The 71,086-nt window shown below is 47.7% G+C and overlaps 4 protein-coding genes across 31 annotated transcripts; 2 read left to right on the forward strand and 2 right to left on the reverse strand.

Moving 5' to 3' along the window:
* Positions 1-25,492: 25,492 nt before the first annotated feature.
* On the forward strand, positions 25,493-47,112 carry LOC109745430 (benzyl alcohol O-benzoyltransferase). Of its 25 annotated transcripts, none has more exons than XR_002228550.4 (7): positions 25,493-25,981; positions 26,835-27,788; positions 28,639-28,676; positions 29,339-29,425; positions 30,081-30,192; positions 30,930-31,116; positions 31,976-32,255. XR_002228550.4 is itself a non-coding variant. In XM_040399805.3 (7 exons), exons 6-7 carry the CDS (start codon positions 45,590-45,592, stop codon positions 47,015-47,017), a joined length of 1,332 nt encoding a protein of 443 aa, XP_040255739.1. In that variant the 5' UTR covers positions 25,527-25,981; positions 26,835-27,788; positions 28,639-28,676; positions 29,339-29,425; positions 42,871-43,097; positions 45,378-45,589; the 3' UTR covers positions 47,018-47,112. The 25 variants fall into 25 exon arrangements, 8 of the variants coding, with proteins under 8 accessions (XP_040255741.1, XP_040255740.1, XP_020160137.1 ...); XM_040399805.3 differs by lacking the exons at positions 30,081-30,192; positions 30,930-31,116; positions 31,976-32,255 and adding exons at positions 42,871-43,097; positions 45,378-46,033; positions 46,130-47,112 and having other exon boundaries at positions 25,527-25,981; XR_002228558.4 differs by having other exon boundaries at positions 25,538-25,981; positions 26,835-27,793; positions 28,602-28,676; positions 30,090-30,192.
* Positions 33,856-34,937, forward strand: LOC109745421 (BTB/POZ and MATH domain-containing protein 2-like). Its single transcript, XM_020304539.1, has 2 exons — positions 33,856-34,131; positions 34,248-34,937. The coding sequence occupies exons 1-2, from the start codon at positions 33,856-33,858 to the stop codon at positions 34,935-34,937; spliced, it is 966 nt and encodes a 321-aa protein (XP_020160128.1).
* LOC109745420 (BTB/POZ and MATH domain-containing protein 6-like) lies at positions 39,939-40,439 on the reverse strand. Its single transcript, XM_020304538.1, has one exon. It carries the CDS (start codon positions 40,437-40,439, stop codon positions 39,939-39,941), a length of 501 nt encoding a protein of 166 aa, XP_020160127.1.
* A 7,929-nt stretch (positions 47,113-55,041) lies between the features above and the next one.
* Positions 55,042-59,242, reverse strand: LOC109745429 (serine/threonine-protein phosphatase 7 long form homolog). Of its 4 annotated transcripts, XM_020304547.4 has the most exons (7): positions 58,696-59,095; positions 57,217-58,026; positions 56,755-56,823; positions 56,044-56,664; positions 55,717-55,956; positions 55,417-55,637; positions 55,042-55,337 (listed from the first exon to the last, which is right to left on the reverse strand). In XM_020304547.4, exons 3-7 carry the CDS (start codon positions 56,770-56,772, stop codon positions 55,130-55,132), a joined length of 1,308 nt encoding a protein of 435 aa, XP_020160136.1. In that variant the 5' UTR covers positions 56,773-56,823; positions 57,217-58,026; positions 58,696-59,095; the 3' UTR covers positions 55,042-55,129. The 4 variants fall into 4 exon arrangements, with proteins under 4 accessions (XP_020160136.1, XP_073365150.1, XP_020160134.1 ...); XM_073509049.1 differs by having other exon boundaries at positions 57,217-59,242; XM_020304545.4 differs by lacking the exon at positions 57,217-58,026 and having other exon boundaries at positions 58,696-59,096.
* Between the last annotated feature and the right edge of the window lie 11,844 nt (positions 59,243-71,086).

A 71,086-nucleotide genomic window follows, 5' to 3' on the forward strand; every position in this document is an offset into this window, starting at 1 on the left:
GTCGCACCGATCGAGCACCCCCGCCGTCGCCATCGCCAGACGCCCCCGCTGTGAGCCGCCGCCGGTCCGACTCTGTTTTTATTTTTTATTAGATTAATTTTTTGTTCATATATATAATGTATATTTGTATGTATGTGGCTATATGTAAGTTCAGAGCATGTTTTTTATTAGATTAATTTCTTATTAGATTTATTACATTAATTTTTTTGTTCATATATGTATTTTTTTGTTCATATGTGTATTAATGTTTTTTGTTGTATATATGTAATCTTTTTCAATGTATATATGTATGTGGTAGCTATATATGCATGATGAGGGGGGTGGGGTCGATATACCCCCTCCCCGATAATTTCAACATGAGGGGAGGTCGATACCCCCTCCCCGATAACATTTTTTAGAAAAGTTTTATATATCTAGCTAGGAAGAAAGGAAGAAGGAATGAACTAAGAAGAGGATTAAGAAGAAAAATAAGAGGAGAAGAAGAAAAAAATAGAGTTTATTTTTTCTTCTTCTCCTCTATTCCTTCTTCTTCTCCTTTTTTTTCTTCTTCTCCACTTTTTTTATCTTCTGCTTCCTCTTCTTAAATTTTATCGGGAACTCCATTCCAAAATAACTTCGACATGATGGGCGGTCGATATATATACCCCCTCTCGACCGTGATAACTTATACCACGGGAGCACCGACCGGCCCTCTCGCTCGACCAAAACTCTCGAGGACACCCAAACCCTAGGAAAAAACGATGTCGGTCTCCTACCCCCTCCCGCCGCACCCCTACCCTTGAAGCGTTGCCGAGGCCACCCCAAACCCGGAATAAGCTAGGTCTACGTTTGCACTAATATATCCACCTGCTGTCATGTTTGTGTAATAATTGCCATGTTGTAATATTTGCAGAAACAATGGAGCACGGACGAGACGAGGAAGCAGAAGAGGTGTTGGGGGACATAATCTTAGCCGGAGGTGATGTCTTGTCGTATCTTAACGACAATGATGGTCTGGAAGAACAGGGTGAAGAAGCAGGCTACGGTGATCGAAGAGTGGAGGAGGAAAGACATGATTATGATGGCTCCGGTGACCCAATGCTGGTGCAAGAAGGAGCCCGTGGTGACGGCTCCGGTGACCGAACAAAGTCCGGCTAGGTAAATATATTAGTTAAGCCTGTGCTGACTAGCTAATTGATGCATTCATTGTTTTGGTATGTACACATATTAATTAACTCTCGTCTTTCTTCTTTTTTCTAGCCCTCCGGATCGAGCACAACTTCGGTAAAGAGACGAGGCCCGAAGAGAAAGTTGCGCTCGGATGAAAGGTTTGAGATCATAGCAATCGCGCGCGACGGCCAACCGATTGAACTGTTGGAAATATGCCCTAGAGGCAATAATAAATTGGTTATTATTATATTTCCTTGTTCACGATAATAGTTTATTATCCATGCTAGAATTGTATTGATAGGAAACTCAGATACATGTGTGAATACATAGACAACACCATGTCCCTAGTAAGCCTCTAGTTGACTAGCTCGTTGATCAAAGGATGGTTACGGTTTCCTGACCATGGACATTGGATGTCGTTGATAACGGGATCACATCATTAGGAGAATGATGTGATGGACAAGACCCAATCCTAAGCATAGCACAAGATCGTGTAGTTCGTTTTGCTAGAGCTTTTCTAATGTCAAGTATCATTTCCTTAGACCATGAGATTGTGCAACTCCCGGATACCGTAGGAATGCTTTGGGTGTACCAAACGTCACAACGTAACTGGGTGGCTATAAAGGTGCACTACAGGTATCTCCGAAAGTGTCAGTTGGGTTGGCTCGGATCGAGACTGGGATTTGTCACTCCGTGTAAACGGAGAGGTATCTCTGGGCCCACTCGGTAGGACATCATCATAATGTGCACAATGTGACCAAGGAGTTGATCACGGGATGATGTGTTACGGAACGAGTAAAGAGACTTGCCGGTAACGAGATTGAACAAGGTATCGGGATACCGACGATCGAATCTCGGGCAAGTACCATACCGATAGACAAAGGGAATTGTATACAGGATTGATTGAATCCTCGACATCGTGGTTCATCCGATGAGATCATCGAGGAGCATGTGGGAGCCAACATGGGTATCCAGATCCCGCTGTTGGTTATTGACCGGAGAGTCGTCTCGGTCATGTCTACCTGTCTCCCGAACCCGTAGGGTCTACACACTTAAGGTTCGGTGACGCTAGGGTTATAGAGATATTAGTATGCGGTAACCCGAAAGTTGTTCGGAGTCCCGGATGAGATCCCGTACGTCACGAGGAGTTCCGGAATGGTCCGGAGGTAAAGATTTATATATGGGAAGTCTTATTTTGGTCGCCGGAAAAGTTTCGCGCATTATCGGTATTGTACCGGGAGTGCCGAAAGGGGTCCGGGGGTCCACCAAGGGGGTCCACCAGCCCCGGGAGGGCACATGGGCTGTAGGGGTGTGCGCCTTGGCCTATATGGGCCAAGGGCACCAGCCCCAAGAGGCCCATGCGCCAAGAGATAAGGGAAAAGGGAGAGTCCTAAAGGGGGAAGGCACCTCCGAGGTGCCTTGGGAAGGATGGACTCCTCCCTGGCCGCACCCTTCCTTGGAGGAAGGGCCAAGGCTGCGCCCCCCCCCCCTCTCCCTTGGCCCTATATATAGTGGGGGGAGGGAGGGCAGCAATACCTAAGCCCTGGCGCCTCCCTCTCCCTCCCGTGACACATCTCCCTCCTCCCGCAGCGCTTGGCGAAGCCCTGTTGGAATCCCGCTACTTCCACCACCACACCGTCGTGCTGCTGGATCTCCATCAACCTCTCCTCCCCCCTTGCTGGATCAAGAAGGAGGAGACGTCGCTGCTCCGTACGTGTGTTGAACGCGGAGGTGCCGTCCGTTCGGCGCTAGGATCATCGGTGATTTGGATCACGACGAGTACGACTCCATCAACCCCGTTCTCTTGAACGCTTCCGCTCGCGATCTACAAGGGTATGTAGATGCACTCCTTCCCTCTTGTTGCTAGTAAACTCCATAGATTGATCTTGGTGATGCGTAGAAATTTTTGAATTTCTGCTACGTTCCCCAACAGTGGCATCATGAGCTAGGTCTATGCGTAATTTCTATGCACGAGTAGAACACAAAGTAGTTGTGGGCGTCGATTTTGTCAATTTACTTGCCGTTACTAGTCTTATCTTGATTCGGCGGCATCGTGGGATGAAGCGGCCCGGACCGACCTTACACGTACTCTTACGTGAGACAGGTTCCACCGACTGACATGCACTAGTTGCATAAGGTGGATAGCGGGTGTCTGTCTCTCCCACTTTAGTCAGATCGGATTCGATGAAAAGGGTCCTTATGAAGGGTAAATAGAAATTGGCATATCACGTTGTGGCTTTTGCGTAGGTAAGAAACGTTCTTGCTAGAATCCCATAGCAGCCACGTAAAACATGCAACAACAATTAGAGGACGTCTAACTTGTTTTTGCAGGGTATGCTATGTGATGTGATATGGCCAAAAGGATGTGATGAATGATATATGTGATGTATGAGATTGATCATGTTCTTGTAATAGGAATCACGACTTGCATGTCGATGAGTATGACAACCGGCAGGAGCCATAGGAGTTGTCTTAATTTATTGTATGACCTGCGTGTCACTGAAAAACGCCATGTAATTACTTTACTTTATTGCTAACCGTTAGCCATAGTAGTAGAAGTAATAGTTGGCGAGACAACTTCATAAAGACACGATGATGGAGATCATGGTGTCATGCCGGTGACGAAGGTGATCATGCCGCGCCTCGAAGATGGAGATCAAAAGGCACAAGATGATATTGGCCATATCATGTCACTTTATGATTTGCATGTGATGTTTTTCATGTTTACATCTTATTTGCTTAGAACGACGGTAGCATAAATAAGATGATCCCTCACTAAAATTTCAAGAAAGTGTTTCCCCTAACTGTGCACCGTTGCGAAGGTTCGTTGTTTCGAAGCACCACGTGATGATCGGGTGTGATAGATTCTAACGTTCGAATACAACGGGTGTTGACGAGCCTAGCATGTACAGACATGGCCTCGGAACACATGCAAAACACTTAGGTTGACTTGACGAGCCTAGCATGTACAGACATGGCCTCGGAACACAAGAGACCGAAAGGTCGAACATGAGTCGTATAGCAGATACGATCAACATGGAGATGTTCACCGATGATGACTAGTCCGTCTCACGTGATGATCGGACACGGCCTAGTTTGACTCGGATCATGTATCACTTAGATGACTAGAGGGATGTCTATCTGAGTGGGAGTTCATAATCAGATGAACTTAATTATCATGAACATAGTCAGAAGGTCTTTGCAAATTATGTCATAGCTTGCGCTTTAGTTCTACTAGTTAAGATATGTTCCTAGAGAAAATTTAGTTGAAAGTTGAGAGTAGCAATTATGCGGACTGGGTCCGTGAACTAAGGATTGTCCTCATTGCTGCACAGAAGGCTTATGTCCTTAATGCACCGCTCGGTGTGCTGAACCTCAGCGCCGTCTGTAGATGTTGCGAAACATCTGACATACACGTTTTGATGACTACGTGATAGTTCAGTGCGTAATGCAAACGGTTTAGAATTGTGGCACCAAAGACGTTTTGAAACGTCGTAGAACATATGAGATGTTCCAAACACTGAAATTGGGATTTCAGACTAATGCCCACGTCAAGAGGTATGAGACCTCTGACAAGTTTCTTAAGCCTGCAGACTAAGGGAGAAAAGCTCAATCGTTGAGCATGTGCTCAGATTGTCTGAGTACTACAATCGCTTGAATCGAGTGGGAGTTAATCTCCCAGATGAGATAGTGATGGTTCTCCATAGTCACTGCCACCAAGCTGGTAGAGCTTCGTGATGAACTATAACATATCAGGGATAGTTATGATGATCCTTGAGCTATTCGCGATGTTTGACACCGCGAAAGTAGAAATCAAGAAGGAGCATCAATTGTTGATGGTTAGTAAAACCACTAGTTTAAGAAGGGCAAGGGCAAAAGGGATACTTCATGAAACAACAAGTCATTTGCTCTTCTAGTGAAGAATCCCAAGGTTGAACCCAAACCCGAGACTAAGTGCTTCTGTAATGAGGGGAACGGTCACTGAAGCAGAACTACCCTAGATACTTGGTAGATGAGAAGGCAGGCAAGGTCGACAGAAGTATATTGGATATACATTATATGAATGTGTACTTTACTAGTACTCCTAGCAGCACCAGGGTATTAGATACCGGTTCGGTTGCTAAGTGTTAGTAACTCGAAATAAAAGCTGCGGAATAAATGGATACTAGCTAAAGGTGAGATGACGATATGTGTTGGAAGTGTTTCCAAGGTTGATGTGATCAAGCATCGCATGCTCCCTCTACCATCGAGATTGGTGTTAAACCTAAATAATTGTTATTTGGTGTTTGCGTTGAGCATAAACATGATTGGATTATGTTTATCGCAATACGGTTATTCATTTAAGGAGAATAATGGTTACTCTGTTTATTTGAATAATACCTTCAATGGTCTCTCACCTAAAATGAATCTCGATCGCAGTGATACACATGTTCGTGCCAAAAGAAATAAAATAGTAATGATAGTACCACATACTTGTGGCACTGCCATTTGAGTCATATTGGTATAGAACGCATGAAGAAGCTCCATGTAGATGGATCTTTGGACTCACTCGTTTGAAAAGATTGAGACATGCGAACCATGTCTATTGGTATATATGCATGAAGAAACTCCATGCAGATGGATCGTTTCGACTCACTTGATTTTGAATCACTTGAGACATGCAAATCATACCACATGGGCAAGATGACTGAAAGGCCTCGTTTTCAGTAAGATGGAACAAGAGAGCAACTTGTTGGAAGTAATACATTTGATGTGTGCAGCCCAATGAGTGCTGAGGCACGCAGTGGATATCGTTATGTTCTTACTTCACAGATGATTTGAGTAGATGCTGAGTGTATTTACTTGATGAAACACAAGTCTGAATTATTGAAAGGTTCAAGTAATTTCAGAGTGAAGTTGAAGATCGTCGTGACAAGAGGATAAAATGTCTGTGATATGATCACAGAGATGAATATCTGAGTTACGAGTTTGGCGCACAATTAAGACATTGTGGAAATTGTTTCACAACTAATACCGCCTGGAACACCATAGTGTGATGGTGTGTCCGAACATCATAACTGCACCCTATTGGATATGGTGCATACCATGATGTCTCTTATCGAATTACACTATTGTTTATGGGCTAGGCATTAGAGACAACCGCATTCACTTTAAAAGGGGCACCACGCAATTCCGTTGAGACAAACCTAAGTTGTCGTTTCTTAAAAGTTTGGGGCTGCGACGCTTATGTGAAAATGTTTCAGGCTGATAAGCTCGAACCCAAAGCGGATAAATGCATCTTCATAGAATACCCAAAACAGTTGGGTATACCTCCTATTTCAGATCTGGAAGCAAAAGCAATTGCTTCTAGAAACGGGTCCTTTCTCGAGGAAAAGTTTATCTCGAAAGAATTGAGTGGGAGGATGGTGGAGACTTGATGAGGTTATTGAACCATAACTTCAACTAGTGTGTAGCAGGGCACAGGAAGTTGTTCCTGTGGCACCTACACCAATTGAAGTCGAAGCTTATGATAGTGATCATGAAACTTCGGATCAAGTCACTACCAAACCTCGTAGGACGACGAGGATGCGTACTACTTCAGAGTGGTACGTGATCCTGTCTTAGAAGTCATGTTGCTAGACAACAATGAACCTACGAGCTATGGAGAAGCGATGGTGGGCCCATATTCCGACAAATGGTTAGAAGCCATGAAATCCGAGATAGGATCCATGTATCAGAACAAAGCATGGACTTTGGTGAACTTGCCCGATGATCGGCAAGCCATTGAGATAAATGGATCTTTAAGAAGAAAACGGACATGGACGGTAATGTTACCGTCTATGAAGCTCGACTTGTGGCAAAGAGTATTTTCACAAGTTCAAGGAGTTGACTACGATGAGATTTTCTCATCCGTAGCGATGCTTAAGTCCGTCGGAATCATGTTAGCATTAGCTGCATTTATGAAATCTGGCAGATTGATGTTAAAACAAGTTTCCTTACCAGTTTTTGTGAGGAAAGGTTGTATGTGATACAATCAGAAAGGTTTTGTCGATCCTAAGGATGCTAAAAGGTATGCTAGCTCCAGCGATCCTTCCATGGACTAGAGCAAGCATCTCGGAGTCAGAATATACGCTTTGATGGAGTGATCAAAGTTTTTGGGCTTATACAAAGTTTGTTAGAAACTTGTATTTACAATAAAGTGAGTGGGAGCGCTACAACATTTCTGATAAGTATATGTGAATGACATATTGTTGATCCGAAATGATGTAAAATTTCTGGAAAGCATAAAGGGTTGTTTGAAAAGAGTTTTTCAAAGGAAGACTTGGATAAAAGCTGCTTACATATTGGGCATCAAGATCTATAGAGATAGATCAAGACGCCCGATGATACTTTCAAAGAACACACACCTTGACATGATTTTGAAAGAGTTCAAAATAGATCAGTCAAAGAAGGAGTTCTTACCTGAGTTATAAGGTGTGAAATTGAGTAAGACTCAAAGCTTGACCACGGCAGAAGAGAGAAAGGACGAAGGTCGTCCCCTATGCTTTAGACGTAGGCTCTACAATATGCTATGCTGTGTACCGCACATGAAGTGTGCCTTGCCATGAGTTGGTCAAGGGGTACAATAGTGATCCGGGAATGGATCACATGACAGCGGTCGAACTTATCCTTAGTATCTAGTTGACTAAGGAATTTTCTCGATTATGGAGGTGAAAAGGAGTTCGTCGTAAAGGGTTACGTCGATGCGAACTTTGACACTAATCCGGATGGCTCTGAGTAGTAAACCGGATTCGTATAGTAGAGCAGTTATTTGAAATGGCTCCAAATAGCGCGTGGTAGCATCCACAAGATGACATAGATATTCGTAAAGCACACACGGATCTGAAAGGTTCAGACCCGTTGACTAATAACCTCTCTCACAAGCATAACATGATCAAACCAGAACTCATTGAGTATTAATCACATGGTGATGTGAACTAGATTGTTGACTCTAGTAAACTCTTGGGTGTTGGTCACATGGTGATGTGACCTATGAGTGTTAATCACATGGTGATGTGGACTAGATTATTGACTCTAGTGCAAGTGGGAGACTGTTGGAAATATGCCCTAGAGGCAATAATAAATTGGTTATTATTATATTTCCTTGTTCACGATAATCGTTTATTATCCATGCTAGAATTGTATTGATAGGAAACTCAGATACATGTGTGGATACATAGACAACACCATGTCCCTAGTAAGCCTCTAGTTGACTAGCTCGTTGATCAAAGGATGGTTACGGTTTCCTGACCATGGACATTGGATGTCGTTGATAACGGGATCACATCATTAGGAGAATGATGTGATGGACAAGACCCAATCCTAAGCATAGCACAAGATCGTGTAGTTCGTTTTGCTAGAGCTTTTCTAATGTCAAGTATCATTTCCTTAGACCATGAGATTGTGCAACTCCCGGATACCGTAGGAATGCTTTGGGTGTACCAAACGTCACAACGTAACTGGGTGGCTATAAAGGTGCACTACAGGTATCTCCGAAAGTGTCTGTTGGGTTGGCACGAATCGAGACTGGGATTTGTCATTCCGTGTAAATGGAGAGGTATCTCTGGGCCCACTCGGTAGGACATCATCATAATGTGCACAATGTGACCAAGGAGTTGATCACGGGATGATGTGTTACGGAACGAGTAAAGAGACTTGCCGGTAACGAGATTGAACAAGGTATCGGGATACCGACGATCGAATCTCGGGCAAGTACCATACCGATAGACAAAGGGAATTGTATACAGGATTGATTGAATCCTCGACATCGTGGTTCATCTGATGAGATCATCGAGGAGCATGTGGGAGCCAACATGGGTATCCAGATCCCGCTGTTGGTTATTGACCGGAGAGTCGTCTCGGTCATGTCTACCTGTCTCCCGAACCCGTAGGGTCTACACACTTAAGGTTCGGTGACGCTAGGGTTATAGAGATATTAGTATGCGGTAACCCGAAAGTTGTTCGGAGTCCCGGATGAGATCCCGTACGTCACGAGGAGTTCCGGAATGGTCCGGAGGTAAAGATTTATATATGGGAAGTCTTATTTTGGTCGCCGGAAAAGTTTCGCGCATTATCGGTATAGTACCGGGAGTGCCGAAAGGGGTCCGGGGGTCCACCAAGGGGGTCCACCAGCCCCGGGGGGCCACATGGGCTGTAGGGGTGTGCGCCTTGGCCTATATGGGCCAAGGGAACCAGCCCCAAGAGGCCCATGCACCAAGAGATAAGGGAAAAGGGAGAGTCCTAAAGGGGGAAGGCACCTCCGAGGTGCCTTGGGAAGGATGGACTCCTCCCTGGCCGCACCCTTCCTTGGAGGAAGGGCCAAGGCTGCGCCCCCCCTCTCCCTTGGCCGTATATATAGTGGGGGGAGGGAGGGCAGCAATACCTAAGCCCTGGCGCCTCCCTCTCCCTCCCGTGACACATCTCCCTCCTCCCGCAGCGCTTGGCGAAGCCCTGTTGGAATCCCGCTACTTCCACCACCACACCGTCGTGCTGCTGGATCTCCATCAACCTCTCCTCCCCCTTGCTGGATCAAGAAGGATGAGACATCGTTGCTCCGTACGTGTGTTGAATGTGGAGGTGCCGTCCGTTCGGCGCTAGGATCATCGGTGATTTGGATCACGACGAGTACGACTCCATCAACCCCGTTCTCTTGAACGCTTCCGCTCGCGATCTACAAGGGTATGTAGATGTACTCCTTCCCTCTCGTTGCTAGTAAACTCCATAGATTGATCTTGGTGATGCGTAGAAATTTTTTGAATTTCTGCTACGTTCCCCAACATGAACCCATCTGGACAAAGGAAGCATTTGCTGCTCAATGCGGGGTTCTTGTTAGGGACAAGATCCCGATCAGCATCCACCAATGGTATAAGCCTAAGAAGGAAGACCCTGAGGTGTCTTATGTCAATGATATGCAGAAAGATGATCTTTGGACTCAGTTGAAGGAAAATTTCACCCTACCGCCAGAGGAGGATCCGGAGAAGCCAGTTAAAGAGCAATTAATCAAGTCTCATGCTCTTAAGAAGATGGCAGACCTATTCAGGAGGTGGAAGAATGAGCTGAAAACGTTTGTCGACAAAGAAGAGACACCAGAATTCATCGGCCGGTATGAGAAGATCAGAGATCACTGGCCCGCATTTGTGGCCCACAAGACATCGGAAAAGAGTAAGAAGATGTCAGCGACAAACAAGAAGAATGCTGCAAAGAAGAAGCTTCACCATCGCACGGGGTCAGTGGCTACCTCAAAGCCCGGCCTAAGTGGGCCAAGGCTGAGAATGATCTGCTTGACAAAGGGATCGAACCAGAGACAATGAACTGGCCAGACCGTTGCCGGACTTGGTTCTTCGGGGCTGGCGGAAAATTGGACCCTGTATCAGGGAGGTGCGTTTGGACGGACGAGCTTTTGAGAATACCAATCAAGAGGCTTCAACACTATATCGATGCAGTGCAGCAAGGGACGTTCGTTCCAGACAGAGAGAACGACGAGCTCACAATGGCCCTCGGGAATCCTGAGCACCCTAGACGGACACGAGGCACGCCAGGCTCCGTTCCGTAGAAGGCTGGTTTTCCGGACGCAGGCGGTTACAAAAGCCAGCAGATGAGGAAAAAAGTGGAGCAGACCCAAATTCAGAAGCTGCACGAAAGGGTTCAAGCGCTAGAGGAACGAGACGCCAATCGACATGCCGAAACTACCCCCGAAGCTACCCCGCCATCTGTTGGGGATCGTAGTAGAAATTAAATTTTTCTACGCATCACCAAGATCAATCTATGGAGTTTACTAGCAACGAGAGGGGAGGAGTGCATCTACATACCCTTGTAGATCGCGAGCGGAAGCGTTCAAGAGAACGGGGTTGATGGAGTCGTACTCGCCGTGATCCAAATCACCGATGATCCAAGCGCCGAACGGACGGCACCTCCGCGTTCAACACACGTACAGAGCGGTGACGTCTCCCACGCCTTAATCCAGCAAGGAGGAGGGAGAGGTTGAGGAAGAAGGCTCCAACAATAGCACGACGGCGTGGTGGTGGTGGAGTGACAGTTCTCCGGCAGGGCTTCGCCAAGCACACGCGGAGGAGGAGAGGTGTTGGGGAGGGGAGGGGCTGCGCCTTGGATGTGGTGCTGCAGCCCTCCCCTCACCCCTCTATTTATAGGGAGAAGGGGGAAGGGGGGCGGCGGCCAAGGGGGGAGGTGGCTTGCCCCCCAAGCAAGGGGGGCGCCCCCTTTAGGGTTCCCCCAAAACCCTAGGCGCATGGGCCCTAGGGAGGGTTGGCGCCCAGCCCACTAAGGGCGGGTTCCCTTCCACCTACAGCCCATAAGGCCCTCCGGGGCAGGTGGACCCTCCCGGTAGACCCCCGGAACCCCTCCGGTGGTCCCGGTACAATACCGGTATACCCCCGAATATTTCCGGTGACCGTATGGTGACTTCTCATATATAAATCTTTACCTCCGAACCATTCCGGAACTCCTCGTGACGTCCGAGATCTCATCCGGGACTCCGAACAACATTCGGTAATCACATACAAACCTTCCTTATAACCCTAGCGTCATCGAACCTTAAGTGTGTAGACCCTACGGGTTCGGGAATCATGCAGACATGACCGAGACACCTCTCTAGCCAATAACCAACAGCGGGATCTGGATACCCATGTTGGCTCCCACATGTTCCACGATGATCTCATCGGATGAACCACGATGTCGAGGATTCAAGCAATCCCGTATACAATTCCCTTTGTCAATCGGTACGTTACTTGCCCGAGATTCGATCGTCGGTATCCCAATACCTCGTTCAATCTCGTTACCGGCAAGTCACTTTACTCGTTCCATAATGCATGATCCCGTGACTAACTACATAGTCACATTGAGCTCATTATGATGATGCAATACCGAGTGGGCCAAGAGATACCTCTCCGTCATACGGAGTGACAAATCCTAGTCTCGATCCGAGCCAACCCAACTGACACTTTCGGAGATACCTGTAGTGCACCTTTATAGCCACCCAGTTACGTTGTGACGTTTGGTACACCCAAAGCATTCCTACGGTATCCGGGAGTTGCACGATCTCATGGTCTAAGGAAATGATACTTGACATTAGAAAAGCTTCAGCAAACGAACTACACGATCTAGTGCTATGCTTAGGATTGGGTCTTGTCCATCACATCATTCTCCTAATGATGTGATCCCATTATCAATGACATCCAATGTCCATGGTCAGGAAACCGTAACCATCTATTGATCAACGAGCTAGTCAACTAGAGGCTCACTAAGGACATGTTATGGTCTATGTGTTCACACATGTATTACGATTTCCGGATAACACAATTATAGCATGAACGATAGACAATTATCATGAACAAGGAAATATACTAATAACCATTTTATTATTGCCTCTAGGGCATATTTTCAACAATCTCCCACTTGCACTAGAGTCAATAATCTAGTTACATTGTGATGAATCGTACACCCATAGAGTTCTGGTGTTGATCATGTTTTGCCCGTGGAAGAGGTTTAGTCAACGGATCTGCGACATTCAAATCCGTATGTACTTTACAAATATCTATGTCTCCATTTTGAACATTTTCACGAATGGAGTTGAAGCGACGCTTGATGTGCCTGGTCTTCTTGTGAAACCTGGGCTCCTTGGCAAGGGCAATAGCTCCAGTGTTGTCACAGAAGAGAGTCATCGGCCCCGATGCATTGGGAATAACTCCTAGGTCGGCAATGAACTCCTTCATCCAGATTGCTTCATGTGCTGCCTCCGAGGCTGCCATGTACTCCGCTTCACATGTAGATCCCGCCACGACGCTTTGCTTGCAACTGCACCAGCTGACTGCCCCACCATTCAAAATATACACGTATCCGGTTTGTGACTTAGAGTCATCCAGATCTGTGTCGAAGCTAGCATCGACGTAACCCTTTACGACGAGCTCTTCGTCACCTCCATAAACGAGAAACATATCCTTAGTCCTTTTCAGGTACTTCAGGATGTTCTTGACCGTTGTCCAGTGTTCCATGCCGGGATTACTTTGGTACCTTCCTACCAAACTTACGGCAAGGTTTACATCAGGTCTGGTACACAGCATGGCATACATAATAGACCATATGGCCGAGGCATAGGGGACGACACTCATCTTTTCTCTATCTTCTGCCGTGGTCGGGCATTGAGCCGTGCTGAATCTCACACCTTGCAATACAGGCAAGAACCCCTTCTTGGACTGATCCATATTGAACTTCTTCAATATCTTGTCAAGGTATGTGCTTTGTGAAAGACCTATGAGGCGTCTCGATCTATCTCTATAGATCTTGATGCCTAATATGTAAGCAGCTTCTCCAAGGTCCTTCATTGAAAAACACTTATTCAAGTAGGCTTTATACTTTCCAAGAATTCTATATCATTTCCCATCAATAGTATTTCATCCACATATAATATGAGAAATGCTACAGAGCTCCCACTCACTTTCTTGTAAACACAGGCTTCTCCATAAGTCTGTGTAAACCCAAACGCTTTGATCATCTCATCAAAGCGAATGTTCCAACTCCGAGATGCCTGCACTAGCCCATAGATTGAGCGCTGGAGCTTGCATACTTTGTCAGCATTCTTAGGATCGACAAAACCTTCTGGCTGTATCATATACAATTCCTCCTTAAGGAAGCCGTTAAGGAATGCCGTTTTGACGTCCATTTGCCATATTTCATAATCGTAGAATGCGGCAATTGCTAACATGATTCGGATGGACTTCAGCTTCGCTACGGGTGAGAAGGTCTCATCGTAGTCAACTCCTTGAACTTGTCGATAACCCTTAGCGACAAGTTGAGCTTTATAGATGGTAACATTTCCATCCGCGTCCGTCTTCTTCTTAAAGATCCATTTATTTTCTATCGCTCGCCAATCATCGGGCAAGTCTGTCAAAGTCCACACTTTGTTTTCATACATGGATCCTATCTCGGATTGCATGGCTTCAAGCCATTTGTTGGAATCTGGACCCGCCATTGCTTCTTCATAGTTCGAAGGTTCACCGTTGTCCAACAACATGATTTCCAGGACAGGGTTGTCGTACCACTCTGGTGCGGAACGTGTCCTTGTGGACCTACGAAGTTTAGTGGTAACTTGATCATGATCGTCATCATTAACTTCCTCTCTAGTCGGTGCAGGCACCACAGAAACATTTTCTTGTGCTGTGCTACTTTCTGGTTCAAGAGGGGTCATCTCATCAAGTTCCACTTTCCTCCCACTTACTTCTTTTGAGAGAAACTCTTTCTCCAGAAAGAACCTATTCTTGGAAACGAAGATCTTGCCTTCGGATCTGAGGTAGAAGGTATACCCAAGGGTTTCCTTAGGGTATCCTATGAAGACGCATTTTTCCGACTTGGGTTCGAGCTTTTCAGGTTGAAGTTTCTTGACATAAGCATCGCATCCCCAAACTTTAAGAAACGACAGATTAGGTTTCTTTCCAAACCATAATTCATATGGTGTCATCTCAACGGATTTCGACGGAGCCCTATTTAAAGTGAATGCGGCAGTCTCTAAAGCATAACCCCGGAATGATAGCGGTAGATCGGTAAGAGACATCATAGATCGCACCATATCCAATAGAGTGCGATTACAACGTTCGGACACACCATTACGCTGTGGTGTTCCAGGCGGCGTGAGTTGTGAAACAATTCCACATTTTCTTAAGTGTGTGCCAAATTCGTGACTCAAATATTCCCCTCCACGATCTGATCGTAAGAACTTTATTTTCCTGTCACGTTGATTCTCAACCTCACTCTGAAATTCCTTGAACTTTTCAAAGGTCTCAGACTTGTGTTTCATTAAGTAGACATACCCATATCTACTCAAGTCATCAGTGAGGGTGAGAACATAACGATAGCCACCGCGAGCCTCAACGCTCATTGGACCGCACACATCAGTATGTATGATTTCCAATAAGTTGGTTGCTCGCTCCACTGTTCCGGAGAACGGAGTCTTGGTCATTTTGCCCATGAGGCATGGTTCGCACGTGTCAAATGATTCATAATCAAGAGACTCCAAAAGTCCATCTGCATGAAGTTTCTTCATGCGTTTGACACCAATGTGACCAAGGCGGCAGTGCCACAAGTATGTGGGACTATCATTATCAACTTTACATCTTTTGGTATTCACACTATGAATATGTGTAACATCACGTTCGAGATTCATTAAGAATAAACCATTGACCAGCGGGGCATGACCATAAAACATATCTCTCATATAAATAGAACAACCATTATTCTCGGATTTAAATGAGTAGCCATCTCGCATTAAACGAGATCCAGATACAATGTTCATGCTCAAAGCTGGCACTAAATAACAATTATTGAGGTTTAAAACTAGTCCCGTAGGTAAATGTAGAGGTAGCGTGCCGACGGCGATCACATCGACCTTGGAACCATTCCCGACGCGCATTGTCACCTCGTCCTTCGCCAGTCTCCGCTTATTCCGCAGCTCCTGCTTTGAGTTACAAATATGAGCAACCGCACCGGTATCAAATACCCAGGAGCTACTACGAGCGCTGGTTAGGTACACATCTATAACATGTATATCACATATACCTTTGGTATTGCCGGCCTTCTTATCCGCTAAGTACTTGGGGCAGTTCCGCTTCCAGTGACCATTTCCCTTGCAATAAAAGCACTCAGTCTCAGGCTTGGGTCCATTCTTTGTCTTCTTCCCAGCAGCTTGCTTACCGGGCGCGGCAACTCCCTTGCCGTCTTTCTTGAAGTTCTTCTCACCCTTGCCTTTCTTGAACTTAGTGGTTTTATTCACCATCAACACTTGATGTTCCTTTTTGATCTCCACCTTCGCTGATTTCAGCATTGAATATACCTCAGGAATGGTCTTTTCCATCCCCTGCATATTGAAGTTCATCACAAAGCTCTTGTAGCTAGGTGGGAGCGACTGAAGGATTCTGTCAATGACCGCGTCATCCGGGAGATTAACTCCCAGCTGAGACAAGCGGTTGTGCAACCCAGACATTTTGAGTATGTGTTCGCTGACGGAACTATTCTCCTCCATCTTACAACTGTAGAACTTGTCGGAGACTTCATATCTCTCGACCCGGGCATGAGCTTGGAAAACCATTTTCAGCTCTTGGAACATCACATATGCTCCGTGCTGCTCAAAACACTTTTGGAGCCCCGGTTCTAAGTTGTAAAGCATGCCGCACTGAACCAGGGAGTAATCATCACTACATGACTGCCAGGCGTTCAGAACGTCTTGAGTTGCTGGGAAAACAGGTGCATCACCTAGCGGTGCTTCAAGGACATGTGCTTTCTTGGCAACTATGAGGATAATCCTCAGGTTACGGACCCAGTCCGTGTAGTTGCTACCATCGTCTTTCAGCTTGGTTTTCTCTAGGAACGCGTTGAAGTTGAGGGCAACATTAGCGTGGGCCATTTGATCTACAAGACATATTGTAAAGGTTTTCAGACTAAGTTCATGATAATTAAGTTCATCTAATCAAATTATTAATGAACTCCCACTCAGACAGACATCCCTCTAGTCATCTAAGTGATACATGATCCGAGTCAACTAGGCCGTGTCCGATCATCACGAGAGACGGACTAGTCATCATCGGTGAACATCTTCATGTTGATCGTATCTGCTATACGACTCATGTTCGACCTTTCGGTCTCTTGTGTTCCGAGGCCATGTCTGTACATGCTAGGCTCGTCAAGTCAACCTAAGTGTATTGCATGTGTAAATCTGGCTTACACCCGTTGTATGCGAACGTTAGAACCTATCACACCGGATCGTCACGTGGTGCTTCGGAACAACGAACCTTCGCAACGGTGCACAGTTAGGGGGAACACTTTCTTGAAATTTTAGCGAGGGATCATCTTATTTATGCTACCGTCGTTCTAAGCAAATAAGATGTAAAACATGATAAACATCACATGCAATCAAATAGTGACATGATATGGCCAATATCATTTTGCTCCTTTTGATCTCCATCTTCGGGGCGCCATGTTCATCATCGTCACCATCATGACACCATGATCTCCATCATCGTGTCTTCATGAAGTTGTCTCGCCAACTATTACTTCTACTACTATGGCTAACGGTTAGCAATAAAGTAAAGTAATTACATGACGTTCCAGTTGACACGCAGGTCATAAATAAATTAAGACAACTCCTATGGCTCCTGCCGGTTGTCATACTCATCGACATGCAAGTCGTGATTCCTATTACAAGAACATGATCAATCTCATACATCACATATATCATTCATCACATCCTTCTGGCCATATCACATCACATGACACTTGCTGCAAAAACAAGTTAGACATCCTCTAATTGTTGTTGCAAACTTTTACGTCGCTGCTATAGGTTTCTAGCAAGAATGATTCTTACCTACGCCAAAACCACAACGTGATATGCCAATTTCTATTTACCCTTCATAAGGACCCTTTTCATCGAATCCGATCTGACTAAAGTGGGAGAGACAGACACCCGCTAGCCACCTTATGCAACTAGTGCATGTTAATCGGTAGAACCTGTCTCACGTAAGCGTATGTGTAAGGTCGGTCCGGGCCGCTTCATCCCACGATGCCGCCGAATCAAGATAAGACTAGTAACGGCAAGTAAATTGACAAAATCAACGCCCACAACAACTTGTGTTCTACTCGTGCATAGAAACTACGCATAGACCTAGCTCCTGATGCCACTGTTGGGGATCGTAGCAGAAATTAAAATTTTCTACGCATGACCAAGATCAATCTATGGAGTTTACTAGCAACGAGAGGGGGAGGAGTGCATCTACATACCCTTGTAGATCGTGAGCGGAAGCGTTCAAGAGAACGGGGTTGATGGAGTCGTACTCGCCGTGATCCAAATCACCGATGATCCAAGCGCCGAACGGACGGCACCTCCGCGTTCAACACACGTACGGAGCGGTGACGTCTCCCACGCCTTGATCCAGCAAGGAGGAGGGAGAGGTTGAGGAAGAAGGCTCCAACAGCAGCATGACGGCGTGGTGGTGGTGGAGCGACAGTTCTCCGGCAGGGCTTCGCCAAGCACACGCGGAGGAGGAGAGGTGTTGGGAAGGGGAGGGGCTGCGCCTTGGATGTGGTGCTGCAGCCCTCCCCTCACCCCTCTATTTATAGGGAGAAGGGAGAAGGGGGCCGGCCCCTCTAGATGGGATCTAGAGGGAGGGCGGCGGCCAAGGGGGGAGGTGGCTTGCCCCCCAAGCAAGGGGGGGCGCCCCCTTTAGGGTTCCCCCAAAACCCTAGGCGCATGGGCCCTAGGGGGGTTGGCGCCCAGCCCACTAAGGGCTGGTTCCCTTCCACCTACAGCCCATAAGGCCCTCCGGGGCAGGTGGACCCTCCCGGTGGACCCCCGGAACCCCTCCGGTGGTCCCGGTACAATACCGGTATACCCCCGAATACTTCCGGTGACCGTATGGTGACTTCTCATATATAAATCTTTACCTCCGGACCATTCCGGAACTCCTCGTGACGTCCGGGATCTCATCCGGGACTCCGAACAACATTCGGTAATCACATACAAACCTTCCTTATAACCCTAGCGTCATCGAACCTTAAGTGTGTAGACCCTACGGGTTCGGGAATCATGCAGACATGACCGAGACACCTCTCTAGCCAATAACCAACAGCGGGATCTGGATACCCATGTTGGCTCCCACATGTTCCACGATGATCTCATCGGATGAACCACGATGTCGAGGATTCAAGCAATCCCGTATACAATTCCCTTTGTCAATCGGTACGTTACTTGCCCGAGATTCGATCGTCGGTATCCCAATACCTCGTTCAATCTTGTTACCGGCAAGTCACTTTACTCGTTCCGTAATGCATGATCCCGTGACTAACTACTTAGTCACATTGAGCTCATTATGATGATGCAATACCGAGTGGGCCAAGAGATACCTCTCCGTCATACGGAGTGACAAATCCCAGTCTCGATCCGAGCCAACCCAACAGACACTTTCGGAGATACCTGTAGTGCACCTTTATAGCCACCCAGTTACGTTGTGACGTTTGGTACACCCAAAGCATTCCTACGGTATCCGGGAGTTGCACGATCTCATGGTCTAAGGAAATGATACTTGACATTAGAAAAGCTTCAGCAAACGAACTACACGATCTAGTGCTATGCTTAGGATTGGGTCTTGTCCATCACATCATTCTCCTAATGATGTGATCCCATTATCAATGACCGAGACGTTCTCCGGCCAATAACCAATAGCGGGATCTGGATACCCATGTTGGCTCCCACATGTTCCACGATGATCTCATCGGATGAACCACGATGTCGGGGATTCAATCAATCCCGTATACAATTCCCTTTGTCTACCGGTATGGTACTTGCCCGAGATTCGATCGTCGGTATCCCGATACCTTGTTCAATCTCGTTACCGGCAAGTCTCTTTACTCGTTCCGTAACACATCATCCCGTGATCAACTCCTTGGTCACATTGTGCACATTATGATGATGTCCTACCGAGTGGGCCCAGAGATACCTCTCCGTTTACACGGAGTGACAAATCCCAGTCTCGATTCGTGCCAACCCAACAGACACTTTCGGAGATACCTGTAGTGCACCTTTATAGCCACCCAGTTACGTTGTGACGTTTGGTACACCCAAAGCATTCCTACGGTATCCGGGAGTTGCACAATCTCATGGTCTAAGGAAATGATACTTGACATTAGAAAAGCTCTTAGCAAACGAACTACACGATCTTGTGCTAGGCTTAGGATTGGGTCTTGTCCATCACATCATTCTCCTAATGATGTGATCCCGTTATCAACAATATCCAATGTCCATGGTCAGGAAACCGTAACCATCTATTGATCAACGAGCTAGTCAACTAGAGGCTCACTAGGGCCATGTTATGGTCTATGTGTTCACACATGTATTACGATTTCCGGATAACACAATTATACCATGAACAATAGACAATTATCATGAACAAGGAAATATACTAATAACCATTTTATTATTGCCTCTAGGGCATATTTCCAACACCATCTCAGCGGAGAAGCAGCATGGCTTCCACCGAGCTGCTTCAGCCGGAGCATGTCTTGACGGCTCCTGCTAGCTACCCCGTGGATGCTATCACGGAGTCTCAACATTGCCACCTTATGACGCAATGGCAGAACTTCAAAGTCAAGGCGGCTGTTGGCTCTGTTTTACCTCCTGAACCCAGCGCAACCTACCACTGCCGGCCGATTCCAGAAGGATATGCTAGGGTGATGGTGGATGAAATAACGGAGGGATTTGAGGACCTCCGGCTTGACCACCCTACCGGTGAAGGGGAGACTCGGCTGGGTTCTGTTCTGAAGACTCCATGCCTATGGCGGAAGGAGCTCATCAACCTTCCGAACTGGACGCCTCCGGCGAGTAAGGGCACTCCGCCTCCTCCTCCTCCTCCGGCGAGTGATCAGGGCACAACCTCCTTCTCCCGCGCGTGGCGGCACTCCGCCTCCTCCTCCGCCTCCTCCTCCGGCGAGTGATCAGGGCACTCAGCCTCCTTCTCCGGCGCGTGGAGGCACTCCGCCTCCTTCTCCGCCTGCGCCGGCGCGCCAGAGCAGCCAGCCTCCTCCTTCTCCGCCTCGTCAGCAAGGGCGGAAGAGACCCGCCGCTGCTCCGGCTGCTCCGGCGCGTCATAGTCCTTCTCCTCCGCCTCATAAGCAAGGAAAGAAGACAGCCGCAGCCGCTCCGTCTGCTCTGCCGGCGTCTAGCAGTACAGCCAGAGGCGAGAGGCAATACAGATTTGGTCCTTCTCTGAAGACTCCAGAGAAGTTACCATACGAGAGGACCGAGGAGGAAACCAGGAAGATCGTGCGAGCCGAAGTGACGAACTTCTTTGAAGGGGTGAAAGCAAATAAACATCCACCTCCGGAGGAGAAGGTAGATCCGGTGAAAGCGAAGCGCACTCTGGTTGCCCTGACAAAACCACCAAAGTCTCCGCCGAAAGGCAACTATGAGCGCATTACTGCAAAGACATTTGCCGAAGCGGAGCGGTCGGGAAGTACTGTCAGTGATCAAAGGTTAAAAGAACGACGAGCTGGGGAAAAAATTGCCCAGCTCGGCGAACAAGCGAACCAATCGTGCCCCCCGCTCAAGGTGTCTAGCGACATCGTCGCTAATGATCCGAGGATGGTGCCCGGTTATAGCAATCTTGGAGATTACCTGCCCGACGATGTACATTATGATATCTTGGAGGTGGACGAACACAAATACCATTACGGGAAGCCTCTCGTCAAAGATGAAAGATCTCTAACAACGATGATGCGAAGATTACATGATTGGTACATATAAACCTGCAGAGAGTCTGGGGGGAGGGATACTTTGACGCTGAGAGTTAAACAGGAGCATGACCTCGTTGGAATTGAACTGTTGAATGTTCCATTTGAGGACTTCTTCCAGTTTTTCAATCAAAAGGCCCTCGATAAATCAACGGTCACTTGCTACTGTCTGTAAGTAGTACTACTTCTGTCATTAAGTCTCTCTATATAGGTCAGCTTTTTCATTGCATGTATTTATACTTATCCTCACTATATTATGCAGATTGAAGATCGCCGAATTGAAGAAAAGACAAATCGGTGATATTGGGTTCATTAACACAAAATCTCATAGATGCAACTGAGGTTAAATATCATGCTGAAAATACCGAGACTAACTTGCTACGATCGTTGGCAATAAATGAAAACAAAGATATAATACTCTTTCCTTACAACTTCAAGTGAGTGTTACTGTCTTGTGCATATTCGGTTTCCCTTATTAGTCCAGGTTATAGTAATGTAATTGATGACTTATGCATGCGTGCGCAGCTTCCAGTATATTCTCCTAGAGATTAAGCTTGAGCAGGGAGTAGTAACCGTCTTAGACTCGAGACGAAAAGATCCCCAGGACTATGCAGACATGACTCAAATGCTCGAGAAGTAAGTTAAATTGATCATTATCCACCATATCAGCAACTTTGTTCATTTCCTGATATCAAGTAATTGTTTTCTTTGTCTGGCAGGGTTTGGAGAAAATTCACCAAAAAGCTGCAATTTAAACACCCGAAAGTAAGTACTATAGTAGCATGTTCCACGCATCTCCTAGTGATTCAAGCGCTAGTTTCATCAATACCATTTAGCATGCTTGCTTATCAGTTTGATTGACCTCTATTTCTTGTAAAGTGGTTGTGGCAGGAACCCGGGAATAATTACTGTGGATACTACGTTTGCGAGTCCATCCGCTACACGACCTGTGAGCAGGGCTACTCTGACGAACAATATGAAGTGCGTAAGCAATAATATTCACAATTTTATTTTATTACCATCATTTGTGTTGAGTTTCATTTATTCATATATATATATATATATATATATATATATATATATATGTATTGACCCCCTTCTTCAGATTAGATGTTTCGGAAGCGGGATGAACTCCTAGCACCAGATCGTATGTGAGCAATTCAAGAGGAATTGGCGGCATTCTTCCTTGACCACGTGATCGCTGAAGACGGAGAATACCATGTCGACCTTGACTTCGTATATAATTAGGAGATTATATTGTAAGAGATAATTATTGTATATATGTAGCCAGTAGTGTCGAATAGATATACGAGAACTTGTTGTTCGACCAATCTCTCGGAGAAGGAGAGGTGGTCGATATCACTTCTCTCTGTATGCATATGTTCATGACGATCTTCTGTTTCCTTCATTTTCTTACTAGCTAGCGTGTCTAGTCCTCTCTATACGTACTTGCGTCGACCAAGCACGGCGATAAGAGAGGACACTTCTCTCTATTAATTAGCTAGCTAACACAATATATGAAACACCTAAATTAACCCCCCAAAACCCCCAACCCCCCCCCCTTCAAAAAAACAAAAACCCCAGCCCTGAAATGCTGACGCGTGGATGCCTATTGGTCCCGGTTAGTGCCACCAACCAGGACCAAAGGCCCTCCTGCCTGGGCTCGCCGCACCGGCCACGTGGAGGCCCATCTGTCCCGGTTCGTGTAAGAACCGGGACTAAAGGGTTAGGGCATTAGTAACGACCCTTTAGTCCCGGTTCAAAAACCGGGACAAAAGACCCTTACCAACCGGGACAATAGGCCCTTTTTCTACTAGTGGAGTGGAGACGAGGGGTTTTCTAACCGCCAACACGATCAAGCCTCGTGTCATTGACCTGCATGCAAGCATGCATGCATGTAGGGGTAGACCCGATTTCATTTACTTTATGCGAACGACGACGGACCAAGTACATTACTATTCCGACAAGAGACCACCCTGTTCTTCCTCTCCATCATCATCTCTATGTCGGGTATCCATTGGAATGATCCAACAAGACTCCTCCCTTCTCTTCTCGGTTTGTTCCAGTTCTGTTGGGTGTCTAGTTCAAGGCTTGTACTGCTAGGCATAACTCGTTTTGGTTATTTCTCTCTCTGTTTCTTTGTTCCTTCTTGTGGGTGCTATATCTTGTTTTGGTTTATGAAATTGAAAATGGTCCAGGCCGACTTTTACCCCTGCGTAGCAGCTTAAAAAAAAGACCACCCTGTTGTGGCCGCCCCGCTTGCCCGCGGCAGAAGGTGAGAAATTACAAAGGTTTCACCGATGGGTTCACGGAATCATTGTCGGGATGAACAAGAGCCAACAGTTTTGTTGTGGAGATACATCATGCAATAAATTACTTCCAATGGCTTGAAAAAAACATTTCGAGCAAATCCAAAACTTTTCCCATCTTATAATCATATGTGAATGACATAAAAAACAATATATAGACCTAAGATCCCACAACTACGAGCGCGAACAATGTGTATATATTCGCAAGAGGACAAGTGTGTTGTGCTAACAATTATCACTAGCTTTTCCACATGGAATAATATGGCATACCTATTTTGTAAACATGAAATGTCATTTATAGAAAACTAATTAATGAATATTTAACAAAGGAAAATATACATAACCAATTATGAGTCCAATATGATCATAGTGGGTGCTTGCCGTACTCAATTGAACGTAGGTGATGCTTTGGAAGAGTCATCACTAGTGTTAGCATCGTCTATTCGCCATCAAAGAACAAAATGAAGCAAATAAATGAAACATTTCCAAGAATAATCCAAAAACATTTGTACCATTGTATAGATCTTGGATCGTTAGGATTTACAAAAATAACGACTTAGGTTGGAGCTAAGATGACAGATATATCAATGAGTGTTGTTCATAGGAAAAAAAGACTAAAACCCGGGACACTTTGAGGGCTAATTTTGTCAATGACAATTATTTAGCAGGGGCAGAGGCCCAGTCTTGAGATTTTGGGGGGCTCGGGGCGAAACTAGGACATGGGCCCTTTAGTATAAACATGAAAATAATCAATATACGTATGTACAAAATGTTATCAATGAATATTTAAATGCATCAAAAAACAATATCCAGTTAAGTGGTCTATAAATGTTATCAAGAGATATGCTTTATCTAAATTCTAGCAGTCACAGCGATTGTGAGCATGGTGTGGTCTTGTCTCGACGACTCGGCCTCTGGACATGGCTGCGTGGGACCGATGATGGGCATCTTCAGCCAAGACGCACGAGAGATCGAGCATTGGTCATAGAAGATCAAGCATTCGCCGCTAGAGGTCACATATGATATCAAGCCAAATTGCGGCTACCATCTTATGAGCCAAATTAAGCTTGCGATGGTGCAATTTGGTATGGTAAACCGACAACGAAGAAGTTTCTATGAATTAAAGTGCATAATCAGCTAAAAAAGAAATATAATGGGGACTATACGAACATATTAAGGTCAAATTGGATATATAAAATGTGCATATGCACAAAATAATGTTAATACAACAATCGTCCCGAAGCATAGAGCGTGTGTCCCCGTAGGCTGAGTGCACAAGGCGCGCAACAACGGATGTGTGGACAGAGAGCGATGTCGGCTTAGGAAAAACTAATTAAGAAACTACCGATAATTCATTTACGCGCATCACTAACAATTAGACTATCAATTAAATGGTGGGTAAAACAATAGCTGATTTTATTTATTTATATATATATTGTGGATGTGGGGTGTGATCTGCAAGTTGTCAGATCTTGTGTGAACGGCTGAGATCGCGTCTGAAGAGCCGTGCATCCGTGGGATGCAGTGCTCGACCAATGAGCATCAATCGATCCGTGGGATCGTGAGACCGACCAATCAACGACCAAACAGAGGATCGATGCGAGGCGAGGGGGTGCGGACGGGTCGTGTGATCTGCAACTGCAAGTCGTCCGATTTTGATGGAGGGTTAGGATCGGCTCTACACGTCTGGCGCTCCGCGGGAAGGAGCGATGGACGAATCAGCGCGCAGCGATCCGTGGGAACGGGATCGTGGCTGACCCAACTCCCCAATCCATCCAACAAGCACCCAAAATCCCCAAACCAACGCCGCAGCCGCAGCCGCAGCACCTCCTCCTTCTCCCTCTCTCCCTCTCTCCCACCGCCGCCGTCTCCACCTTCAAGCGCCGCCGCCACCCACCGCCGGCCTCCGCCCCCGACCGGCGTCCTCGTCTCCCACCGCCGCCCCTCCACTCTCTCCTCCTCACATCACCTTCTCTTCCTATCCCAAGCTGCAGATCGAGCACATTCCCGATCCGCCACGCTCGCCAGCGCACCTTGCCCAGGGCTTCTTCGACCTGGACCTCCCTCCACGGAGGTGCACGCGCGCGCGCCCGCCCGCGTCGGGGGGCTCGCCGCCCGTGTGCGCTGCGCCGCGCCGGGACAGGACCTGCTCGTCCGACGACGCGGTTCCCAGCGACCGACGACACGGATGGCTGCTCTGTCTGACCCTAGGGCCACTCAAGGTCCTCTCTCGCCCATCTGCTCTGTCAGAATGTAATTTGAATTATCACTGTCTTTTTATCACGTAAAAAAGGCAGCTCTGAATAATTCTTTACCATGTTGTATCGTATTGTACTGCCAGTGTATCTACTCAAAATAATAATTTTATCCTTAATGAAGGATGTTACGGAACTAGGGCCCCCTGCCAATAAGTTCTGAATTGATGTCAGGCAACGCCCTTAACCAAGGCTACTTATGCCTATTTGCTACTTTGCTGCTACTGTTGTATTAATCATGTAGTGTCCGCTCTGCATTAAGCTGGTGGCCTGCTTTATTAAACTGATAGAAACTTGGTGAGTCACTGAGCCCTGAATGCTCACAACAGAACTATCACATTGTTTTCTTGAGACTGTTAAGAAACTGTTGGTTTTCCGAACATCGGTGCAACCACAACCAAAAGTTTAATACATTTTTTGTCAGTGAGCTGTTATAGGTTTAGGTTAATTAAACCAAGTATGCTTGGTTTTTGAGTGCTAGAAAGTTTTGTTTTTGTTCTGGCAACACAACAAATAACAACTCATGATTGACTGGGGTTGGTGCAATGTTCATCATTGTGTTGCAAGTTGCGGCCTGTTAGTAAATAGTAGCGCTTTTCTTGATTGTCTTCCAAATCCTTGGTCGTATGTGGTGCAACCAAGCTGCTAAAAGTAGTGGCTGTGGATGCATTGAGTTTCTTTTTGTTTTATACCCTTATTTGTTTTCCTGTGGTGCAATTGATCTGCTAAAGCCTGAAAATATTAGCTGTAGGGACTAAGTTTTTTTAATATAAAAAATGGAAATCCGCAAGTGCTGACATAATGCGATTGCTGCATGCAGGGACTGGCTCTCTGACGTTGCTCCTTGAGGATGATGCAGTTGAAACACTCTCTGATGAGTTCCTGGTCCCCTCCCTCTCTCCCTTGTGCCTGAGATTGTCCGGCCATCGAGCCATGACTGATTGGTGCCGACCATCGGGCCAATGATTGAGGGCCTGGTTATGTGGTCATGGTTCCTGTGGTGTTGCCCTTCGGCCACAGCAATCTCGTGATTGTGATGATCTTGTTGGCATGCTTATGTTACTTTCTAGGAATTACTTTTGATAAGAACTGGTGTTTGTTTAGCCTTTTTATTTCCAGATGATGTTAGACCAGGTTTAATTTCATGAAGTGGCATGGTATAGTAACTAATTGGCCATGGTTATGTGATTGTTTGAGTTGTAATTCAGTGAATTTGCTTCTTGGCCATGCCAGGATTGACCTTTAGAGTTTATATTTCTCGCCGTGATTCTTGTCTTGTTTCATAGGTATAAGGACAAATATTCTTTTACCAAGTGCTAGTGCTGTGCTTAGAGTTGATGATAAGAATGTGGCATGCTTCACCTATTATCATGTGCCGTGTCGTGCTATGTACAATAACAATAGTAATAGGATCGCTTGACTGATGAGCTTGCTTTATCAGATTTGCAAGCAATTTTTTGTATATGTGGCAGTTAATATGATGGCATGGGGAGTAGGGAGCATTTTGTGGTTTGACATTTATTTGGCTGTGTGGTGGTCATCCTGGAATGGAAGTAATAATCTTTGTGTGTGAATCCATCACTTTCTACTGCAGCAATGGAGGATGATATGAAGCGCCAAGACCAACAACTTTTTTTTGTTCGGCATTGCTGAGTACTGGAGTAGGCGTTTTGCATCACCAACGAGGAAATCTGCCGTGCTGGGGGTCTGGGTGGTGGTGGCCAGAGCGTGGGACTCCCCCATGGATTCGACGGGATTCAAGTGTGCCTCGAACGTATGGTAGATCTTTTTTATTTCAGAGGCAACCATGGATCATGCAAAATGCGTGCTCTTAATTAGTTGGATAATCTTCTGTGGTTGCATTTGCGTGTCGGTCTGTGGGAACATAATAGGTTGACATTGTGTTTGTTATATCCTCCTCTGTGTGTTTGGTTGGGCGGGGGGGGGGGGGGGGGGGGGTTCTGTTTCTATGGAAGATATTTGCCTCATGCTTGCTTGATCTGGTACGTGATATTCAGTGCCTGCCACAATTTGGTGTGTTATGGCTCACCCAGATGGGTTCCAAAAAATGAAGTATGCTTTGGAGTCATTTGCCTGAAAGGCACGCAGACACATCTACCTGTTTTCTTGGATGATTAATGAGACTCTGGTGATGTGAAAGCATATTCTGATCTGTAGAACTTTGCATGTCTAGTAGATCGATCAACAATCCAGCATATGTATTGACTTGATACGTGTTGACTGTTCCTGTAGATTCTAGTTTTCTGATGTGCAAGTTTATTTGGATCCATAGGACCTTTTGCATGACTAATTTTGTGAGTTTGGATTTATTATTGTCAAGTTTCGTGGAAGTCTGTTATTAAATAGTAGGGCTTTTCTTGATTTTCTTCCATATCCTTGCTCGCATGTGGTGCAACCAAGCTGCTAAAAGTAGTGGCTGTAGAGGACCGGAGGCACTGAGTATCTGTTTGTTTTATACCCTTTTTTGTTCTCCTATGGTGCAACTGATCTGCTAAATCCTAAATATTACCTTTAGGGACACTGAGTTTTTTAATATACAAAAATGAAAGTTTACATCCGCTGACAGAATTCGATTGTTGTATGCATGGACTGGCTCTCTGAAGTTGCTCCTTGAGGATGATGCACTTGAAATGCTTCTCTGGTGAGTTCCTGGTCCCCTCCCTCTCTCCATTGTGCCCTGAGATTGTCCGGTCATCAGGCTGATTGAGGGCCCAGTTATGTGGTCATGTTTTCTGTGGTGGTTGTCCTCTGGCCATCGAGCCATGACTGATTGGTGCCGACCATCGGGCCAATGATTGAGGGCCTGGTTATGTGGTCATGGTTCCTGTGGTGTTGCCCTTCGGCCACAGCAATCTCGTGATTGTGATGATCTTGTTGGCATGCTTATGTTACTTAGGTATTACTTTAGATAAGAACTGGTCTTGGTTTAGCTTGTTTATTTTCAGATGATGTTACACTGGGTCTAATTTCCTGAAGTGGCATATGGTATAGTAACTAATCGGTCATGGTTATGCGACTGTTTGAGTTGTAATTCAGTGGATATGCATCTTGGCCATGCTTGAATTGGCCTTTAGGGTTTATATTTCTTGCATAGGGGATTCTTGTCTTGTTTCATAGGTATGATAAGCACAAATATTCTGTACTTGATCTTTTACCAAGTGCTAGTGCCGGGCTTTGTGTTGATGATAAGAATGTGGCATGGATTAATTTTCTGTGGTGTTGTGTATGAATTCAATTTAGATCTGTGGGATTTCATTAACTTCTGTACTAAAGCTAGTTCTTACAAACATTGCTTTTTTGCAGTCGAACACTGAAATAGCCTATGGTACCACATCGTTGTTGTCTGCTGTTGCTGCTGGTGCTCTCTCATGCTTGGAGGTTCTAATCCAGGTACATTATCCAATTGGGATGAGTAAAGAAATTGTTTGCTTCATTTTGTTATTGTCGCTGTTGTCATGACTCGGTCTTTTGCTTACTGGATGCTCTGTTTCCCTGTTAGACAATGTGGTTTGTGCTTTGGGAATTTGGCAAACATGCACTTGAATATTTCTTAATTACTGCAATGCCGGCTATTGTAGTTTTGGAATCTATATACTTAATCCTGATTGTTTCTTAATCCTGTAGTGTCTGCCCTAAATAGGCCCTAAGCAATTCTACCATCACCTGAAAGGTGTTTCTGTTCTACCTAAGTTTTCACTAGTGGACTCAGTAGTACAAACCTGAAACCACTTTTAACTTTGGTTGATTGGTGAATGACAAAGTGTTATGTCATAATTGCCCCCAATGGAACGGTGTATTAAGACTGTTGATAAACTGTCATATTGAAGAGCTGGTGGAAGCCATTTGTGCCGCTTTATAAAGTTGCGTCCTGTTATTAAATAGTAGGGCTTTTCTTGATTGTCTTCCATATCCTTTTCCGTATGTGGTGCAACCAAGCTGCTAAAAGTAGTGGTTGTGTATGCACCGAGTTTCTTTTTGTTTTATACCCTTATTTGTTTTCCTGTGGTGCAATTGATCTGCTAAAGCCTAAAAATATTAGTTTTAGGGACACAAGTTTTTTTAATATAAAAACTGGAAGTCCACAAGTGCTGACAGAATGCGAGGGACTGGCTCTCTGATGTTGCTCCTTGAGGATGATGCAATTGAAACGCTCTCTGGTGAGTTCCTGGTCCCCTGCCTCTCTCCCTTGTGCCTGAGATTGCCCGGCCATCGAACCATGTCTGATTGGTGCCGACCATCGGGCCAATGATTGAGGGCCTGGTTATGTGGTCATGGTTCCCACGGTGTTGTCCTTTGGCCACGGCAATCTTGTGATTGTGATGATCTTGTTAGCCTGTTTTTGTTACTTTCTAGGAATTACTTTTGATAAGAACTGGTGTTTGTTTAGCCTTATTATCTCCAGATGATGTTACACCAGGTTTAATTTCATGAAGTGGCATGGTATAGTAACTAATTGGCCATGGTTATGCGATTGTTTGAGTTGTAATTCAATGATTATGCTTCTTGGCCATGCTAGGATTGACCTTTAGAGTTTATATTTCTCGCTGTGATTCTTGTCTTGTTTCATAGGTATAAGGACAAATGTTCTTTTACCATGTGCTAGTGCTTGTGCTTTGTGTTGATGATAAGAATGTGGCATGCTTCGCCTATTATATCATGTGTCGTGCTGTGCTGTGCACATTAACAATAGTAATAGGATCGTTTGACTGATGAGCTTGCTTTATCAGATTTGCAAGCAATTTTTTGTATATGTCGCAGTGTAACTCTGTTGTGAAATATGATGGCATGGGGAGTAGGGAGCATTTCGTGGCTTGTCATTTATTTGGCTCTGTGGTGGTCATCTTGGAATGGAACTAATAAGCTTTGTGCGTGAATCCATCACTTTCTACTGCAGCAATGGAGGATGATATGAAGCGCCAAGGCCAACAACTTTTTGTTGTTTGGCATTGATGACTGCTGAGTACTGGAGTCGGCGTTTTGCATCACCAACGGGGAAATCTGCTGTGCTGGGGGTCTGGGTGGCGGCGGCCAGAGCGTGGGACCCTCCCATGGATTCGATGGGATTCAAGTGTGCTTCGAAGGTATGATAGATCTTTTTTATATCAGAGGCAACCATGGATCGTGCAAAATGCATGCTCTTAGTTTGTTGGATAATCTTCTGTGGTTGCATTTGTGTGACGGTTTGTGGGAAGTCAAAACGAGCATAAGAGCTTGACATTGTGTTTGTTATACCCGCGCCGGGGGGGGGGGGGGGGGGGTGGGGAATCTGTTGAGATGGAAGATATTTGCCTCATGCTTGCGATCTGGTACATGATATTCAGTGCCTGCCACAATTTGGTGTGTTATGTCTCGCCTAGATGGGTTCCAAAAAATTAAGTATGCTTTGGAGTCGTTTGCCTGAAAGGCACGCATACACATGTGTTTTCTTGGATGATCAGTGAGACTCTCTGGTGATGTGAAAGCATATTCTGATCTGTAGAACTTTGCATGACTAGTAGATCGATCAGCAATTCAGCATATATATTGACTTGATACGTGTTGACTGTTCGTGTAGTTTTGTGATGTGCAAGTTTAGTTGGATCCATAGGACCTTTGCACGACTAATTTTGTAAGTTTGGATTTATCATTGTCAAGTTTTGTGGAAGTCTGGAGTCTAAGTGAATATTGATGCGTACATGTTCCAGTGTTTAGCTATAAATCATGTGTATGTGTAGGGCAGAAGTGAAACTAATAAGATTTTTTTTTCTATATATGCCAGTGTAACTATGTTGTGAAATAAGAGAATTTTTTGTAAGAGTAGGGACCATTCTGTGGTTTGCCATTTATTTTGGCTGTGTGGTGGGCATCATGGACTACTAGAAACAGACTAATAATCTTTGAGCGCGGATCCATCAAGGATCCTACTGACTGACCTTGTACTATGTCACGTTTCTGCTGCAGCAATGGAGGATCCTATGAAGCGCCAAGACGCAGCAACTTTTTGTTGGTTGGCATCGCTGAGCACTGGAGTCGCCGTTTTGCAGTTTCTTTTCTACTGTCAGTAGTTCATGGGAGTTTTTCTATTCAACTTATCTGTTAGTGAGGGAGTCTTCATGTAGTGTTGGGTTTGGTAGTAGCTTATCTGGTTTTTTTTAGGTATAGCCATTTGGACATGCCTAAAAATTTGTTACATTGTTTACAGTGAACTTTAATACTGTTGGTTGAAAGAATCCTTCATTCATGAGTGAATGTCTGCTCTTTTTTTTTTGTCTCAATTGATTTTCTCCATGTCTCCAAACTAAAATTCCCATCCTGCTCAAAAACTAAATCTATCTAGTATCTTGATGAAATCAGCTAATGATGCACCGGAGCCCCTTGCAAAGCAAAACAGTACACCAATCCTCCTCAGGGCAATAAGAGGTTTTAAATTCTACTAAATCAAAAAGGAAAAAAAATATTATTTTTTGGGAAGCAACTGTCAGTTGTTTATCATGTGTCTGGAAACTTCATATGTCGACAAGGGTTTTTAAATTTCCATCCTGCTAGAAAATATAAATATACCATGCCTGAGCCCCTTGCAAAAAGCAAAACACTATCCCAATCCTCACGGAGACATGGGTTTTTAAATTCTAAATTTATTATTATTTTTTGTTACTTTTGGGAAGCAACTGCTAGTTGTTTATCAAGGCCTTGTTCGGCAACCCCCCATTCCCGGAATCTACGGTGCGAGGAAACTACAGGTCCGCCCGCTCTGGGAGTGAAGTTGTGGAGCGGCGCGATTTCAAACAGGGCACAAGTGTCCTCAAACTTCATATGTAGGGAAGCTAAGCATCTTTTTCATGATTTTTTTGGAAAGTAACTCATTTCAAATTTGCCACCAGAAATTATGCAACTAAATATTCTCTCATTTTTCATAATGTGAAAGATATCACCTTAAAATCATACATGTGAAACAACGAAACTGAGCAGACTATTTAAAAACTCATGTCAGGTTAAACGTGTGGCCTACTAGTTTTGCAGCTGTATTAGTCTCTCACTATCCTCTCGAAAAAACATAATAAAGAAGGAAACTAGTATATTTAAATAACTAGCTAGTTGCAAGTAACAGAGAAATCAATTGGTACACCATTAGTATATCCATTTGAAATGGTGGGCCTCGCCAGACACAAATATGTCCAACAGAGAAGGGCCAAGGTAAAACCGACATGACTTGTAGCAGCGGCTGGCCTGCTCAGGTGCGACAGCAGAGGAAAGGAGATGTAGTTTTTGTCCCATACTGCTAAGGGAGGAAGACTATAACCAACATATAAGGGAGACTTTCCATTGCTTATCGATTGTTAAAACCATCACATACATACGCATATAGCGCGTGCGCCCGCGTGAAATATTCGCGACTTAAACTTTAGACGCTTAGCGCGGCGCCGCCTTCCTTCACTTTTTACCAAGTTTTTTTTTGTGTGTATGTTTTTTCTATTGACTTTGGACGCTGACGCTAGCAAACAAAATCCAAGTTTTTGTTTTGTTAATTCTTTTTTTAGAACTGATGAAAAAACCCGGCGTACGCGCGTGTGTTTAGCTAGTCCGGTGACGTCTCATGCATGGTTGTGTACGTGTACGTGCGAATTCGGTTCGTATTCTGTGTGTATCGAAATCGAACGGTTTAGAGCGGTCAGGATCCTCCGTATTTTCTCCTTACATGGCAGAGCGGAGAGACTATATACTACTCCGTACGACACCGGCCGTATGCGGCAATAATAATGTCAAGTTCTCCGTATACATATACACAAGACCACGCTCATAAGTCGAGACCTACCCATCGCGCCCTGCACTCGCCTATTGCGATGGGCAACGTTAACAGCGGACTTTTCCTCCATGGCGAGTGCCAGTCCGAGACGTCGTCGACGTGCTTCACTGAGAGCGCCATGTCGGCCCACAATTTCGTGGTGCGCGATTACCCGCTGCTTGAGGGCATCGGCGCCGGCGAGTTTGTCAGCTCGAGCACGTTCAACGTCGGCGGCTACGCGTGGACGATCAAGTTCTACCCCGACGGGGAGCAGAAAGACAAATCTAGCGACATGGCCTCCTGTTATCTGTATTGCGCCAGCCAAGCGAACAACGTGAGGGCGCGCTTTCCTTGGACGTGGTGGAGAAATTAGACGGCCAGGTACAAGTTACAACCTCCGATTGCGACGAGCATACATTCTGTGCACCACACTACAGTTGGGGCTACCAGAGATATGTCCAGAAATCGACGCTTAGAGCTCTGTCGGACGCCAACAACGGCCGTTTCACGATAAGATGCGTTCTCCAGGTCATACATGAAACTCGGACGGTGCGCAACAGGAGACCTGTAGAGGTGCCGCCGCCAAGCCTGATGGAGAGCCTCGAGCACATGCTCAAGGATGGAGAAGGTGCAGATGTGACGTTCAGTGTGCGCGACCAGCTGTTCAGAGCCCATAGATGCGTGTTGGCTGCACGTTCTCAGGTTTTCAAGGCCGAGCTCTTTGGACCCATGAAGGAAAGCAAGACAGGGCACATCATGGTGGACGACATGGAGCCCCAGGTCTTTGAGGCGCTTCTTCACTTCATGTACACGGATGCTATGCCAGATGACGATGAAGACGAAGGCAAAATTGTAAGGCTACAACACTTGCTAGTTGCCGCGGACAGGTACGGAGTAGACAGGTTAAAGATCATGTGTGAAGACAAGCTGCATGAGGGCATCGACGTCGATACGGTTGCCACCACGTTGCTTCTGGCAGAGCAGCATCACTGCGAGGATCTTAAGGAAGCTTGCATTCAGTTTATTAGTTCACCACGGGACAAACTATCTGCTGTCATGGCAACTGATGGATTCAAGCAGCTCGTAGTTAGTTGTCCTTTGCTCATGGAGGATATACTGAAAGGAGTGTCCTGCACCTAGAATGTGAGGTGATGACTACACACACCGAGCAGGCAAAATATTATTCGGTCATGTACAGACCATGTTAGATTTTAGTCATCTTCTTTTTACCACACTTTTTACGTTGCCATGATAATTATTGGATTTTCTACTTATAAGCTACTCGATTTCACATTTTAGGAATATTGCATACGATGCCTTACAAAATTTGTTTTTTCGAGAAGAAGATAGGATTGTAGTCATGGATGAATTGTGTTGCTCGCTCGTTCTATCTCTGCCTGCGAATAGCAAACACGGTTCTAGAAATCAAACCTTCCTCCATTGTTCCACTGATGAACTAAGCCGACTCTAGGTAAATGTGTAGCGATCCCTGAAATGATGAAAAAGTATATAATTGTTCTTGAAGAAAAATACTATAAAACTTGTCACGATAATGGTAGATTAGCGACACGGACTATCGTAGGGTAAGGCATCAAAGTGCCCCCCCCCCCCCCCCCCCTCCTGACAGGGAAAACAACTGGTGGGACAATAATGTAGGGTAAGTCGACACGATGATAACAGGTTTAGGAGGCAATGTTGGCGCCTTTGTCGTCGCTAATCGGATGACTCTACCTCCAGGGATAGTGGATCGGGATGCTAATGACAACAATAAGTCCCAATGGTTGGAGCTGGGTATCAATCTTGGCATGAAGGGAGGTGACATATCTTGGCATGAAGGGAGGAGACATATGTACTGTGCAGTACTGGAGGGGGTTAAGGTTTCAATCAGTACAGATTATGGATGAATCAACAGATGTGTTACACATATATTATGAATCTCAGAGTTTTGTCTACTGGTGATGACAACATGGACATTTACCGAGTGCCTCGATGGCCATGGTTGCAACATGTAGTGATGGTCCTGGCTGAGAAAACCAATTATATCTTGGAGTTTTAATTTGCTAAATAAAGATCCCCTCCCAGCCAAAGACACAGATTTTTATGTACTGGTAAATGAACAATAACTCTATCCGGATTTGTCTGCACCAGGTAATTGTACAATAGCCTCTGCCACAAATGCGATAGGTTGCTTCCTATATATATTTTGCGATGCTACAACATATTTAAATACATCAATTAGGTTACTATTAAAAAATGCAACATCTTCGCATGTATTAGTAAGCCGTCTTATGTTCGTATTTGAATTATTTTATTCCATCATGATTTGATTTGATTTGATTTGCCTTCGTATGTGATTCTTATGTTATGTAATTTTTCGTGTGTTACTGATTTCGTGGGTTCTTGGGTTGTTTGTCTGATGTGCTTTGTTGTAGCGGTTTCATTGTTGGGTGATTCTTCGATGTTGTCTATGTATAGGAGGGAGCTATGTTGCTTCCCAGGTGTCGGTTGTGCTTCTCAGGTGTTGGTTGTCCCGGTTGGTAGTGATAATAGTATGTACCACTTCGGCGTAATGCAAGCCATATCGTTGGACAGCTCTTAGACAAGCTACACATTGTGGCACTCTTCCTTTTCGCGGTTACATCTACCAAATCTTGATGATGGAAGTAAGATAGTATGCTTGTTCATGTCCTCCATTTTGGTATTTCTTTTTTTCGAAACAGAGGCAAAAGTTTTGCCTCATCGATTAATTAAGAAGAAGAGAATTGCCCAGTTAATTTACGGAAAACCGGGCGAAAACCAATACAAATGGAGCACGGACTAACTCCTCACATGGCAAGAAACCCCACAACAGCACATGCGGCCCCTCCCAGACTCTCCGAATACACAACATCCACAAACCCCGATATTGCTACTACGCCAAGAGACCCCCGACAAGAACAGCTCGACACAAGACATCAGGCACCTCCCAACCCTCAACGACAACCCAATCAAAGCGGACAAGCTGAGAGATCGAAGGTCATCCATCAAGCAGCGAGAGACGCCTTGCCCATGGCGCCACTCTTTCCTTTGCCCACCTTCTTTTGTTTGCCCCTTATTGGTGTCCCCGTCAAGAGGCAAGCAATCGACTTGCCCAAACCAGGTCTAGCAACCTCCACACTGGCGAGCAAGTCACAAAGTTTCTTCGCGAAGAGAGCATCTGGATTTGGAGTAGGTGCCAACACACTTGGCTCAATGGTCATGTCACTCACAGGCATCACCTGCTCCATGGTCGCAAACGAGGGAACATCAGCAACATCTAGAACTCCATGCTCCATGACACCAAGAGGTAAACTGGTGGACGCCTGACACCCAATGGACTTAGGAGATGGAGATATTGAAACATCCAAATCACCACACTCCTCAGCATCAAGTATCTGGCTAGAATCCAGGGGTGACGCTGGCGATAAAGCCACAATTGAGATCTCAGGAGGGTCTACCTTCGGTTGTTCGACGGACAGAGGCAGAACCGAGCCTCCACACAGCTCCCGAAGCTCAGGCATGATCTGCAGCACCGGAGTCACAACCACATCATTGCCTGGACCCTCATAGGCCGACGGCGGCGAGCTGGCTCTAGCACGAGGGGAGAAACAACCATGAAGCTCGTCTCCCCTCTCGACCTCGAAGCTGCCATCAGGCACAATCAAAGGGCGCAACACATGAGCACTCTGCAACACAGGCGGCGCCAGGGAGAGCCCTCCTAGTGCAGCCTCAACTCGCTCCATGAAGCTCTCCATCCGCAACATCCAACCTTGCATGGAGTCAACGACATCACGCAGAGGCTGGACCGTCTCCTCAAACCGGAAGGAAGCCATATCAAGGAGCTCAGAGCACAACAACTCGGCCTGCCTCTCCAAGGCAGGCCGCACTGGGATATCCGCCGAGGCCACAGAGCTAGCAGGAGCAGCAACGATCGATGCCCAAGAATCGCGACCAAACGTCTTCGAGAGGGGCACGGCTTCTTTCCGGACCTTGCAAGGAACTGAAGCTTGTTGGTGTCCGACAGGGAGGCGGGGCAATGCCGACAAAGTAGGGCTTCCCAAAAAGCTGAGGGGACGCCAGGCATTGCGGCACCCACGCGCTCGATGACCATTCTCAAGGCATCGAGAACACCTAAAAGGATCTCGACACTCCGCTGCACGGTGTCCAGGATAGAGGCATCTGCAACATCTACCATGAAGCCAAGCGGGGATAGGACGGGGAGCCAGTGCAGGGCCTAGTGACACAGGGCATTGCACGTTGCGTCGCGGCATCACCTTTTGCCAACCACCGCATGAATCCGCATCGCACGCCATGCCCGGCTGAGCTGCCGGAACTGAGGATTTGGTAGCCGGCGGCAGCGTCGGCGGGGCCAGCACATCGTCATCCTCTTCATCTTCATTGTCGGTAAGGGAGCTCCACGAGACATATCGCGCCTTGTTCAGACCCGGCTCAGCGCCGACAGGCGTTGAGGATGGCGCCACTTCTACAGGAGTCAGGGACGGTGCGGTGGTGCCAGCAGGAGTCGTGGACGATGCGGTGTTGCCAGCTGGAGTCATGGACGGCGCTTCAGCAACAGCAGCCGCGGGTGGCGGCGGGGCTTCCACAGGAGTCGAGGACACTGTAGCAGCGCAGGCAAGAGTTGGGGACGACGTGCACACAGTAGAAGTCGGGGCTGACAGCGTGGTGCTGCCAGGAGCAGAGTCAGCGGAGGCAGGGGATCCAAGCCCTCCAACCACCAGGACAGGAGCATGATCCGGAGCATCACGCGCCGCGTCCAGGGCGGAAAACGCGGCGACGCCGCTCGGAGGAGGCCCGGGGCGAGGCAGGGAGCGCTTGCCCGACTGCGCCATCGGAGGTGCTGCCACATCTGGCCTTGGCGGGAGTCCAGCACGGGACAGACGACCTCCAGTTGCCGGGGCGGCCATGCGGGAGGCAAGAGCAGCCGCGGCCAGCGCGGCGGCAGCAGCTGAGGCTTCCGACGGAGTCGGAGATGACGACGCAGACGCGAGGGCCATGAGCAGCACCTCAAGAGCCTGAAGGGGAGAGGGAGTGCAGCTGGGAGAGGACGCGGAGAGCAGCCCGGATCTGGTCTCGGCGGCTGAAATGACGGCCGGAGGAGGGAGATCAACGCGGCGCCGCCGGCCGCGGCCGCGGGGTCGCGAGAGCCATGGATTCCGCCTCGACCATGGGCATCTCGAACTCTATTCCGGTTTTCCTCCCATTTTGGTATTTCATCCTTCAAATAAGTGATGGATGGATTGATTATTGCAGTATGGCTATCTATGGACAACAAAATATTGAAATGATCAGTTTTTATTTATTTATATATATAGGAGTATCTCTTTTCTGAAGATGACTAATATTATTTCTTGGTAAAACATGGTTGGAGCAACTCTTTTGGGATGGCATGCAGGATTGGTGGATTGATTAGCCTGGAAGTTGTGGCAAATAATGATTTTGCAATATGTTTCATCTTAATCTGAGCTCCTAGGAATTATTAATATACTGCAGGATGGAAGTACTAGTAATATTTTGAAAAAATTGTAATCCTAATACAAAGGAGTTTCATGTAGTATCATGTCCTAGAGCTTGGATGATTTGCTACTTTTATTTTTGGTAAGTATAGTTATATATGTAACGTTTTGACCTCCTAAAAAGGGGTATTGCAAGCTGAAGATAGGGAGCATTGTCCTAAATGCAACAATGCCTCGCCGTCAATTGGAACGTCTCCTCCCACTGAAAGTGCATCGCCGGAAATTCCTAAAATAAATCCAGGAATAATGCGAGGACCAGGATTTGAACCCTGGTGGGTTGAGGATATCACTGTCCACCTAACCATCTCAACCAGAGGTTGGTTCGCTTCTACTACCTAATCTATATCATTAGATTTATCACGAAAACTACAACTTGACGAAACCCAACTAAAAAAGATTTACAATGAAAATTATTTTCATCTCATGCATATATATTTGCTATTTGTAAATATTCATACATTCTCTCATAGTTGGTCAAACCTCACAAAGTTTGACATTGGACAAATGTAATATGCACTATATTTTAGGATTGAGGAGTACTTGGAAAATAGCATCGTTTACAAGCAAATTAATGGTCATCGTGAATAAGCTAATTATTAATAATCTTGTGCACAACGGCATCCTTGACGACGGTCAGATCGCACCTGACCGTGAAGCAGCCTGCATCTTGCAGCGTGGTTTGCTCGACAAACTTGATAGCGCCCCAACAACTCTTGACACCCTCCGACTCGAAGGTTTGCGCTATGCTCACAGGTTTCGAATCTCCGAGCACTTTGCCATCTTTCCCCAGCAAGCTCAGAGTGAACTTGGCCTTCACGCTCGTCGCCTTTGCCCCTCCTACGAGATGCAGGAACGCCGCCGCGTAGCCAGGTCCCCGGCTGTCACCGTCGGGGTAGAACCTGATGTTCCAGTTGCGGTCGCCGGCGCTGAACATCGTCGAGCTCACGAACTTGTCGACGCCGATGGCGCCGCTGAGCAGCGAGTAGTTGTCCACCACGAAGTTGTGCGCCGTTGTGGCCGTCGGCGTCACGCACCTCGACGACGTTTCGGCCGGCGGCTTGCCCAGACAAGTGGTGATGTTGTTCCCCATGGCAAGCGCAACAGGGCCTGCGGGCGTGCGTGGGTTGGTCTCTCCCCAAGGAAACGTGGCCCTTTTGTGTGCGTGCCTGAGATTAAGGGTCCTTTGACAGTTTGTTTGACATAATATAGGATACCGAGTAGGATCGTTATCGACTTTCTAGAAAACAGAATTGTTAACGACCAAAACTGAAAACAGTTATTCACAAACACTAGTAGAAAATAGGGCTTTGGTTCAGCCAGAAAAGAACATTAATCCCGGTTCGAGCGGCTAGGGCACCGTACAGGCATTAGTTCCGGTTCAAATGGGACCTTTAGTCCCGGTTGATGCCACGAACCGGGACTAAAGGGTGCGATGCCCATTAGTACCGGTTCGTGGCACCAACCGGTACTAAAGGTTAGATCTTTAGTCCCGGTTCGAGCCATCAATCGGTACTAATGGGGTTTGAGGCATTAGTACCGGTTCGTGCCACGAACCGGTACTAAAGGTCCCATTTTCAAACTCTACCCCCCCTCGCCTTTTCAGTTTTGTAAAAAGCAAAAAAAATGATAAAAACTTCAAAAATTAAAATCCTTCCAATGTAGTTATGTTACTACATGTACTAGTTAGGAAAATTTAAAAACTTAAATTTGGACATGTTTTGCAAAAAGTGTAGGGAAAATGTAAAACGGCTATAACTTTTGCATACGATGTTAGAAAAAACGTATATTATATCAAAATGTTCAGCACGAAAATCCGCATCCGATTTTGACAGCCTATGACCTGTTTGCAAATTTTTAGAATCCTCAAATTCTAAAAGGAAAAAAAGTTATGCTCAAATTTCAGTTTTTTTTTGAATTTTTGTTAAATCTGGTCAAACTATGGTCAAACTACTTATTCAAGAAGTATTAGTGTTACTAAATAATAATTCAAGAATATTAGTGTTACTAAATAATTATTTCAGTTTTTTTGAATTTTGGTCAAATCTGGTCAAATTGTGGTCAAACTGTGGTCAAACTAATTATTCAAGAAATATTAGTGTTACGAAATAATTATTTCAGTTTTTTTGAATTTTGGTCAAATCTGGTCACAGTGTGGTCAAACTGTGGTCAAACTATGGTCAAACTACTTATTCAAGAAATATTAGTGTTACTAAATAAATTTTTTTTTTAGAACAATAGTTTCAAACTCAAACAGTGAAATGTGTGACTTCATGCTCAAGCTAAATTTCTGAGGGTTAATAGGATTGACATCTTATTATTGTCAGGAAAACAACAAGTGCAGACTTGAAAACGAGGGAGAATAGAACCCGGAAGTTAAGCGTGCTCAGGCTGGAGTAGTGAGAGGATGGGTGACCGTTCAGGAAGTTAGATGATTTGGAATGATGAGGGGTGATTAGAGATTAGAGGTTAAAATAATTCAGAAATTTGAAAATCAAAAAAAATTTCAAATTTTTTTTTTTCAAAAAAAATCATAAAATTTTCTTTAGTACCGGTTTGTGTTACCAACCAGGTTTAAAGGTGGACTTCCAGGCAGCGGCCGCGTGGAGGGCTTTAGTAACGATCCTTTAGTCCCGGTTCCAGAACCGGGACTAAAGGCCCTTATGAACCGGGACTAAAGGCCCTTTTTCTATTAGTGAAAGCGAAAAGTGCTTTGTCATCTGGACATTTGGTGAATGGGACGGCGACGCTCGTCCGGCACAGGCGTTTGAGTTCGAGGAGGTTGTTTGGATGGTGCCCGCCCCAGCCTGATCAAAACGGTGGCGTGCCAAAATATTAGGGATCGAATTTGCCGCCAGAAAAGTCACCAGCACGCATACAGAGAATTAGAACGGGTGACCAAAATATTGGATGCAGTCCAAAATTTTAGCTGCAATTCAAGTAGACACCCAGTCAACCAATTAACCCCCAAAAAATTCCAAAGGCGAACAACTAGAGCTTGTCTAACAGATTTCTTATAACTTAGAGGAGCAAACGGCCTCTTTAACCTCAAATTTGTTCCTCTATAAAATTGCGGTTTCTAACCGTACCCCTAGAGCTTAACCCCTTACAAAATTAACACAAATTCATGCAAATTTGATTCAAACTAGTCCATCGGACTCGATTCAAACTAGTAGCATAAACTGTATTACATAAATTTAAACAAAATCCAAACTAAAATTGCATAAAAACAAAAGAAATCTAGTCGGCCTCAGCCATGAGTTTCTCCCAATTTGGCTCGCCGTTGATGTCCTTATCATTGCCGCTGATGTCAAACCCAGAGTCGTCGCCATCACTAGAACAAAGGTCGATGACGACCGTCGCAATGGACGACCCGGCTCCATCGGCCTCCCCAACTTGTAGAGCTTGAACTGCCAGCGCTCCTCCTCGTCGCGCTCCAGATATCGGCGATAGAACTCCGCTATGTACTCCTCGTGTGCGTGCTCTGCCTCGAGGCACTCTCAAGCCTCCTGGTCCTCCTGCAGCTCGTGTGGGAAGGCCACTCGGAGTTGACGGGGACCAGATCCGACGTGGCGGATCCGAAGGGGAAGTTGAGCCATGCCGCCGCGCCATGGAGGCGCACCGACTGGATGGCGTACGCACACACTTTGCCTATGCTGCAGATTGATAGGAGCCAATCTAGATGCGTCGGTGGGTTTCCGGTGCGTGATCTTGGCCACCCACACCCCCACGACTGATGCCGCACGCCGAGGTACCTCCTCCCATGGGCGGATTCAAAAGGGTACATGGGTGTACATGTACACCCATTAATTCTGGAAAGACAGCACAGACTAAGTAGATAAAATAAGTATATATTGAAAAAATCTAGAAAATTTGTAGAATCTTGCACTATGTACACCCATTTTCGTAAACCTAGCTCCGCCACTGCCTCCTCCATGGCACCGGCGGTGATGGCAGGTCAGGGAACTAAGATGAGGACACACTGCTTTAGGAGGAATTACCGCGATAGGCTCAGGACGGCTGCACGTGGCGGCGTGGATCGACGCTTCTGATTGGTGATGGTGACCAGTGCTAGCTGGATCCGACCATTTAGGCAGCGGGGCTGCACCGGAGTGGATGCGGGGGCGCGAGCGGGGATGCGAGGTGCTTGGGTGGCGCTGGAATGGATGAGGTCGAACGGTGGTTAGGAGAATTTTTTTACTCGAGCAGTGTGCAGTCGAGTATATTTAAGAGTTCGGGTGTAAAAATTTTTTTACTCCTCTAACGAGTATAGGAGATCGGTTAGTTGCGGTTTAGGGAAGAAAAACCAGAATTTTACTCCTCTAATCCATTTAAGGGGATCAGTTAGAGATGGTCTAACACATTTTTTCGATGGTGCCCAAACAAACCTAATCAAAACGGGGCGTGCCAAAATATTGACGAGGGAATTCGTCGCCAAAAACTCAACAGCTTGCATACAAAGAACCAGAACAGGTTACCAAAACATTGGATGTGATCCAAAATATTTGCTGCAATTCAAATGGTCACTAGCAAGCCAGTATATGTAAACAAGCTTGGCACTGCAGCTTAGTTTGTAACGAACGAGTAAAAAAAACTAACGTGGTTCCTCTCCTCTGCTCCGAGATTCATGCAAAGGAATGGGCAGTTGAAAGGTCGTTTGCTGGGTTGATGTTGCGAGGGAACGTCAGCCAAATATCATTTGCGATATATTAATATCAACATGTTATTTGTAAAAATATAATGCCAAAGAGACATCAATGATGCAAACAATCAAATTATTAATAAGTAGTAAAATGAAACAAGACGATCAACAGTCATGCTGTAGCGCTCAACTGCACATAACAATAACATCAACCACCACGCTCAGCTGTACATAGTTTGAGATACGATAATATTAATTGATGAATGCTTGCTTGAAGGAGGCCCTGGCGAACGCTCGCACGTCGGCTTGACCGTGATCGAACGATGCCACTTTTTGTGAAGAATTAAATTCATGAAGCTATGCGTGAAGGGCGGCCAACCAGCTATGCCACACGGCACAAGCTGGTTGGCCGCGGTGAGAAATCTTTTGGAATTTTTTTAAATGAAGGTGTGGATTATTTTTTTAAATGTATTTTTTAGACGGAGGTGACGACCTCTGATATTTTTTAAATGGAGGGTTATGCAAAGGGCACTCGCTGGTAGGCTGCGGTGGTAATTATTTTTCTTTTTTTATATCATTTTTAGATGAAGGTGAGGATTTTTTTAGACGGAGGCGAGGACTCTATGTATTTTTTTAAAATGGAAACCTACGTACAACTTCCTCTCAAGCGGCGCCACAAGGTGACGTCCCAACAACTAGTATCTTTGCGAACCAACCTGTGGTTGGATAGTTAGAGGGACTGTGGTATCCCGGGTCCACCAGGGTTCAAGTCCGGGAGCTCGCATTTATTCCTGGATTTATTTCAGGATTTTCGGCGATGCGCATTCAGTGGGAGGAGACGTTCCCGTCGACGACGAGGTGTCTACGGTGACTTCGTAAATTTCAAAATGATATGTTGGCTCAGTCTTTCGGAGGTGCTCATAGGGATAGGGTGTGCGTGTGTGCGTTCATAGGGGTGAGTGTATGCGCGAGTATATAAACGCTTGCGTCTGTACTGTGTTAAAAAAAACTAGTATCTTTTAAAAAGGAAAACTGCAAACCCCTACAACTTAAGTTGCCACCCTTCTACATTAAATCTGCCACTCAAATGATCCGCAAAGAACATTCACCTGTTATTGGGGTCGATTTGACCCGCTAATTTACATGGATCCAATGAACATGATTATCCATTAGAGTAATGCTACATCTACAAAATATTAGTTAAATTTCTAACAGGCAAGTTGATGTGAAGTTATGATTGGTAATAAGGGGAAGGAGCCCACTCCAGTTGAATTTAGGTGGGAGAGAGAGAATTTAGTTTGAAAATTTAAGTAAATCATTTATGTATTCTCTGTAGGTCTAGCATTATTGTTATTTGTTATCTTGATGGGAATGTTTCAATGATTACAGCACCCATGACCTGAGCCTACACGTGCCCAAGGGTGAAGGGGTGTAACAGTACAGTACATGGATTAGGAACGATTGGTCCGAGGCATTTGACAAAGGTGTAACAGTACAGTAATGGATTAGGAACGAGCGGCGCAGTACATTGGCACAAGACTCCGGACACCTGATACCTTTTGCATGCAGAAACAACCGAACAAAATTAGAACACCCACGTCATGTCCACGCTCAGCTTCACCGTACTCCGGAGAGAGCCCGTGCTCGTCGGCCCAGCCTCGCCGACGACACCGCGCGAGAAGAAGCGCCTCTCCGACGTCGACGACCAAGACGAGCTGCGGTCGCACATCCGCGGCATCTTTTTCTACCGCGGCGGAGGGCTCGCGCGCGGCGACCCCGTGGACATCACCCGCCGAGCCTTGTCCGAGGCGCTGGTGCACTACTACCCACTCGCCGGACGGCTCCTGGAGGTGGAGAACCGGAAACTGGCCGTCGACTGCACCGGCGAAGGGGTGACGTTCGTCGAGGCGGACGCTGACGTGCGACTGGCGGATCTCGAGGCCGACGTGCCCGGGCTGATGCCGCCATTCCCGTGGATTGAGGAGCTCTGCTTCGAGGTGGATGGCCCCAGCGCTCTGCTCAACTGCCCCCTGGTGATCATTCAGGTAAGCATTTCAGATTTCACATTTGCACGTGAGCACACACATGACACATTATCCATGCACAGTTTGAGGCTAACAACTTTTCTTGCCGATGGTCAGGTGACGCGGCTCCTGTGTGGCGGCTTCGCCGTGTGGCATAGCTTCAACCACACCATGTGCGACGCCGCGGGGTTCATACAGTTCCTGAACGCCGTCGCCGAGCTCGCTCGAGGCCTTCCTGCGCCGACCGTCGCACCTGCCTGGTCTCGCGAGGTTCTTGACGCGCGAAGCCCCCCAACGCCTGCATTCCCGCACCGCGAGTATGATCCAGTGCCTCGGACGCAGACACCAACCGAGGATGACATTGTAAGGCGCGCCTTCGTGTTCGGCCCTTCGGACGTCGCCGCGATCAAGAAAGTCATGCCGCCTCACCTCCGAGACAGGGCAACGAGCTTCGAGGTGCTCGCGGCGGTGCTGTGGCACGCCCGCACGGCGGCGTTGAGGACGCTCTGGTCCGACGAGGAGGCGCGGCTGGTGACCGTCGTCAGCGTGAGGAGGCACAGCAGCGCCCTGAGCCTCCCCGCTGGCTACTACGGCTTCGCTTGCGCGTACGTCACCGTGGTGATGGCCGCCGGCACGCTGCTCAGCTGCTCGTTGGCAGACGTGGTGGAGCAGGTGCGGGAGGCGAAAGCGTCGGTGACCCCCGAGTATATGCGCTCCACGGCGGACCTTTTGGTGCTCCGTGGCCGGCCGCCTTTGGCCAGGGCAAATATGTTCCTTCTGTCTGACCTCCGGCACGTTGGGTTCCAACGCGTGGACTTCGGGTGGGGCGAGCCGGTGTACGGCGGGCCCTCTGGCGTCAAGTTCGGGAATGCCTTCTTTGTGGCTGTCAAGACCAGCGACGGAACGGACGCGGTGGCAGTGCCGGTCGCACTGCCAACCATGGCCATGGAGAAGTTCGCGGCGGAGATCCAGAGCTTGCTCAAGGATAGTATTAAACAGCCCTAGAAAATTCCTAAGCTGAAAAATAAGCCAGGTTTTTTGCCCCTCCTTTTCCAAACAAAAAGCCCGGATGAAAAATAAAGAGAGAATTTCTTATTTAACACTGTCTTGAAATTTGTTGTCTTATTTAACACTGAATTTTTTTTCTTTATAAGACTTTCATCCATTTAGAGCCTTAACGGTGTTAAATGACATATGAAAATAACTATTAGCCCCTCATGTGATATATGACCACAATTTTACGTGTATTCAGCCATACAGGGAACAAACACTTTGAGACAGCTTGTGCGGAGCGCCGCGGTTGGTCATGATGGTGGCTGGCGGGCCAGAGTTCATGCAGTCGACCACATTGACAAACACCGGGCTTGAGATTGTGCCTCGGCCTCGGCTGACCGTTGGATGCATGTACCGAGGCATGTTTCCTTCCCTATATATTCTGCATTCAAGAAACAATTTCAGTAATTAATTTCTGTTTGATACAAAATTGTGTCGAACATCCGCCAGATAGAGTCACATGCTAAAGCTAAACTACCACGCAAAATTTTGGTCACAAACCAGCGAGGGGAAAATAGGTCTTTTCAGGTATCATTTGACACCGTTAAGGCTCAAAATGGACGGCCGTGTCATAAAAACATAAAATTTAGACATAGTGTTAGATAGGGAATTAAAAGTTTTGCAGTGTCAAATAAGGAAATAGTATTTAAAACAGTGTTATATAACATATTTTCTCAAAAATAAAAGGGTGCATCGGAGCGCGGTGGAGGTTGATGCATTGTTGTAATAGTGTTGCTAAATCTTATTCAGCTAGGACTTGGTTATGTCTTAGTCGATGCTATATTCGTGAGATTTTACATTGACATCGGTGTAAACTTTTCTTCTCAGATTTTTTTACATGTTATATCACTTGACTGACACTTGGTTAAGTCTTAGTTAACTGAGACCTAGTCACGCCCTTGTAGCTAGGGGAGACCAATAACGAAGAGAGATAATTAGTTCACAAAAATTAGGAAACGTTTCAATCGTCCGGTGGCGCCCGCTCTTTTTCTCTCGCACACATGCACACACACTTTGCGTTTGTGGGTCGCACGCGCACCACGCACGTTCTTATCCCTGTACCACTCATCCACACAATTCACGCACATCCTTACCGCTTTCTTCAACTTGCTTTCTTTTCCCCAAGAGCGCTCGTCCTCTTGCCTCGCCTCCTCACCTCTTGCTAGCGCCGCCGCATCCAAGCTCCGATGAGCCCCACCACCGGCGAATCCCCTCTGCTACTTTTCTACCTCCTTGGCAAGCCTTTCCCCTTTTCCCCTCCTTCTCCACCATTGACGCCAAGGGCCATTCACAACTGCATCTTCGCACGGGCCACGTGCTGCAACCATGCACCTAACATGCTGGCACTGCCATGCCCAGATGCTAGAACTGCATCTGGCAATTCCCGCGACCATGAGTAGTGTCCGAGCTTCCATGGTAACCACACGGGAACAGCAGTGCTGCAACCGTGGAGTGGGGATACTAGATCCATGGTGCAGACGTTGGAACCATGGGCGGGAGATGCTGGAATCCGCAACTCCCGATGGTGACCACGCCGACGTTTGCTGCAACCACGGTGGCAAAATGCTGGAATCATGGCGAGGGGATGCTGGAACCGGTTGGAACTCGGTGCTACAACGAGGTGGCGATTTTTGGTGCAATGAGTTTTTTGCTAGAACCGGCGTCAATGGTGCTACAAACGGCCATGGATTTTGCTGCGACCGACCATGGCGGCCACGGGTGACATTTTTGTCGGAGCTTGAAGACCAGAAGCGGGACCGTGGGGGTGCCGCAAGCTAGAAGCGTCCACGGCGGGAGCTACAACCGGAAACGACGTATGCTGCAACCTAGGGCGACACCGGAGTTGAAGACCAAGACCCCGCCGGTGACAAAGAGCTAGAACCGGTCGCACATTTTTCTACAACTATAAGCAACGGCCTACCGTGGTCGCTGACGGTGTCCTGGACTAGGGGGTACTCACCACGTCGTCTCCCGACCAGCTGGATCGGGCCGACGACCCCCATGGCGGTTCACTATTGGGCCAGTTCGGACAACCCATACCGCATACAAGAAGAATTCCACAAGACTTGGCGCCCAAGCCAAGGACTCTCCTAAAACCCTAGGCCTCCGGTGTGTTATATAAACCGATGCCAGGCTAGTCAATAGACAATCTCATATTCATTACTACAATCTCGTGGTAGATACATGTACTATGTACTACACCCATATGAATACAATCAAAAGCAGCATGTAAGGTATTATCTCTTTGAGAGAGCCCGAAGCTGGGTAAAACCCCGTGTCCATGTTACCATCGCTCCAAGACGCCTAACTTAGGACCCCTACTACGAGATACACCGGATATTGAACCGACATTGGTGCTCTCGTTGAGAGCCTGCTGGGTGATCGTCGTGGATCGATGGGATGATCAGGTGATATCTTTTCAATTAGATATGTTCCTCGTATATTAATTCCCTGGTAAATTATCTTCGGTTGGACTGTGTTATTCGCATGTGTATTCTAGATCGACGCAGTAAGACCCGAAGGCAAATATTAAGATTAGCAGTGTGCGCCTGTCCGAAGACACTTCGTCCAAATCAATTCCATGTATACATATACTGGGTATACGACGGCGTAACACAGCAACCCAACTGGCTGGAGCACGTGTACAGACGACAAAAGGCACAGCCAAAGCCCTAACGAAATCAGGGGTGCGGGGCGCGTGGCGCGGCAAATTTGACAATTTTGACCTCGGGACGAAATCATTTCATAGAATGAACTGAGTGCGAAACTATTTCACTCCCCTGACCCTTTTGTGTAGCGCCCGCCACGTCGGCGCCACACCCTACAGTGCAGCGCCTAGCGCGGCGGCGTTGCACTCCTGTCCACCGTGGCAGCCCCTGGGCCCGCACCTAGCAGTGCAGCGCCTCCGAGCTAGGCGCCACACATGGAATGTGCAGCGCCTAGACGCTGGGCGCCACACATGGAATGTGCAGCGCCTAGCGGCTAGGCGCTACACTGTGACTTATCCAGCCACTTTGCTGGCCCCCCTCCCCCACCCCCCCACACCACACACTCTCCCACTCCCTCCCCGAGCTTTGGCCCCTCTCCCACTCTCTCCCCCTCTCAAATCCTCTCCCAAATCTTGCAAATTTGAAGAATTTGTCCGTGGATTTCGAAGTCAAACCCTCCCTCAAGGTAATATTCTCCGATCCCCTTGTTTTGATCCAAGTAAAGTTCTCCCATTGCTCATTTGTTGCTAGTTTGGGGAAACCCTAGTTTTGTTTGGATCTAGAGATTTGCATGGAGATGTGAGATGTTTGTTTGCCAATTTCTATGATTAGGCTTTGTTAGTATGCTAGGGTTATTCTTATGGGTGTTCTTATGTTGGTGCTAGAGTTAGGTTTAGGGCTAGGGTTATGGTAATGGTTAGGGTTAGGGTTAAGGTTAGGGTTAGGGTTGTTGTTTGATATATATATATATATATATATATATATATATATATATTAGGGTTTGTATTCCGTGTTTATCCTTGGATTAGTACTCATGGAAGCAATGTTACCTTGTGTTCTTTGAATGCTTATAGGGATGGGAAGAACATGTGTGTTTGTTCATCATGGGGACAAAGACGCCTTTTTGAAAGGCAATATAGAACCGGACCCGGATGAGCTTGACATGGTGTTTGATAGTAGTCCTAGCTATGCGGAGCTCTTGCAACAAGTTAGGAAAGATTTGAATTGGATGGACCCTAGTGATATCATTGAGTTGGAGGGAAGGCATAATGTTGGTTTTGGAATGCACATCCGTTGGAAGACAATGCGTGTCAACTCGGAGCAACGTTGGGATGCATACAAGGAGATGGTGACCGAATCACTAGACAAGGCTCTTGAGTTATTTGCAACGAAGAAGGTTGATTCAAGTTTGCATTTGGACTTGAACCGGAACCCCTCCCCTTTGGTTGCTAGTAGCCCCCCACCCTTGAAGCGAGATGAAATTGTTGAACCTCTTTTGACCCAAGAAGTGAGGCCAACATTGAGCCCGTTTACAAACAACCAAGATGAAGCTTTGCAAGAGGACAATGATGAGTATGCGGACGATGACAATGAAGTTGATCTCCATGACAACAATGTGGGTGATCTCGACAAATATCATTTGGAAGAGACAATGGACCATTCCATCCCTTTTTCCCGTGCATATGCATCGGACTCGGATGACGATGGCCCCGATGAACAAGTTGATGCGGAGGGGTTCACGGTGAAGGAGGCCGAAGCTTTCGAGAAGGTATTTGGTCGGGATCATCGGACTACATTGTTCAAGGATGTTAGTCTCGCGGATGAAGCCGTGGTAGATGGTGGCCAATGTGTACCTCTTGGGGTTAGGCCAAGCTCTCACCGTGATTTGGTAGACGACAAGAACCGGATTGCTAAAGGTTCTAAGTTCGACACCTTGTTGGAATTGAAGATGTAGCTCGACAACTACTCGGTTACGCATTATCGGCCACACAAGGTGGTGAACTCGGACGTCAATGTGCGCTACACGGTTGCATGTGCATGTGAAGATGAAATATGTCCGTGGATTGTGCGTGCAAGACCATGGAAAGGAGGTCCAACTTGGCATGTAGTGAGTTGTGTGCCAACTCACATGTGCCAAGGCAAAAGGGTGGATGGCAAGATTGTGTCCCAAGACCACAAACAACTCACGCCCGAGTTCATCGCTTACAGGCTCTCCAACTCAATATCCACACTTCCAACAATGAGTGTCCAACATGTCATTGATCTTGTGAAAGCCATATTTCATTACAAGGTGAAATACGGCAAGGCATGGAAGGCGAAGCAAGCCGCATTTAAGATGTTGTATGGTACATGGGAGGAAGCATACAACCGAATCCCTAGGTTGTTGTTAGCCATGGCCGCGACAAACCCGGGCATGGTTCATGTGGTCGAGCCTCATGGGCACCAAACAACGGTTCATGAAGGAAGGAAAGTCAGAGTATTTGGCTATGCTTTTTGGGCGTTCGAGCAATGTGTGAGGGCTTTCGAACATTGTAGGCCGGTCATCGCAATTGATGGCACGTTCTTGACCGGACAATATAAGGGCACCTTGTTGGTTGCGATAGCAAGTGATGCCAATAACCGGGTGTTGCCATTGGCATTTGCTTTGGTTGAGGTGGAAAACAATGACAACTGGGAGTGGTTTCTGCATCTTTTGAGGACGAAGGTGTTACCCGCTCAAAGGGAAATTTGTGTGATATCGGATCGGAATCAAGGAATTCTTAACGCGGTGGAGATTGACATTCCCGGGCATGCTCCGTTGCACCATCGATGGTGCATGAGGCACTTTTGTTCAAACTTCTATAGGGCATGTGGCCTTAAGGAGTTGGCCGATGATCTTCAAGATTGTTGTCTCGCTTTCTCCGATAAGCGCTTCGCCACTTTGTACAACAAATTGCTCGCACACAAAAAACTTGATCCCGGGGGTCAAGACTTTCTCAATAGGCACATTCAATACCGGAACAAGTGGGCACGTGCTTTTGATGAAGATGGCCGGAGATACGGTCAAATGACAAGCAATATGGCCGAATGCTTCAATAGGGTGCTCAAAGGTGCACGTGGATTACCCGTGACGACAATAGTTCAATACACATTTGACAAGACGAATGCGTACTTTGTAAAGTACTCGATGGAAACCGATGCACAGATAGCGGGTGAGAACCCACAAAAGTACAAGTACAAGTTCCCACCCAAAGTTGATGAATGGTTGGTATTTCAATCACGGAAGGCGGACTCAGAAGAAGCTATATTATATGACAACGAAGAGTGGAAGTACGAAGTGAAAGAGCCAGGAGGAACCACAAACGATGGCCGGCAACATAGAGGTCGGGCTTTCAAGGTGTCGTTAACACAATGTGATTGCACTTGCGGGAGGTCATTGTTGCTTCATCTCTCATGCTCACACTTCTATACCGCCGGTCGCGTTAGGAATGTGGACATCAATCACCCACGCACCGTGAGGGAGTCGGAGTTCTCAATCATGACGGTCAAGAAAACATGGGCTCCCCGATTTCACCCATACTTTGACCAATCACAATGGCCGGAGTATCATGGAGTTCAACTATGGCCGGATCCGGAGTTGAATGTTGTTAAACGGGGTAGACGTAAGAGAAAGCGTCTTAGAGGCGACATGGACGGATGGGGCCATGGTGGCCGCCGCGAAGCGGGCAACGACCAATTCGAAGAGCCTCGTGAGAGCTCCCGTTGTGGGGAGTGCAAAGGTCATGGCCACAACAAAAGAAAATGTACGAAACCAAGGAAAAGGTCCAAGAAAAATGATGCAAGCACAAGCCAACAAGGAGCTACACAAGGGAGCCAACCAAGTGGTAGCCAACCTAGTGGTAGCCAACAAGTGCCAAGCCAACCAAGTGGTAGCCAACCTAGTGGTAGCCAACAAGTGCTAAGGCAACCAAGTGGTAGCCAACAAGTGCCAAGCCAACCAAGTGTTAGCCAAAGAGGATCTAGGCAACAAAGAGGTCGGCAACTAGGACTTACAAGAGGACGTGGTGGTGGTCTAGGCCGTGGTGGTGGTAGAGCTCGTCGTGGTGGTAATGGCCGTGGTGATGGTCTAGGCCTTGGTGATGGTCTTGGCCTTGGTGGTGGACTTGGCCGTGGTGATGGACAAGGGCAAGTTCGTTATAGAGGAATGTTTGGATACCTAGATGGACCATTTCCGTATGTTCCTCACTAACTAGAATGTATCATATGTTCTTGTTTCTCATATGTTCTTCTTTTTCATATGTGCTTCCATTTGTTCTTATTGTCCTTACTAACCATTATGTTTCACTCATTGTAGGTATGGCGGCTTCCCAACCCAACAAACCAACGATGAAGGAGGATGGCGAAGATGAGATGGCGGGATGGTGGGAGAAGGCTGCGAAGAAGCTTAGAGAGGAGGATGCAGCCAAGCTAAAGAAGAAGAAGGAAGAGGAGCTTGAGAAGGAGAGGAAGGCAAAACAGAGAGCGTCAAATGCGATGCGCGCTAGGGAGCAAGCGTTGGTGAGGAAGTGTGAGGAGGCATAGAAGAAGCGTCAAAAGGATTTTGAAGAAAGAACCATGAAGCTTTGGGCAATTGCAGCTGAAAAAGAAGAGAGGGACAATCAGATATTCATGGAGAGGGTGGTTAACGAGGCTCACCTCATAAGAAAAAAGGAGGAGGAAGAGGAAGAAGAGAGGAAGAAGAAGAAGGGAAAGGGGCCTTGCTCTACGCAATAGAGCTATGTCATCCTCTTCGATTTGGTTGTGAACTACTATGTGTCATGAACTACTATGTCTCCTCCTCGATTTGGTTGTGAACTACTATGTCTCCTCCTCGATTTGGTTGTAAGAACTACTATGTGTCGTGAACTACTATGTCTCCTCCTCGATTTGGTTGTAAGAACTACTATGTGTCGTGAAGTACTATGTGTTATGAACTACTATGTGTCGTGAAGTACTTCATGCATATGTTCTCTTCACAGTTGTTTGCTTGCTACGTATCAATCCTACTTCACATCTACTTACTATGTTTGCATATGCTAAAAAATTCACTAAGTCCAAGTGCAACGCCTAACACGCGGGCGTTGCACTGTACAGTGTGGCGCCTCCAAGCTAGGCGCTGCATAGGTCTGTAGCTATCCAGATAGCAACAGAAGGTATGGCAAGTTACAGACATGTGTGGCGCCTAGCTCGGAGGCGCCACACTGTACAGTGCAGCACCCAGATGCCAGGCGTTGCACTGTAGAGTGTGACGCCTCCAGGTTAGGCGCTGCACAAGTCTGTAGCTATCCAGAGAGCAACAGAAGGTAGGCCTCCAGTTTGGGGCAAAAATTTCGCTAAGTGTTTGTGCAGCACCTAGCCCTTGGGCGCCACACTGTACAGTGCAACGCCTAGCTGCAAGGCGCTGCACTGTAGAGTGTGGCGCCTCCAATCTAGGCGCTGCACAAGTCTGTAGCTATCCAGAGAGCAACATAAGGTAGGCCTCCAGTTTGGGCTAAAAAATTCGCTAAGTGTTTATACAGCGCCTAGCCTTTGGGCGCCACACTGTACCGTGCAACGCCTAGCGGCTAGGCGCTGCACTGTACAGTGTGGCGCCCCCACTTGCAAAAAACCATGTGAGATAGTTGTTGAACGCGATCGGGCAGTGCTCACAAAGCTGGGCTCGTTTTCCAGCCCTTGCTTGCTCCACACTAAGAGCGAACTGCACGACATACTTCCTGTGATGGTTGGCCCAATCCTTGATCTTCCGCTGCTTTTTCCTATCCAACCTGCAAGTTAGAAACAAAATATTAGTATCATCGAAACCGTCGAGAAGCTGCTAAGTGCTCAAGGTTAATTATATCTTACGCGTGTAGCAACTTGTCCGTGTCCTCCCATTCCGGCGGGTGTGGCTGGAACAAACCAAACTGGCGGAACACCCGATGTGGCAGGTGAAGCTCAACCGCCCAGTTGCATATCAGTGGGCACCGCATATGCCAGAGATCCCTATCCCTAGTGCACATCGGATTCAGCCTGAACTCCATAGAGTTACCAAAACTCTCTCCTTTTTCATACGGCTCCCATTCCACCTGCAAAATGGAATTGAATGCAAAATTGATATCGAGTTACGATACAAGCATGATAATCACTTATGCAATGTCGGTTCACCTGCTCAGACGTGATCGCGTCCAGCTCGCTCTTGTACAACTTGTACATGACCGAGGGATCATCCGTCGTCTCATTTAACACATCCCACTTGGGGAGCCATAGTGGGTCGTCTTTGTCGTCCCAATCCTCGTACTTCACGGTCTTCGGTCGTCCAACCGGCAAACGCTCCCAGCTCCATATGGAAAGTGCGAGCAGACAACCACCAATACCTCCAGTGTGCCTACAACAGGCTTCGTCCAACTGCACATAAAAAGAGAACATGGTCAAATTTGCCGCAAGAGCGCATTGATAATGTATCAATGAAGTGAAAAGGAAACAACTTCATACCTGTCGATACAAGTAAGCCAGTGTCGCCGAACCCCAACTCCATTTGCTATCGAAGACGGTCAACGCCTTCAGCCACATCCATGGAGCATTCTTGCCTATGCCATCAGCAAACATAATCCTGGATATCACGTACCACATGTAGACACGAGCATATGTCTTCACCATGTCCTCATTAGCATCCTCAGGGCAAGTACTGAAGTTCGATGATATCCACGTGAAAGTAGCGCCGACTGCGACTCTTTCCTTCTTCTTGTCTTCTGCTTCTGGTTCCCGAGGCTCCGGAGGAACCATACCTATAAGGGCATGCATCTGTGCGCGCCACCCATCAGAATCGGTGTTCATACATAAAGGATTCCCATCGATAAGAAAACCGGTGATCATAGCAATATCCTGGAGCGTCACGGTCATCTCCCCGGTCCAAAGATGAAAAGTGTGTGTCTCCGGCCTCCAATGATCAATAAGCGCGGTGAGTGCTGCAGCATTGTTGGGTGGCGTCGACCGGCGGACCAACTGAATGAAAGGGAGAAGTCCTGCCTCCCTTACATACGGTGTGTACCACTCATCATAGCGCATCCATCCAAGGGTGACCCCGTGAGACCGAAGCTTCAGAGGTGCAAGCTCCTACAAACAAACAAATCATAACATTACATATTGGGCATTTGTGTTTGAAAAAAATACGAAATTCATAACACCGGCCACTTTCAGTATTACCCGCTGCTCCACCGACATAGCGTACGACCGGTGTTGTTTGTCCCCATGATCATCGAGAAGCCAAACATCCTAACAATTTCAACAAAGCATTCTTGTCAACACGATTATCTTTTCAATTCAAAAAAACTAAAGTAGGCCTATTAGATGCAAGATTCAAAGCATATGTATCCAAAGCATTCTTCTCAATACGAGTATAATTTCAGTACAAATAAACTAAACTAGGCCTACTTCATACAAATAACTTTTCCATAGAAATAACATGTCAATCTATGTATCCAACCATATCTTTTCAATAAAATAAAATAAACTAGGGTTCCACAAATCAGACAAACAAGGATTGTAATACATGCAAAATTCTAATACATGTAAGATTCAAATCTAATCAAATCAAACAAAAATTTCCCAAATCTTCAAAATACCATATTTTGTATGGATAGAAAGAAGGAGATCAGAGGAGAGTACCTTCTAGGATGGATTGGTGAAGAAATGCACGGACCAAATCGTCGGATCTGAATGATTTGGGAGAGGGGATTGAGAGGGGGAGAGGAGGAAGCCGCTGGCGCACCTGTTCTGTAACTCCTCCTGGAACGAATGGGTGGGGTGGGGGGGAGGGGGAGCGGGCGGCTGGCATCTAAGTCACAGTGCAGCGCCTAAGGGCTAGGCGCTGCACATTACATGTGTGGCGCCTACCTCGTAGGCGCTGCACTGCTGGGTGGTCAGGGGAGTGAAATAGTTTCACGGGCAATTCATTCTGTGAATTGATTTCGTCCTGAGGTCAAAATTGTCAAATTTGCCGCGGGGCGCAGGGAAGGCCCACACGGCATTGTTCCCTGATTCCAAAAATAATCCCACGTTGATGGGATGGCAACTCTTCCTCTCGTGAAGGGGCAGCGCTAGGCGCCGGCGCACCGGCCCAACCTTTCGGCCGGTCGCCCCCAGCCATCTGATTGCTCTTTGTGGAACCGTTCGATGCAGCCTAGATCCATCTCCTTCCTCTCCCTCCACACCGCTTGGTCAACGCATGGCGCTCCTCTTTCTCTCCCACTCACCTCCACCCATCTCACACCAGCACGCCTAGCTCCCGTCGTCGGTTACAGCACCGTCGCGTGCCCCGCAGCCTCTCGCCGCGCGGCTGTCGAGGATTGAAATACGGATGCGATGGGGGCTTGATCTTCTGCTCATTGCGATTGCAGCTCTAACCCCTGGTTCCGGTGCGTGGTGCCATGATTGCAGTACTTCCGACAACCATCCACATCTGGTTTGCGTCGCCGGCTTCCCCCACCGGTGGTCAGCAAAAAAGAACAAAACTCAGTAACAAACATAGTTCCAACAAAACACATCGCAGGTTCCAGCAAAAATCATGCCTTCGTCGCCAGTGGTTCGCAAACAAACATCTAGACAATCCAGCAAAAACTTACCTGTTGTAGCAAAAAAAGATTACTGTTCCAGCAAAAACAGAAACTGGTTCCAACAAAAATCACTCAGCAGGAGACTCTCAGTGATTCGATTGTAGCAGAACCAAAAAGAATGTAGCAAAAAAGATTGCTAGTTCGAGCGAAAATAAGCACTGGTTCCAACAAATAAACTCAACAACCAGACTCTAGTGGTTCGACTGTAGCAAACAAAAAAGCTAGTTCCAGCAAAATCAATTGCCGGTTCCAGCAAAAAAGCCACCCTATTGAGGATCTGCAGTAAAATCTGTTGCCAGTTCCAGCAAAAAAAATACCAGGTTCCAGCAAAACGAAACATCGGATGCAGCAAAAAAACAACTAAATACGGAGAATTTGTGTGGTCGATTTGTACCAAAAAAGATGGCTACTTCCAGCAAAACAAAACATTGGATACAGTAGAAACAACTAAACAGGGAGAACTCGTGTGGTTGATTTGTAGCAAAAAAGATAGCTACTTCCAGCAAAATCAAACACTGGTTCTAGCAATTACCGATGCTGGTTCCAGCAAAATGGCTGGCCGGTTGTAGCAGAGGCTGTCATGGGTTCCAGCACGAAAATCGCCGCAGCCGTCGTCCATCTTCACGGCACAGACCACCTCGTCGGTCGTAGTAGTAGGGGCCGCTGGTTGCAGCAAACCACCCCGCCGTCGTCGTATCAGGTTGCAAAGTGGAAACACCAAGTTGTCGATGTAGCTTTGGCGCCGCGCCTCTGCGCTCGCCGAGAGTCGTGCTCCCGCACCTCCGTGGCTTCATGTGTGCAGCCCCGGACCGCCAGCTCGCCACACACATCTTCCATCGCCGGCAAGCTATTGATTGAAGGTAGGCCAGGGGGAGAGAGGTGCACGGGATGAATGGTGGGCATGAAGGGATAAGCAAGAAAAGTGAGTGGTGCGTGAGGGGATAAGGAAGAGGAAGCGTATGGGGATAAGGAAGAGGGAGCATGTGGGGCCGAGAGGGTGAGGCCACACGTGGGCCGCATGATCGCTTTTGATCGAACGAAGCGTACGCGACCGGGAAACGTTTCCCCTCGTGAAGATTGCTTCATCTAAGTAGTACTACTAGTTTAATACTAGTCGGTGCACAGATTACATGGCGTGCATTATTTGGTCTGACCTAAATTACTAGTTGATGCACTTTCTTTTTGTTAAGATCGGCCGTTTCATGGATTGGCCAGTCCAGACACCGTTATGATTAGTCCTGGCCATCTCAGGGCCGGCCCTGTCGGCCCACCCAGGCCCGGCCCTAAAATCCAGGGCCTATGCCCGATGGGTTTGCCCATGGGCCGGGCTTGGGCCTGAGTTTTGAGCCCACCAGCAGGGCCTGGACGGGCTTGGGCTTGGCATATTGGCATTTTAAGGAAGAGGCCCGGCCCACGGCCCTAAGCCTAAGGGCTTTTCAGGGCTTTTTACCAGATGGGTCGGGCTTGGGCTTGAAAAGTAGGCCCGATGGTAGGGCCTAGGAGGGCCTGTGCCTTAGTTTTCTGCCGTGGGCTTTTTCAGGCCCGGCCCAGCCCATGGCCAGATATAGTTATGATCATCTCGTCTGCCATCAGTCTGGGCATCATCGGATAAATCCTCAGGTGTTATTCTTCCTAATAATTATATATAATACAAATTATTTGTACCATTATTTGTTCGATTTGTGCTGCTGTGTGTATATAGATTGCAGTACTGCCTATATTCGCGTCCGCTACTCGGTGATACATCGGATCCGGACTCAAATCTGACCAACGGGCGATCCAGCCGAGGAGATGACGCAGTACAGTACACAACATGCATCTGATGCCGACAATAGTTCGGCTCAGCGCAGTTACAGGAAGATCCGATCATTGTTTCTCTTTCCTTCATTATTTAATTACAAGGCAATCTATGCTTTTCACTAATCATCTTCTTTTTATGCACTTCCCACGTGCAAGTGCAAGTACGCCTAGTATTACTAGGACTGCTTGTGTCCACGTAATAGGAGCTACACATGTTTTTCTTGGTGTTGCCATAGCAATGACGTGGAGGTAATGACCTCAAGCACACAACAAATAAAAGTGCTACTAAGCATATCGAGGACTGGCTTTGCAACATGTTCGGCACGAATCGGGTCGTCCATTTGCTTCGGTCTGCTACAGTCGTCGCTGCTGGCGTTCAGGTTTTATTTTTCCAAATTATTCATTTAGCACTATTATACACATAATATTTCCTGTTGGCGTGTACTACATTATTTTGGCAGAGAAACTCTACCGACGTTGTACCTAGCGTCGGTACTCTACCGACGTTGTACCTAGCGTCGGTACGGCCAGCTCCTCCCTGTCACCTGGGCAGGCCGACCTTCGTCGACATCACCGTGCCACAACGCCATCGCGCCCCCGGGCCGACCTCGACGCCCAGGCCATATTTACTTCACTTAAATTAATTAAGTAGATTTTTTTACAAAATATTATTATTATTACTTGTTATTACCTTTGTCTAGCACTATTTTATGTGCAGAGGTGAACCAACTTCGGCTAGCAGCTTGTTGGTCGAATGGCTATACCGACATTTCCGGTTGCCTCGGGGATTTCGGCAACGCTGACAGAGCTTTACCTCATCGAGTGCAATTGACTTAGACCGGGCCGCGCTCATAGCCTCGGCGCCCCGGCGTCGTCGCCCCAGCTCCGCCGACCAAATTGTGTCGTTGCTTTGGAGCGCTGCCCTGTGTTGGCAACCCCGCGTCGTCGCTCCATCAACATACTCGGCCGGTGATTCCAGTGTCACCCGCCGACCTACTCCATCACCTCGGCTAGGCTGGGAGCTTCACCTCTTCGGGGTGTCGAGCTCTTCGCTCGGCCACCTCGGGCTTGGAGGCTGGGATATCGTCTCAACGCAAGCTCGGACCACGTCGTCAACACCGAACAGATTAACCAGCTAAGTTGCTTTCATGCTCAAGCTTTTTAATTTCCGTCCGGTTCGACTGCGCATTATATTTATGTTAAAATTTGTTTGTGAAAAGCGTTGTTTGTTAAAAACACTTCCTTTCCCATATTAACTGGCGGCTTCCTTTATGAAGCCTTTCCTCTTGCATATGATTATACTTGTATGGCTTCATTCCTTGTTCGTGTATTACGCCACAATATGCACCATGTTGACTTAAGTGTTCCGCAAGCTGGGTTGCCTTACTCCTGTGTTTACCCCTACGTTCCCGATTGTTCGGCTAGGGAGTAAAGGGAGCACCTCTGCGATTGTCACGATCGGGTCATCCGAGCTCGGACCTTAGACTGGGTGAAGCCGAAAGCTAGCGCTCTTATTGTTTTCAATCATGGTCGGCACACAACGGAACTCATGAGTACAAAAATTTATTGCACAAGTCTCATAGTAACAATGAGCAACCGAAGAAAGGTATCAGTGGGGGTACTATTTTCTTCGAAGATGCTTCTTACACTTCATCAGTAATATAGCATAAGTTCCCTGAGCGCGCTTTGTCTGTCACAGCCTTATGGCCTGATTGCCTGGTTATCGGAAACACCGTCGATATTGTCGACAGGTGGAGTACATAACACTTTTCGGCCCTTGACCGAAGAGGGAGAAGCTGACGGTCGGTTAAGACGCGTTTAAAGTTCGGGTGAAGACGGATATGATATAAGTACTTCGGTGCACACAATCATTATACATAAAATTCTTTTCCCAAATCACTTGGGGGCTCTTAAATTTATATGAGCTGTTTTATAATAAGTGTTCTTCTTCTTAGTCATTGCAAAGTCTTTTTCTATCCCTCCTTTTTTCGACACGAGCGTGTGGTCAATAGCTAAGGAGCCTAATTTCTCTCTCAAAGCCGCTAGAGTTTAGTTCGCTAAACTGGCCTAACAAGAAGTACTCCGCCTCCGGGATAGGAGGTTGAAGCCGTAGGCTGACCCGCTTGAAGTATTGAGATAGGATGTGTCATGTTAAAGCACGACAGAAGCACAATTTTCTTTTCTAAGACCAATTTTCGGATTGGCACCGAACACTCGATCTAGTTCGGACGTCAAGTTTTTACTGAAGTTTTTTGGTTTTCAAAGCCTATGGCACTTTCAAACTATTTGAACACTCGATCTAGTGCAACGCTGGACACCTTTAGAGATTCGGCAAAAACATTCTCGGATATTGCTATATATGCATCGGTTTTGAATTGCGTCTTTGGTCAATAGTTGGGTTGCCCGGCTCCTGTGCTTGCCGCCTACGTTCCGCTTTGTTCGGCTAGGTGCGCACAGGGAGAACCACTGCGATTGTGCTTCCAATTAGCATGGTTAAGCGCCTCGGTGGAGAAAGCCGAAAACTGACTGTCACAATAAGCGTAAACTGGCCAGCGATCCGATGACTGTATTAAACTATAAAGATCGATAGAGGTCACCCTGTGTTAAATGACGGTCCGTTCATAACATTGGCCGAAGTGTTTACGGCTTGACCGCGACTGTCGTCGAACACTAACCGGGGACTAGTAACTGGCCTCCCAACTTTAAGCTCCTATGACTAAGTGAAAGTTATAAAGCCCGCATATCTGATTGCCTCGTTTCCGCTAACACAACCGCCTTCGGGACCGAGACGTCGGCTAAGGGTTGTTTTGTTATTGCGAAAACACCCCGTGTAGCATCTACAAGGGGGTGGAAGTCGACGATGGGCCACTTACAAATGACAAACGATCGCAACGGAGTCAGAATAAACATATCATCGGCGTTTGTATTTAATATACGAGGGCCTCCTTCCACAATCATCGTTATAAAGCCATAAATATGCATCAATTTGACTTAAGATTTTGGCCAAGCTGGGTTGCCTGGCTCCTGTGCTTACCCCTACGTTCCCGATTATTCGGCTAGGTGGTAAAGGGAGCACCTCTGTGATTGTTACTACCGGGTCATCCGAGTAAGTACCTCAGACTGGGTGAATCCGAAAGCTAGCAATCTTCACTACAAAAAAAAGACACATCCGTGACATTTTGGGCCGAACCAAATTTTTTTCTGTCATATTTATGACACTTCTATGACAATAATTGTGACAAAACACGGTATCATCATAGATGTGGTGGGGTCCTACTTCTGTGAAAAAAATTCATGACAGAAAATGGGCTTTTCGTCCTGGGCGGGCCGGAGACGCAGCTCCATGACATTCTTTGGGCCGTCCATGACGGAAAAAACCGTGGTAGAAGCGAGGACGAGGAAAATATCGAGGTGTTCCCGGTTACGGTGGGTGGTCGGGGCCGAGCGATGTGCGTTTCTCTCATACACGCAGGCGCGTGGGTGCGAGGCGTTGGGCTCTAACTAAACACGAGCGATTGCACTGCAGGCTATGCGTTACTGAACCCGAGCGATCGATCGATGGCTGTTAACTGAACCCGATTGAGCGATTCCTTCGCTACTGCTGCTAACTGAAGCCAATCGATGCTGCCTCTGGATGAGCAGTGAGCGTTGCTGGGGGGGCGGTTGGATGAACAGTTCCCGGTGGGGGTGGATGAACAGGACCCCATGGTGTTGCCTCTGGATAAACAGGACCGCGATCGATCGAGCCGGTTGGGGCTGGATGAACAGGACCCCGATCGATCGAGCCGGTTGGGGCTGATGAACAGGACCCCGTGGAGGGCAGGATGAACAGGACCACCCCGTGAAGGGCAGGATGAACAGTAGACGGTGGAGGGCTAGGTGAACAGTAGCCCGTGGAGGGGTGGTTGAACAGGAGGCCGTGGAGAGGGCTGGTTTAACAGTAGCCAGTGGAGTAGCGCGCGGTGGAGGCTGGATGAACAAGAGCCCGTGGATGAACAGTCGCAGGTGGAGGCTGGAGGAGGTCGACGGTGGATGAACAGTAGCTCGTGGAGGCTGGAGGGGGTCGACGGTGGAGATGAACAGTATCCCGTGGAGTCCCGTTTTGCGGTACGCCACACCCCTCCCGATGAACAGGACCCCCGTTTCGACCGTAGCGCTCCAATACAGGTCTGTTTCCTCCGTTTTGCGGTACGCCACACCCCTCCCGATCAACAGGACCCCTGTTTCGACCGTAGGAGGTCCCTTTCCTCTGTTTTGCGGTACGCCAGACCCCTCCCGATGAACAGGATCCCGTTTCGAACATGGCCGGTCGAACACAAGGCCGTTTCCTCCGTTCTGCGGTACGCCAGACCTCGTTTCTATTGGCTGTTCCGTCCAAGCCCTCCCGATGAACACGACTACGCATTCCGTTCCGACCTAGCCAGTTGGCTCCCCATGAACACGACGACGGCGCAGTTTCTCCATTCCAACCCAGCCATGTACACGAGCTCTGGCCGTACGTATGCGCGAGTAGGCGTTCGAGACCCTGCCCGTATGTACGTACGTGGCCGTATTTTCTTTCTTGCACCCTGGTGTGACGCCCCCGATTTGACCGTACACTAATCATGCACGCAAATGTGTACGATCAAGATCAGGGACTCACAGGAAGATATCACAACACAACTCTACAACATAAGTAAGTCATACAAGCATCATAATACAAGCCAGGGGCCTCAAGGGCTCGAATACAAGTGCTCGATCATAGACGAGTCAGCGGAAGCAACAATATCTGAGTACAGACATAAGTTAAACAAGTTTGCCTTAAGAAGGCTAGCACAAAAGTAGCAACGATCGAAAAGGCAAGGCCTCCTGCCTGGGACCTCCTAACTACTCCTCGAAGCCGAACTCCATGTAGAATCATCCTCGGGATCTCTAGCTCCTGGACTCCAGCATCTGGTTGCGACAATCAGGTATAGAAAGGGGAAAAGAGGGAGAAAAGCAACCGTGAGTACTCATCCAAATTACTCGCAAGCAAGGAGCTACACTACATATGCATGGGTATATGTGTAAAGGGCCATATCAGTGGACTGAACTGCAGAATGCCAGAATAAGGGGGGATAGCTAGTCCTGTCGAAGATTATGCTTCTGGCCACCTCCATCTTGCAGCACGTAGAAGAGAGTAGATGGTAAGTTCACCAAGTAGCATCGTATAGCATAATCCTACCCGACGATCCCCTCCTCGTCGCCCTGTTAGCGAGCGATCACCGGGTTGTATCTGGCACTTGGAAGGGTGTATTTTATTAAGTATCCGATTCTAGTTGTCATAAGGTCAAGGTACAACTCCGGGCCGTCCTTTTACCGAGGGACACTGCTATTCGAATAGATAAACTTCCCTGCAGGGGTGCACCACATAACCCAACACGCTCGATCCCATTTGGCCGGACACACTTTTCTGGGTCATGCCCGGCCGCGGAAGATCAACACGTCGTAGCCCCACCTAGGCTCAACAGAGAGGTCAACACGCCGGTCTAAATCCTATGCGCGCAGGGGTCTGGGCCCATCGCCCATTGCACACCTGCATGTTGCGTGCGCGGCCGGAAGCAGACCTAGCCTAGTAGGCGTTCCAGTCCAATCTGGCGCGCGCCGCTCCGTCGCTGACGTCAAGAAGAGCTTCGGCTGATACCACGACGTCGGGATACCCATAACTACTCCCGCGTAGATGGTTAGTGCGTATAGACCAAATGGCCAGACTCAGATCAAATACCCAGAACTCGTTAAGCGTGTTAAGTATCCGCGAACGCCGACCAGGGCCAGGCCCACCTCTCTCCTGGGTGGTCTCAACCTGCCCGGTCGCTCCGCCACAAATTAACAGTCGGGGGCCGTCAGGAACCCAGGCCCACCTCTACCGGGATGGAGCCACCTGTCCTTTCAGCCCCCTCATCAGAATCACTTGCGGGTACTCAACGAGCCGACCCGACTTTAGTCACCACATGTGTCATGTATATAAAGTATATAGTATATACCCGTGATCACCTCCCGAAGTGATCACGGCCCAGTAGTATAGCATGGCAGACGGACAAGAGTGTAGGGCCACTGATGGAACACTAGCATCCTATACTAAGCAGTAGGATAGCAGGTAAGGGTAACAACTTTAGCAACAATGACAGGCTATGCATCAGGATAGGATTAACAGAAAGCAGTAACATGCTACACTACTCTAATGCAAGCAGTATAGAGAAGAATAGGCGATATCTGGTGATCAAGGGGGGGGCTTGCCTGGTTGCTCTGGCAAGTAGGAGGGGTCGTCAACTCCGTAGTCGAACTGGGCAGCAGCAGTGTCGGTCTCGTAGTCTACCGGAGGGAAGAGGGGGGAAGAAACAGTAAATACAATGCAAACATAAGCATGACGATGCGTGACATGACAATGAGCGGTGCTAGGTGTGTCCTAACGCGGCAGTAGGTGGTACCGGCGAAGGGGGGGGAACATCCGGGAAAGTATTCCCGATGTTTCGCATTTTCGGACAGATGAAACGGAAGGGGAAAGTTGCGAGTTCGATAGGTTAGGGATGCGTGGTGGACGAACGGGCTGCGTATCCGGATTCGTCTCGTCGTTCTGAGCAACTTTCATGTACAAAGTATTTTCATCTGAGCAACGGTTTATTTTATATTGATTTTAAAAGAATTTATTAATTTCTGGAATTTATTTAATTATTTAATATATACATTATCCGAAACAGTGTTGCCATGACATCAGCATGACATCATGCTGACGTCAGCAGTCATCTGACACGTGGGTCCCACATGTCATAGACTGATTAGGGTAATTAGGGTTAACTAATTAATTAACTATTAATTAAACTAATTAATTAAATTAGATTAATCTAAACAGGGTTAATTAACTAATTAATTAATTATTTTATTTTTATTTTATTTATTTATTTATATATTATTATTCTTTTTAATTCCTTTTTCCTTTTCTTTTTTTCTTCTTCTCTTTTTTTTAATTACGTTCTGGGCGCGGGGCCCACCTGTCTGTGGCCCATAGGGGGTTCGGGCCCAGGGGCAGTGGCTCAGGGGCGCGGGCCCCCACCTGGCAGTGGCCCAGGGGCCTAACGGCGCTGGGCACTAACGGGGCGGGTCGGGCGTTGCGGCACCCGACTGGGCGTTCGCCCAGATCGCCGGGGCGAGGAGGGCCGGGGCACCGGCGAACAGGCGCGGGGCGCCGGGATTGGGGGCGCGCGAGGCCAGGAGGGCGAGGGTGGTCGGCGCAGCCGACGCGGTCAGACGCCGGAAAGCAGGGCGGCCAGCACGGCGGCGGGACGAGGGGAGCAGGGGGAGGCGGCCACGGTGGGCACGCACGGGGCGGGGCGCGTGCGAGGCACGGCCACGATGGGCGTGCGCGAGATGCCGGCCCAGTCGCGGGACGGGGAGGAGGCCGCGGCCACGAGCCGAACGCGGCGACCGCGGTGAGCGCGCGTACGGGGCGGTGGTTAGGGGCAAGCGCCGGTGCGGTGAGCACGTTCGGGGTCCGGTCGGCGAGGGTGCACGGCGACGGAGGGGAAGAGGAGGAGGGGGAGGTGCTCGCGCGAAGATGAGCGCGGCGGCGGTGCTCACATTGCCGGTAGGGGAGTGGCAGCGGGGCGCGAGGTGGAGGTCGGGGACGTCGCGCGTAGAGGGAAGCAGGCCGGCGAGGGAGTCCGGGCGGCTATGGACGAGGGTGAGGCGATGCGGCGTCGCGGCGAGGCGGCACCGGGTGGCGTCGGCGGCTTCGGGTCCTCGTGCGGCGGCGGTGGTCGACGACGGCGGGTGGCGATTCGATCCCCCCGATTCAATCGGGGGGGCGCAGAGGAGGGGAGAGGGGGAGGCGCAGAGGGAGACGAGGCGACGTCAGCAGGGCGGCGCCGGTGACGGGCGCCGTCGTCGAGGTCGCGGGGGGGGGGGGCGGGATCGGGGCGATCCCGATCCAGATCGGGGAGGAGTGGCCGATGTGGGGGGGAGTGGGTGCATGGGGTAGGTTAGGGTTTCGGGTGAGTGGATAAGGGGGGGGGAGTGGCCGGCTGGGCCTGGTGGTTTGGCCCAGTGGGGCTGTGGCCTGCTGGGCCGGAGCCCAGTGGGGGGGGGTTTGCTCTCTCCTTTTTTTAGCTTTGTTTTATTTCTACTTTTGCTTTTCTGCTTTCTTTTATCTATTTAATAATTTATAGTTTTACAAAAGTAAAACCCGTACCTAAAATAGAGTTACAACTCCAACTACTTTCACAGAAAGTTTTACCCCTGATCAAAATAGTTTAGCAATTTATAATATTTAAAAGGTATTTATTTAATAGTTTTACCTACTCTTTTAATCATTTAAGTGCATTTAAACCTTTTATAAAAATGTGGTTTCTCCACAATAATTACCTATGCATTATTTGGCAATACCCCAACATTTTAGTTTTAATATTTGTAAAATCTTTACCGTTTGACTTTATTTTTTAGTTTGAATTTTGAATCGATTTTGAACTAACACGAGATTAACAACAGTAATCGTGGTGACGTGGCATCATTAATGTGGGATTACTGTAGCCTAATTATCCGGGCGTCACACCTGGCTGCTGTACGTACGTGCACATGCTACGTGCGCGCCTCTACTACGACACGTGCGCGCCTCTACATCGACCAGTATGTACGTACATGTTCGCGACCAGAATGACAACGCTACGTACGCTTCGACCAGGTGGGTCCCGACTGTCAGGCACTTCCTTACCCGCGAAGATGTAGCTGGTGGGTCCCAGCAGTCAGGGGGGCGAATCGTTTTTTTTGCCCGGACGCACTTCCTTGCGTGCGAAGATGTAGCTGGTGGGTCCCAGCAGTCAGGGAAAACGTTTTTTTCGTGAAATACGGTGGCCCGTCCGGTGGGTCCCCGTTGTCAGGTGGAGGAATAATTATTTTGCGCGTAATAAGGAGGCACTTCCTTGCTGCGGCCGTGGACCCAGCTGTCAGCCTCTCCACGTACAGTCCACGTCCGATGGAAGCCGTTCCTTGACCACGTTGACCACGCCGCGCCGAGAGCACCAAGGCGGTGGATGACGGCGAGGCCTAGGAAGGGGACGACGCGGAGCTGGGGAAGACGCGGCAGTGGATGCCCACGCGTAGAGGAGTATGAGGGTTCACTAGTTCGCTGCGGTGTGAGGCTGCCGTCGCCGCAGAATAACAGGGGTTGTGGGTGAATAGAGGGATGGCCTAGCCAGCGGTGGGAGTAGTAGGGGGTGGTGAGGCCTCCGCCGCATCGCAGCCGGCCACGGGAGGCAGGAGCACGAGGCACGACCGGCGCTGGTTTGGGCGGCTGGAGCAAGAAGACCAGAGGTTGAAGAAGCACTACGGCCGTTAGATGGACATCGTACGGTCACTAGAGCTAGAATCGTGCATATTGACTAAGTTGACAAAGCCCTCCGTCCCCGTCAACTTAGTAGGCCCACAAGTCAGCCTGCCACTATACTGGGTCCCAGCTAGCAGGGGGAGTATTCATTTTTTGTACGTAATAAGGAGGCACTTCCTTGCGTGCGAAGATATAGCTGGTGGGTCCAAGCTGTCAGCGGCAGTAACATTTTTTTTGAGAAATACAGAGGCCCTTTCGGTGGGTCCCAGATGTCAGGTGGAGGAATCATTATTTTGCGCGTAATAAGGAGGCATTTCCTTGCATGCGGCCGTGGACCCAGCTGTCAGCCTCTCCACGTACAGTCCACTTCAGATGCATGTCGGTCGTTGACCACGCTGACCAGGTCGCGCCGAGAGCACCAGGGCGGTGGACGACGGCGAGGCCTATATAGGGAACGACACGGAGGCAGGAAAGACTCGACAATTGTTTCCCACGCGGAGGGGAGTACGACTGTACAAGGGTTTACTGGTTCATCTGCCGTCGCCGAAATAACAGCAAGTGTGGGTGAGTAGATGGATGGCTAGGCCAGCGATGGGAGTACAGTGGGGCGGTGAGGCCTGCGCGGCAGCACAGCCGGCCGCGGGGAGGAGGGAGCAGGCAGTCCCGCCGGCGCTTGTTTGAGCGGATGGAGCAGGAAGAGCAGAGATTGAAGAAGCACGACAGCCGTTGGATGGAAATCCAACAGTCACTGCTTGTGCATCAACCTTTTTTTAGGAAAGCCTCAAATCTGTGGAAAACAGCATACAGCCCATCTGCCATTATTTCTAATAATTTACAGCCCATTTGCTAATTCTTAAGGTTTTTTTGGAGCCCATATTCTTTTGTTAGCATTACAGCCCATATTGTGGCCATGGTTAAAAAACTATACGAAATTTTGCATATTTCGGTGCGGTCTGAACTGTTTTTAATGCCGAAATTTCGAGTCACATTCAAACTGATTTTAAAAATAAATGTATATCAATATAAAATCCAACAAATTTTCCACGCATAAAAATCAATGCAATTTAGAATCTCGAAATGAAAAAAAGAAATTTGAATCTAATTGCCAGTTTGATGTGTTTTAAAAATGTACAACCCATTTCTCATTACTGATAGGCCATTTTCTCGGCCAGCCGAATGAAGCTCTCCTCGTCTTGAAAGATTTGCAGCCCAACAGGCCTGACAAAGCGACTTACTTGGCAAATCACAAAAAAACTGGGCTGTGGTCGTGGACCCAGCTGTCAGCCTCTCCACGTACAGTACTCTTCCGATGGAAGTCGGTCGTTGACCACATTGACCATGCCGCGCCGAGAGCACCAAGGCGGCACAATACGGCGAGGCCTAGGAAGGGGGACAACGCGGAGCCAGGAAAGACGCGGCAGTGGATGCCCACGCAGAGAGGAGTACGAGGGTTCACTGGTTCGGCTGCGGCGTGAGGTTGCCGTCGCCGCAAAATAACAGGGGGTGTGGGTGAGTAGAGGGATGCCCTGGCCAACGGTGGGAGTAGTAGGAGCGGTGAGGCCTCCGCGGCATCACAGCCGGCCACGGGTGGCAGGAGCACGCGGCACGACCGGCGCTGCTTTGGGTGGCTGGAGCAAGAAGACCAGAGGTTGAAGAAGCACTATGGCCGTTGGATGGACATCGTATGGTCACTGGAGCTATAATCGTTCATGTTGACTAAGTTGACAAAGCCCTCCGTCCTCATCAACTTAGTAGGCCCACAAGTCAGCCACCCGCTATGGTGGGTCCC

Source organism: Aegilops tauschii, chromosome 2, assembly GCF_002575655.3.
Source record: "Aegilops tauschii subsp. strangulata cultivar AL8/78 chromosome 2, Aet v6.0, whole genome shotgun sequence".
NCBI lineage: Eukaryota > Viridiplantae > Streptophyta > Magnoliopsida > Poales > Poaceae > Aegilops > Aegilops tauschii.

What these genes read in the sequence shown, in the direction of transcription:
- LOC109745420 (XM_020304538.1), bottom strand. Translation starts at nt 40,439, where the DNA reads ATGGGGAACAACATCACCACTTGTCTGGGCAAGCCGCCGGCCGAAACG.
- LOC109745429 (XM_020304545.4), bottom strand. Translation starts at nt 58,782, where the DNA reads ATGGACGACGGCTGCGGCGATTTTCGTGCTGGAACCCATGACAGCCTC. An exon ending in TTTTGCTGGAACCAGCATCG is followed by an intron (nt 56,824 to 58,695) that starts GTAATTGCTAGA and finishes TGAAATTGTTAG; the next exon opens with GATGTTTGGCTTCTCGATGA. An exon ending in TGGCTTACTTGTATCGACAG is followed by an intron (nt 55,957 to 56,043) that starts GTATGAAGTTGT and finishes TTTTATGTGCAG; the next exon opens with TTGGACGAAGCCTGTTGTAG.
- LOC109745421 (XM_020304539.1), top strand. Translation starts at nt 33,856, where the DNA reads ATGGGCAACGTTAACAGCGGACTTTTCCTCCATGGCGAGTGCCAGTCC. An exon ending in GCGCCAGCCAAGCGAACAAC is followed by an intron (nt 34,132 to 34,247) that starts GTGAGGGCGCGC and finishes TGGGGCTACCAG; the next exon opens with AGATATGTCCAGAAATCGAC.
- LOC109745430 (XM_040399807.3), top strand. Translation starts at nt 45,590, where the DNA reads ATGTCCACGCTCAGCTTCACCGTACTCCGGAGAGAGCCCGTGCTCGTC. An exon ending in GCCCCCTGGTGATCATTCAG is followed by an intron (nt 46,034 to 46,129) that starts GTAAGCATTTCA and finishes GCCGATGGTCAG; the next exon opens with GTGACGCGGCTCCTGTGTGG.